General features: G+C 36.5%; 1 protein-coding gene, 1 long non-coding RNA gene, 1 other non-coding gene and 1 pseudogene across 6 annotated transcripts; 1 reads left to right on the top strand and 3 right to left on the bottom strand.

Moving 5' to 3' along the window:
- The first annotated feature begins 10,102 nt into the window (after positions 1–10,102).
- LOC145047738 (uncharacterized) lies at positions 10,103–22,300 on the top strand. 4 transcript variants are annotated; one of them, XR_013682383.1, is made up of 5 exons: positions 10,103–10,383; positions 10,520–10,815; positions 10,892–10,947; positions 21,279–21,972; positions 22,069–22,300. It is a non-coding gene; the product is annotated as an uncharacterized LOC145047738 (long non-coding RNA). The 4 variants fall into 4 exon arrangements; XR_013682384.1 differs by having other exon boundaries at positions 10,103–10,425; positions 10,528–10,815; XR_013682382.1 differs by having other exon boundaries at positions 10,103–10,425.
- Positions 11,858–11,958, bottom strand: LOC144998954 (U6 spliceosomal RNA). The gene has a single exon (XR_013660487.1). It is a non-coding gene; the product is annotated as a U6 spliceosomal RNA (small nuclear RNA).
- Positions 22,301–46,493: 24,193 nt separating the features above from the next.
- LOC145046638 (histone deacetylase 15-like) lies at positions 46,494–47,840 on the bottom strand. The gene is made up of 5 exons (XM_078994919.1): positions 47,790–47,840; positions 47,593–47,668; positions 47,199–47,407; positions 46,636–46,704; positions 46,494–46,547 (listed from the first exon to the last, which is right to left on the bottom strand). The coding sequence occupies exons 1-5, from the start codon at positions 47,838–47,840 to the stop codon at positions 46,494–46,496; spliced, it is 459 nt and encodes a 152-aa protein (XP_078851045.1).
- Positions 47,841–47,849: 9 nt separating this feature from the next.
- On the bottom strand, positions 47,850–48,388 carry LOC145046637 (large ribosomal subunit protein P2y pseudogene; annotated as a pseudogene).
- Between the last annotated feature and the right edge of the window lie 23,701 nt (positions 48,389–72,089).

The following is a 72,089-nucleotide window of genomic DNA, read 5'->3' as shown; positions in this document are numbered from 1 at the left end:
ATTCTACTAAAGGTAAATGTTCATCCCAGTTACCTTGGAATTCCAGGGTACATGCTCTCAGCATATGTTCAAGTGTTTGTATTGTTCTTTCGCTCTGACCGTCAGTTTGTGGATGGTAAGATGTACTTAAACACAACTTGGTACCTATTTCTTCTTGTAGACTTTTCCAAAATCGTGACGTGAAACGACTATCACGATCTGATACAATTGTTAGAGGAACACCGTGAAGTCTCACAATTTCCTTCACGTAAGCGTTCGCAAGCTTATCCATACACCATTTTTCATTGGCTGCTATGAAGTGTGCACTCTTGGTGAAACGATCCACGACCACCCAAATCATGTCGTGACCGCTCTTTGTTCTGGGTAGTTTAGTCACAAAATCCATGGTGATGTCTTCCCATTTACCCATGGGTACAGGTAAAGGTTCTAAACTCTCATATGGTTTTTGATGTTGTGCCTTAACTCTTGCACATGTCACACATTCGGCCACATACTTAGAAACATCGAGCTTCATCGTTGGCCACCAGTAATAGGGTTTTAAATCCCTATACATTTTCGTATTGCTGGGATGAATCGAGTACATGGTCTTGTGAGCTTCTTCCATAAGAACATCTCTTACTCTTCCCGTCTTAGGTACCCAAATCCTATCTTGGAATACCTTCAACCCTTGGTTGTTTGTACCGAATACTAATGTTTTGCCCAAACGTTCTTCTTTTCGGTCATTCTTCTCTAAAGCTTCTTCCTGAGCTTTCTTTATACTCTCCATAATTGTTGAGACAACCTCAATTCTCAACGCTCTTGGCCTTTTCTTTTCAAGGTTGACTTTCCGACTGAGAGCATCAGCAACAATATTTGCTTTACCAGGGTGATAAAGTATCTCACAGTCATAGTCTTTGAGTAATTCCAGCTAGCGTCATTGCCTCATATTCAGTTCCTTCTGATTAAAGAGATACTGGAGACTCTTATGATCAGTGAAAAGTTTTCACTTCGTACCATAGAGGTAATGTCTCCATATTTTTAGAGCGAAAACTATCGCTGCCAACTCCAAATCATGAGTAGGGTAGTTCTTTTCATGCTCCTTCAGTTGTCGCGATGCATATGCTATTACTTTATCTCGCTGGGTCCGAACACAACCTAACCCAACTCCAGATGCATCACTATAGACTGCAAAGTCTTGAACTACTTCGGGTAAAGAAAGAATTAGTGTTTCACATAATTTCTTCTTCAACTTCTCAAAGGCTTCCTTATGCTTTTCACTCCAAGTATAAGTAGCTCCTTTATGGGTCAAGGTTGTCAATGGAGCGGCTATCGAAGAAAAGCCTTGGATAAACCTTCGGTAATATCCAGCTAATCCTAAAAAGCTTCGGATCTCCGTAGGACTTTTTGGTTGTTCCCACTTCATTACAGCTTCAATCTTTGCTGGATCAACCATTATTCCTTCTTGGTTAATCACATGACCCAAGAATTGGACTTCTTGAATCCAAAATTCACATTTGGAGAACTTTGCATACAACTTCTCCTTTTTCAGAACTTCTAGCACTTCACGTAGATGCTTTTTATGCTCCTCTTGGATTTTCGAGTAGATGAGAATGTCGTCGATGAACACTATCACAGATTTATCGAGGAATGGTTTACAAACCATGTTCATCAAATCCATGAATGCTGCAGGAGCATTGGTTAGCCCAAATGACATAACCAAAAACTCATAGTGTCCATATCTCATTCTGAATGTAGTCTTTTCGATATCCTCATCTGTCACCTTTAGTTGATGGTATCCCGACCTAAGATCGATCTTCGAGAAATAACTCGAACCTTGTAACTGGTCGAACATGTCATCGATCCTTGGCAACGGGTACTTGTTGTTTATCGTTGCTTTGTTTAGCTCTCTGTAATCAATACACATTCTCATGCTTCCAACTTTCTTCTTTACGAATAACACCAGAGCTCCCAAGGGTGATGAACTAGGTCGAATGAAACCACTGTCCAACAGCTCCTGAAGTTGCGTTATGAGCTCCTTCATCTCCGTCGGTGCTAATCGGTAAGGTGCCTTTGCTATCGGTATTGTTCCTGGTAACAAGTCTATATGAAACTCCACTTGCCTATCAGGGGGTAGTCCGGGAAGATCTTCGGGAAAGACTTCTGGATAATCACATACAACCGGTATAGTCTGCACCTCTTTCTTCTCCTTTTTAGCATCAATTACAAATGCCAAGTACGACGCACATCCTTTGGACAAACATTTCCTGGCTTTCATCAGGGAGATAATTCCAGAATTCACTCTGCGTTTGTCCTCGTACACCATAAATGATTCTCTTCCGGGTGGGTTCACCCTTACAATCTTCTTTTTGCAAAGAATCTCAGCATCGTTGTCGCTAAGCCAATCCATACCCAAAATGATGTCGAAACCATTTAACTCTATGGGTAATAGCTCTTCGTGGAATTCGTTTCCATTTAGGTCAATGACGATGTTCCTAATATGATTACTAACAGGTACGAATTTGCCACTAGCAACTTCTACAATCAAGGCATTATCAAGTTTTTATATAGGTAATGCTTATTTCCCACCAAATTTATGAGACATAAAGGAGTAGTTGGCTCCGGAATCAAATAGTATGTTTGCAGGCAAACCATTTACAAGAAAGGTACCTGAAGCGACGTCTGCTGCCTCCTTTGCAGCCTCAAGCGTCATCTGGAAGGCTCTCGCCTTCGGCTTTGGTGGTATGTTGGGTCTTCCTACCTCCTTCTTCTTTGGGCAATCCTTTGAAATGTGACCCTCCTCATTGCACTCATAACAGACCTTCTTAGTGAATGTGCATTTGTTGGCATAGTGCCTAGGCTTTCCACATTTGAAACAAGTGACCTCTCCATCACACTTCCCAGAGTGCTTCTTCTTACACTTATCACACCACTTCGCTTCTGATCCCCCTCCTCTCGATCCAGACTTCGAGAATCTACTCTTCTTGTTGAACTTCGAGGATCCATCGAAATTCCGTTTCTCACCAACCTCAGCCCTTTCTAGACCTCTTTCCTTTTGTTGGGTCTCCACATTCTTAGCTGCTCGAACGGCTAATTTCAGAGTGGTTGCCATCTTGACTGTTGGGTCAAAGTCAGCCGGCAGTCCATTTGCGAACTTCTCAACTTTGGAAAGTTCGGTTGGCACTAGGTATGGAATCAACTTCATATTTTCCGTGAATGCAACAACATAGTCATCGATGCTCATTTCCCCCTTTTTCAAATTTTGAAATTCATTGTTCAGATCAATCAGATCTATCTCTGAATAGTATTGCGCCTTCAGTTGTTCCAAGAACTCATCCCACAACATTTTCAGAGCTTCTCCTCGCGGCATTGTATCTGCCAATAGCTTCCACCAGCTCAAGACTCCAGTTTTCAATTGTCTCACAGCAAAGACAGTCTTCTGCTTCTCGCTACAATCGTAACTTTCAAACACCATTTCCATCTCGGAGATCCAGTCCATGATCTCAACAGGCTTTGGGCTTCCTGAGAGACTTGGTGGTTTCGCACCCAAGAAATTTTTCTACATCCGCCCATCCTTTTGGTTTCTCCCTTCTGGGCCATCCCTTTTCTCATCTTGAGTCCCTATTTGACTCACTTGGCGGCTGAATTTCCATTCCTCGGATTGCTCGGGAATTGGCTCCATCGGTTCAACATGTATGGTAGATTCGTCCCTATTCTCGTGGAGAATTCGTCTCATTTCTTCCCTTTGTTTAGCTAGCATAGCCTGAATTACGGCTTGAACTCCAGCCATGGTGACTGGCTCAGGTGCAACTTCTTCAACAATAGGTATTTGCTGAACTACTGGGGGTTGGTTCCTATCCCCATTTGCGTTTACGTTTCTGCTACGGGTCTTTGCCATCTTGATCTATACACCGAATAAGGTGAATTTAGATCATTATTCACTATAGACTCTGAAATGTTTACATGCTAGTTCTAATATCGTAATCATACGCTTAGAATCCTACACACATATGGTTTTCCAGATCCGGTCGGCAACAGACCATAGATCCGAACAATAATATCATGTATAGCAAACACATAACATTTAGCACATAAAAACATTTTAGGCATCTTTCCTAAAATATACTAGTGCTCACACCTCACAATCATCGATTAGCAATCTAAGTTTAAGTCTAGAAATCCTACAAATTCCTAGTTCGCTTAAACTAATGCTCTGATACCAACAGTGACATCCCCAATTTCACGGCCAGAAAAGACCGGTTTTGTTTATACTTTATTTCAAAATCAGAGTAATCTTTTAATAAAATAATTGCGGAATTTGTCCCAAAACAATAATATGATAAAGATTTATCAAAAGCATTTCCTTATAAATGTATTTCATTAAAAGACTTGGGATGTCATGTTCGATACAGTACATAAGTATAAAAAATACATTATAAGCCTTACAACAGTTATTTACAACTAATGGCCTATAATCCAAAAGTCCCTCATCATCATCATAATTATGCTCTAAGTCCACTACCTGTAAAACAGAAAAATGAGTGGGTCAGGCTTGGGAGCCTGGTGAGCATATAGGGTTTTCAACCCACAAATAATAATAAATTTACTAATTTCATCGATCAACAATAAATTTATTAATTTCATCAATCAACAATAACCCTGATTACCCATTCCCGTTGTCCTCACTTTACGTCCCTAAACACCTATACAAGGGACCTAGTCTAAGGATTTTATCATCGGGATGGACACTACTGCTAAGGGGGTTCCTCAACAATAAATGTCCTAAAGGCAACCATGAGCGGGATGGAGTACACCGGTGAACACTTCGTTCACAACACCTACAGGTTGTGAGCTTGCTAACGTTCCACTGGACTGTCTAGAAGAGTCTGTGGTCGTCATCCATACTCCGCTAGATGACTGGAACAACAACAACATCGAGGCCTCTCATCATTTTAACACACATCAACTATTTTGTCTACCCATGTTCTACCCAACATATTTGTAGATAAAATACATATACATTTTATAACTTGTATAAAACACTGTATTCAACAATCATCTCAAATAAACAGTCAATATAATTACACATAACACGTATTTTATAGAAAATACTTGATATCTATGTGTAAGATGAAAGTGACTATACACTCACTTGATTTGATGATAATCGGGCAGCAATTTGTTCCTTAAAATGATCGTTTCTGATAAAACCGTGAGTTTTATTGAGGAACCGGGCTCTGCGAGAGTTGGAGCTACAAAACCGAAAAGATAAAATTTTCCGGGTTTTCGGGCACTTCGGGACGTATTCCGGGCTTTAGAAATAATACCGGGGCTTCGGGGGAAGTTAAAATAGTCAAAATATAAGTTTAGGGGTGTAAAAAGACAAGTTTTCAAAAGTAGTCGGGAGATCTCGCAGCCCCCCTATTTATAGGGTGCGAGGCCAAGGTCTCTGTGGTTGAGAGGCTTCCACGCAGCTGCTTGCGAAGTTCGGTGACGAAGGGAGGCGTGGCTGCGAGGGGAGGAGGCACGGAGGCGAGGCGCGTCAGAAGAGGATAGGTCGCGAGGCTGGTCGAATCCGGAAGCAACACGCGTCAGATGCAGCGAAGGCCAGCGAGGCTCTGATGCGAAGGGCGCGTCGGAGGATGCGAAGGCGAGATGTGGCTGCTTCGGATTCTTCCACGGAGGTGACACGCGCTTGATTCCGGCTGGACCTCGACTTCGGCCTATCATAGGCTGGCACGCATCGGTCTCGGATTCGGTCACGACTCGGCAACGCAGCAGCTTCGGCGTCGATGACGTGTCCGACTACTGTTCATGCGAAAATTTCTGAATTTTGAGCCCCGAACTTCTAAAATCCATAACTTTCGCATACGAGCTCCGTTTTTGACGTTCTTTATATGCACACGTAGCTAAAATCATGCTCTACAACTTTTGTTTAGACTTCGTTGGCTAATTTTGATTTTAATTTTAATATTATTATTTTTAACAGACTGGGACAGGAAAATTCGTTAAAAATTCATAACTTCTTCATCCGACGTCCGTTTTCGTCAGTCTTTTACCGTTGTACTACTATTGATGAGACCTTCGATTCTCGTTTAGGTTGTGTCTGCTAAATTTCACTCGATTTTAAATTCGAGTCTTTAGCTGTCTACTGCTAAGCTAAAACTTAGAAAAATCATAACTTCCTCATACGAAGTCAGATTTGGGCGTTCTTTTTATCGAACTTCTCGGTTTAATGAATACTACGACTTTAGTTTAGATTGTTAAGGCTAAAAAGCACTTTATTGTAATATTCACTTTTTACACTTCCCGGTATCGTGCTGGTTTTGTCGCGAAACTTCAACAGGTCATAACTTCTTCGTTATAACTCGGATTTCGACGTTCTTTATATCTCCGGAATCCTTGTTTCGGCCACTACAACTTTTTTAAAAGATGTCGGCTTTTTATAATATTTTGTTTTAAATGATTATTTATATTATTAATTAATTAAATCATAATAATTAAGCAAATAAGCATATAATTCACATAATATTCACATAATTCCTCTTTACTACTTCAAAATGAGTTACAAAGGTTGACCTAGACTATTACAACTTTATTAATGCTTTTATCCTAGAAACACGGGCGTTACAATTCTCTCCCCCTTAGGATGATTCCGTCCTCGGAATCACACATCGGCAAACAAATACGGGTAGCGACTCATCATGTCACTCTCCGTTTCCCAGGTGAGATTTGTCCCATTCATATGTTTCCATTGCACAAGCACTAAATCGACCATATTGCGTCACAACTTTTTAGTCTTACGTCACAACTTCTTCGATTAACCTCTTGCTTTCATCCAATCTTAACTCAGATATTGGAATTATGTCGGGAATATCTCCTGTGAACTTCCTTAAATAACACACATGGAAAGTGTTATGAATACCTTCTAGTTCTTCTGGTAGTTCTAGCTTGTAAGCTTGATTCCCAATCCTCTAAAGAACTTTGAATGGTCCAATAAACCTTGGACTCAACTTTCCCCTTTTACCAAATCTTATAAGTCCCTTCCACGACGAGACTTTAAGCAAAACCGAATCACCAACTTCCAATGTTATCGGTTTTGTTTTCTTGTCAGCATAGCTCTTTTGACGATCCTGAGCTGCTAACATCCTTTCCCTAATCATTTTCAACTTTTCAGCAGTTTGATGGACTATCTCAGGTCCCATAAACTGCTTTTCTCCAGCTTCAAGCCAACAAGACGGTGTACGACACTTCTGTCCATACAAAGCGTGATAAGGTCCCATCTTTATGCTCGAGTGGAAACTATTGTTGTAGGAAAATTCTACTAAAGGTAAATGTTCATCCCAGTTACCTTGGAATTCCAGGGTACATGCTCTCAGCATACCTTCAAGTGTTTGTATTGTTCTTTCACTCTGACCATCAGTTTGTGGATGGTAAGTTGTACTTAAACACAACTTGGTACCCATTTCCTCTTATAGACTTTTCCAAAATCGTGACGTGAAACGACTATCACGATCTGATACAATTTTTAAAATCTTATAGAATAAATATGATATAATGGGAAATATGAATAAACAAAAACATACTTTTTCAGTCCCAAAATAATTAGTCCGTCCCAAAATCATATATACAGACAAAAAAACACAGAATTTAACGAAACATTAATTATCACTAACTTTATTAAATGAAATGATAATAGTAACATTTTGTAAGAAAAAAAATGATTTTTAAAAGTCGGCTATTATTTTAGAAGAGATCAAAAAGAAAATATGGACTATTAGCACGAATGGAGTATAGATTTTCTCTATGTCCTTTTATGTTATTTTAAATTTTTCAGGTAATTTATCAATTAGTTTTTATTAAATATTATTTTTTATCAGATAATTTATTAAATTATTAGATAGCTTTTGGATTAATATACCACATACAATTCTAAAAAAAGATTTATCGATACAATACCGAAAAAACAATTATATCGGTAAGTAATGTTTATATCGAAGAGGCTATTAAATAGATAATTAAATATGGCAATAGCAACATCACTTGTGGAGTCCACGATTTAAGTGCATACTCCCGTGCCCACTACCGATTTTGTGAAATGATAGTAGGGTATGTGTAAGATGTACCCATTAATTGTTAAGTTGTTGAACATTAATTTGGAATCATAAAAAAGTTAAGAGTGGATCACAAATAGTTATTATATAAAATTTGTAATAATTAACTAAAACTGGTGAAAAGACGTGATATATATATATATATATATATATATATATATATATATATATATATATATATATATATATATATATATATATATATATATATATATATATATATATATATATATATATATTAGTGGATATATTTTTTTAATAATTATTAGCAAAAAAAAGGAAGAAGATATATATATATATATATATATATATATATATATATATATATATATATATATATATATATATATATATATATATATATATATTAGAGGATTAATTATCTTTTAATAATTATTAACCAAATAACCAACAAAGATATATGATTAGTGGACGAGAGAAGCAAAACAAAATATAATTAATATATACATAAAATAATATTACAAAGTCACGAACAATAATATTTTGTTAAGGAGTAAATGATTATTTTATGATAAATGACTTCCAATATGATTATTTAAGACTTTTATTGAATAACTCTTCCTTTTATAATAAACCATTGTTATTTTTAAAACATATAAAGAATATGTATTAAAATTTTAAAATGAAATATGAAAAATAAAAACTAATGGTATGCCATTATTCTTTCATGCTTACCAAATTAGTGAACTTTATGGTTCAAGTATATATGTTTTTGACTAATACATGTATCTTTTTCCCTATTTATGTGTATTTTCTAACAAATTCAGTATTGTTAACCAGACATAATATGGGCTTATGTTTAACCTACTCATTGTTTATGCACCTTTTTTTTTACATGTTAACCGTTAAAGTAAACTAAGTGCGTGTTGGTCAAAACTAGTTGGTAGCTGGTAGCGAGTAGTAGATAGTTTTTGATTTTTGAGCATTTTGTTGAAAACTATTTCATGTACTTTTTGATTTTGGAACGTTTTGTTTAAACTAAAAGCTAAACGATATCGTTGCCGAACGAGACTTTCTATTTTTTACTAGTTTTTTCTTAAAACTTAGAAGTCGGAAGCTTCGAAAAGATGCGTGCCGAACACGTCCAAAGATTTGTTTTTGAACCAAACCTATTTCTTATAGTTCGCACCTATAAACTTTAATTATATATAAGAGTTCAACAAAAATAGTTGCACATTTTTAAAATATATAAAATTACATAAAAAGATTTATATAAAACACATTGATTTTAAAAAAGAGTAATTAAGCCAATTTGAAAAATTACAAAAGCACCTTTCGTTAACATTTTTTTGAAGTACTTTTTGTCAAACTGTAATAGCCAGTTCAGTGACCTTTTAAACCAAAAAAACGCATATTATGCCATTATAAAACCAAAAAATAAGTTCAGGGATAAATTCGTATAAAAAAAACTCTTATTTTCTTCTAAAGCCAATTCACACTCAATTCATAATGATCCCCGGACTTATTTTTTTGGCTTTATAGGAGTATAATGTGAGTTTTTTTTTGTCTAAAATGTCACTGAATTGCCTATTACAGATTGTCAGGGACCAAAATAGCAGGTCATATTCTAGTTTAAGGACTCATAAAGCCCGTCAAAAACTTTAGTTACTCAACTGGTAAACCTTAGAAAGTTCGTGGAGCATTTGTGTCATTTTCCCAAGTTTTTTTTCCATGTGTTTTCTTAGAAACTAATGGGGTGTATGGATTAACTTATTAGTTTATTGCTTATTGTTTATTTGTGGTGGGAATAAGCAATAAGCAATAAGCATGAGGAGAGATACTTATTAAAATTAGTCTGTTTAGCTTAATAAACTGGATTTTATCCAAACATTCAAATTAACTTATTGTGAAAATAAGCAATAAGCATCTCTTTTTTTCCAATCCAAACACCCCTAAAGACATGAAGCTTCCAAAATATGCACGTCCAACATGCTCAAATATTACATAATCTTTTTGTAATCGCTAATGGATAAGAAGTGTAATTCAAATCCCTATTTATTTTATTGAATCATATCTAAGCTTCCTGTGTTAATTATTATACAAATTAAAAAATGTATCGGCTTATCTATAGTATTAAGTTTGGATCCGGCTCAAATACCTAGTGGCTTGGAGTCGGATAGATTTGCAACGACCACTTTTATGCTTCAATCCAATGGCTTCCAATTACTTCCCACCGTCTTCTAAATCGACTAAGGTCATTCATTTTTTTGTTCATATACTTCATCTAAATTCTACTCCGATGAAATCCACAACCCCGATTTTGGATTCTGAGGTCCGTTTCCGCCGATGATTCCATAAATCAACACTTTTTGAGGTCATCGCAAACAAAAGATTTTGATGTTCTGCACACACATACCGATTACGGCCACTAATTGACAGTTTTCATGATTTTGGGTTCAATTTTGAAGGTACTTAGACACGATTTTGAAGCTCTACACACACGAATTTGGATTTTCTTGAATTGATTTTATAAGTCTCCACACATGAAGAAAGCAATAACCATGTGAAGCTTGGGAGGATACTACTTTGCTTAAGTGGTGTGAAAGTAGGTTCACTTAAAGCCCTCCTTTTATTACTCTATTCCCATATATTGTCTATTTTATTGGTTCATCGACACTCAACCTTATGTGAGATATGCACATCTGACAAATATACGTACATGTCTCTTCAAATGCCCATATCATCTACCAAATCTACTTAACCGGTAAAAGTCATTAATAAATATTTTAATTCATATATGGAAGGAGGGTTTTATGTTATAAAGTCATTGTTTTTTACAGGTACTACAGAGAAGGAGCTTTCTGATGAGACTCATCATTGAAGTCTTTCCACACAGGTATAACTAGTTCATCAATATCCTAGTGAAAATGTACATATTTGGCTGGTTGTAGTAGGGTGAGTAGAGTTAGATATTAACAAGATTGGGATAATGACTTAGGAGGGTAATTAGTTTTCTAGTTTGTTCGTATTAGGTCACTAAAGTTTTTTTTTTTTTTTTTTTTTTTTTTTTTTTTTTTTTTTTTTTTTTTGCATATTAGACCAATATGGTTGTTATTACCGTTTAGAAATAATTGTTTTTATCGGTTAAACAGGAAGAAACCGGTAAAAATGACTATTTCTAAACGGTAATAATAACCATATTGGTTTAATACATTATACACATAAAAAAAACCTTAGTGACCTAATACGGACAAACTGGAAACCTAATTACCCTCCTAAGTCATTAACCCTAATTATTTAGAAAACATGCTTACTGATCAATGTGACTGATTTGTTTGACTAAAAATGGTTGCTTTCATTTAAACTTGTCACAACCCTTCCAGAATTTCCAAGTCCAAAAACTCGTGATTGATGATCTTTATTACATAAATATGCAACATTTTATCAGTAACTTCTTTATTTTCATTTAAATGTTTACATGAACACATCCACGTGTACAAAAACAATCTCACTTTGATACCTTCCATCAATGTCTACATTTGATAACGAATGGAAATGTAAAACCAACATAGACTTGCAAAGGATGCATATTATCAATTATTTTATAAATAGCAAAACCACAACATGAACTAAGAAACTAAAGTTGCAAAATGAATAAAAAATCAGCACATAAACAAACACATATAGACTATATACAACACACAAACGAAAGTTTACAAAGCATGAAACTTAATGATAGGAAAAGTGAAAAACTTAAAGGAGACTTTATAGAAAGGAAGATCACCCTTACTTGCCACAAATGGTTGAAGAAATCAACAAGAAGATCAATTTGCATGTCATCCTTGCGCAGGGGCCATGCTAATCTTCTCTGTATCGTTCCAATTTTATCGGATATCCCCGAAGGGACGACTATAGATGAAGAGCTTTGCCATATAGAGGAGTAGCAGGTTCTTCTTCTGGTCAATATGGGATGACACGACTTCTAAATGAACTAATTTATTGTTGATGGTCATACATTCTCAATGTCTTTAAAGTTAGGGTTAATGACTTAGGAGGGTAATTAGGTTTCCAGTTTGTCCGTATTAGGTCACTAAGGTTTTTTTTGTGCGTATTAGACCAATATTGTTGTTATTACCGTTTAGAAGTAGTCATTTTTAATGGTTAAACAAGAAGAAACCGGTAAAAAGGACTATTTCTAAACAGTAATAACAACCATATTGGTCTAATACGCACAAAAAAAACCTTAGTGACCTAATACAGACAAACTAAAAACCTAATTACCCTCCTAAGTCATTATCCCTAACAAGATTATTGGAGACGTTAAAAGGATGATGCCCCAAAATTCACACAATCACATGCACTTCTACGCGAGGGTAACACTGTTTAAAAAGAAAAAACGAAATTAAAAGTACTTTTTTTTTTGTTTTGTAAAATTAGGTTACATACTACTGTCGAAAAGAGGAACATTGGTTTTAACTTTGGATTTAGATGAGTACTATAAAGATATAGTATATTAAAAGCCCATGGTTTTAAATTTGGATTTCTAGAAAGGTACTATAAAGATATGGTATACAAAAAGCCCATGGTTTTAACTTTGAATTTGCAGAAGTGTAGAATAAACATAAGCACATACACATTTATTGTTTTATCAATTTAGTTGCTTCAATTATTTATTTTTTTTAAACATTATACTTTCTTTACCATTTTAAACAAATCATTTTCATAATTACAAACTTTTTTTTTCATTACACGGAAGATCAATGTACTGTAACCATTGAACTATTATGAAATGATGAGGATGTGAAGTGCATCAAACACCAACACATTAGCATGTTCTTATGATTTTGTAGGAAACATGATAAGAACCTCTGTGAATGATTGTAGAAACACATAGATGGAGATAAAAATTATGTCATGAGTTCAGGGGTTCATCAGAAGCTTAGAATGAGTTTTCCTTTGGTTTATTTATTTTATATATCTACAACCATTTCCTATATCTTGGCTTTGTAACAATTATTTTTGTTTCTTGTATCAAATGTTGTAAGTCCCTAATCTGCCTGTGTATCAATCAGATCCGTTTGATGGTGCGGAATCCCAATCAAACGGATGATGTCAGATCAAATAGAAGAGAAGGAGAAGAAGAATATGATGAATCTTGTATGATATTATTATGAATGAAGATCCGGATACAAGATTCACACACACTAACACACACTCTTTAGTTTCTCTCTCTAGAACACCTTCAAATGCACACACTTAAGCTCCTTCGGTGTTCATCATCCTTTTCCTCACACCCCTCACCCCTATATATATATATATATATATATATATATATATATATATATATATATATATATATATATATATATATATACACGGAAAACATGGGCCTTTAAATGGGTTTACGGTCGTAAATGGGTTTATGGCCGTAAACACCCATTGGGCCGTAAACATCTATATAATATTACATAACAAATCAATTTCCTAGAAAAGCAAAGTATAAACCAAAACATTGACCCAACAATCTCCCCCTTGGTTTATAGCTTTCTTTTCTTTTCTCAAATGACCCAACAAGCTCCTCCTAAAAAGTAGCTGGCTTTTCTTGTTAATCTTCATTGGAAGCCTGGCTTCAACATTAATCTTCAAATTCTTCATATTGAGCAGTTGGGTAATTCTTCAAGAATTTGACATTGAATGCACATTGGGTGAGGAGGCTTCTTGTACTGATTCTTGAAAGATGGCGCTTTCAGCTTGAGAATCTTCAGAGAGAACATCAAAGAGAACAAATCTTCTGGATCACTTCAGCAGGTACAAAGAAGCAACAGACTGATTGAGGAGGCTTCAATGAAATCCGTCACATAATCTTCAATTGCAGCTTTACCTTGCTTTTGGGGTTGAAGGATTGAATGTTGAAAGAATAATCTTCATTTCTTGCTCCTTCGAATGCGAATTCTTCGATGCTCACTGACGAGGGTTTGGCTCAGAAATCTTCAACACAAACTCCATGAGTCTTATCTATACCTGAAATCACTTTTCAAGACAAAACAAAACTAAAAGAAAACTTAGCACACAAATTAAAACATAAAGAAAAATATTTTTTTTTTGGATTTTTTTTTGATTTTTCTGAACAAGAAATAAAACAAAAATAACACTATTTTTGGATTTTAATTTTTCTGATTTTTCTTTGATTTTTGAAATTTTAATTCTCCCCTAATATTTAAATTAGAAGAAACTATGACAAATTTAACAAAAATAAAAATGGTATCCAACTTTAAGAGTGATTTGGGATCAAAGTTTTTAGACAACCTTTATCTACTTGTCGGTACCTTCTATCTTCACATCTTTGTCTGGTCGATCACCGGTATTGTGGTCCACTTAAACACGAAAAATTGTGACAAATTTAGGACATACTATTTGTTACAAGACAGGTGAACTTAAGTTCCTAGATAATATATCTGATCCCAATTCCTTAGATACTATATCTTAAGGACCATTCATCTGACGACGACTAAGGATATTGTTGTCCACCTAAATTGAGCAGCGAGATCTATAGATAATCTGTATTGTTCAATTTTAAGTGTACTGGAATGTGTTTCCTGCTTCCTGATATGCCTCAACCATCAAGAACTTCCAGAGTACTCCTTACATCGGGTGAGCAGACAACCATTCAGAGAGAGGATAGATTCAGAATTTTATTACTTATTACTTCAGAGGGGTTGAGAAGTAGATGGTTGCATATGCTGTGTACCAGGTCAGATTGTTAGTCACGCAAAGGAGACAGCATATGACTAACAGATAAGAAGTATTTCACATATATAACTTGCAGAGAAATAGAGTTGCATATGTTGTGTACCAGGTCGGATTTGAAGTCACGCAAAGGAGACAACATATGACTAACATATAGAAAGAAAGAAAATAATTTTCTACAGACCTAATTTATCGGAATTTACCAGTCGCCCCATCCAACCGGAATTACGGACAAAATCCGCACATCGAGGAAAAGTTAAACCACGGTTCCAAGTACGGGTTCAATTAATGTGACGAGTAGATTCCCATATATATATATATATATATATATATATATATATATATATATATATATATATATATATATATATATATATATCTCCCTGCTCAACCTATCCGAGCGTCGTATTGTCAGGCTGAACGGATCTAACTAGGTCAAGATTTTTCAAGTCTATAAATTTCCTAAGTTCAACTCTGCCTAGTCAAGTCCATTTTAAAAAAATTTCATGCCTACCGACGCATCAAAACAGAGCATAAACCCTTCAACTTCGGGTACGTTACACAGACTTAGGTTGCCTATTATCACATTATCATATCACTTCCCAAAACATCTCCCTCAATCACATTTCATAACCAACATATTTTTTTTGATTTTTTGATTTTCTAATGTTTTTGGATTTTTTTGAAATTTTGAAATTTTTGTTTTGTTTTTATTTCTCCACCTAAATTTGTGCATAGGAGAGAAACGAAAATTAATGCACAAATTTAAACTATCCTAAAACAAAAATTAGTCTTTGAAGCGAATCAGCTTAAGAAAAACTCAGGAGTATAGAGAAGAAAACGCAAACCGTAAGTCACCGATTAAATTTGCATCCAGAAGGTCTGAGAACAGAACGCGTAATCTCAGAACAGATCCGAAAATTCTTTATGTCATTAAGCACAAACCCCGTTTGTGATCTCTTCCTTTCTTCCCTTCCCGCAAAGGACACATTCTCCCAAACAATGTTCTGATTGTTGTACAGTTGAGAGATGCCTCCTATCATGTGCCTGGAACAGCCACTACTAACAAACCGAAGTCTGATGATATGCCTCCATAGCTGCTCCGACACAGAGCAGGATCAGTTGGTCTTTGGAACCCAATCCATTTTGAAACTGGGTCGACCTTTGTCATCCTTGCACGGTACTTTCTCCCAAGACATATCCTGTTTATCACAAACAGAAGATGAAGAAATATTAGAGTCATTAGTTGATTTAGGAGAGTGAGCCTTTAGAACCCATTTGTAGTTGGGTTTAACCCATTCCTTTTTCGATCTAATGGGTGGCTCAGTAGTTGCTTTGGAACTTGATGTCGGCCGTTGAGATGACTTTGATTTTGGCTTCACGGGAGCATCTCTTGGATTGAACTTCTTGGCCGACATTCCCTTATTGCCCTTGGGATTCTGATTCTTGTCCTTTTTAGTTTGATTCTTGGCCTTGGGAGTTACATTCTTGGCCTTCTGCACGTTCCAGTCACCATTGTCTGAATGTGACCTGGAAGGGTTTCTTTTGAAGTATCTCCCACTTGGTTTGTTTTGCCATCCTTGTGCATAGTAGGGAACGTATGCACGATTAGGACAATTTCTGGCAATGTGTCCAGGTGTTCCACAGTGAAAACATGTCTTTTTCTTCATTGTGAAGTTATCTCTTCCTGCCCCTGGTGGTGTATCCTTGCCTTGTCCCTTGTTGTTCCCACATGCACACTTGCCACAATAACTCTGTTGCGTTGGAATTGGTGGCCTATATTTCTCAACGACAGGTTGATCAGAAGCAGTTGAGTTCGAAGCAACATATTCAGAGTTCAAGGAGATGTTTGTTTGTTCAATGGTTTTCTCCTTGTTCTCATCTTGTGCTACTTTACCTGCACATGAAGTAGCAACATTAGTATCTTCAATATTAATAACTCCTCCTGACACAAATCCAGCTCATTTGCCATATCGAAGATGTGCCTCCCTGTTAATTTCGTCCTGTGTTAAAGGGATGGATGTGTAGTTATGATTATAAGGAGGAGGTACACTATCATACCCTAGACCCTTGTTTTGATTTTCTTTGAATTTTAATTGGGTTTCATATAAGGACTCGACTGTCTGACTTGACGCAGTATAATTTTTGAAACTAACGTCTGTTTTTCCACACTTAATTTTTAAAGCGTCAAGTTCTTCAGTTATAGCAGCAAGTTGTCTCTTAATATAATCATAATTTTCACACTTGCTGCTATACTCTTCCTGAAGCTTCCTAAAGTCCTTGGTTTTTGCTTCTAATTCAGCCTTCAGGGGTTTCTGTCCTTTCCTGAGTTGATATCCTTTATATCTCAGGTCCTCAACTTCCCTTTTTAATAAATCAATTTGTTCCCGAAGAAATTTAATCGTATCTTCACATGATTGAGGACATGACACTTAACATGAATGAAAACACGACACTTCATTGACCGAAAGGTTTGTGGAACTCATTGTTTTTCTACAATTCAAAGCGTTAAGTTCTTCAATTATATTAGCCAGACTAAAACGATTGAGATCTTTTGTCTTCTTGATGTCAGCCACGTCCATATCCCACGATTTCGGAAGTGCATTCAGCAACTTTTTGTTTATCTCAGATTTGGTCAAGAAGATCCCAACTATATTCATCTCAGTAATGAGTGTGGTAAATCATTGCATCTGAGCTTCCAGGGTTTTTCCAGGGATATAATCGAACATGTTGAAATTTTGCCTTAACTGATCCTGACGACTCTCTTTCATGGTTTTTTTTCCTCGTAAACTTCAAAAACTACTAAAAGCAAAACTAGAACTTAAAAGAAAATTCCCTTTGACTGTAAACCTCAAAAGTCAACCTTAAAAGTTAAATTTAAAAAGTCAAACTCAAAAGTCAAACTTAAAAATCAAACCGAAAAGCTAAATTTGAAATTTTAAAAGTCAAACGAGAAAGTTGAAGTTCAGAGTCAACGGTCAAACTTTAAAGTCAAAGTCAAAATTTTAAGTAAAAAGTCAAAAATTAAATTCAAAAATTAAAAATTAAAATTTTTGGTTAAAAAAGATATTTAAAAAAAATTGATTTTGGGGGTTAAAAGTGTCAAACTTTGAAATTAGGGAGCGACTGGTAGTGTTTAAGTTTAAATTTTCGAAGGGAAATCACAAGATCTTGGATAACTGTGATGGTAAGGCGCATTGACAGTGAACTAGAGGTTCCGGGTTCGATCCCCGACAAACCCCAAATCCGCTTCTATTTTTTTATAAAGGCACTGATGCGAGGACGAGGTCGATGTGAGCCGATGCTATGCGAAGCGGGGACCTGTTGCGAGAAGCGAGACCGTAAACGCTGCTGACCGTAAACGCGAGCCGCAAACTCCGGACCGCAAGCCCTTCAAGAGCCGTAAACACTTTGCAGATCTCGTGAAAAACAGCGTTTTTCACCCTTTTTTGCTCCAAAACTCGATCAAAAACTTGTTTTTACGAAAAACACGAAGAAGAAACCCCCCTTAATTTTGCGAGATCTATCAAAAAACACTATTCTCTTTTAAATATAAGATAAAATAAGCTCCAGATCTGAAAAAAAATGATTGATACAACCAAGCTTTGATACCAATTGTAAGTCCCTAATCTGCCTGTGTATCAATCAGATCCGTTTGATGGTGCGGAATCCCAATCAAATGGATGATGTTAGATCAAATAGAAGAGAATGAGAAGAAGATTAATATGAATCTTGTATGATATGATTATGAATGAAGATCCGGATACAAGATTCACACACACTAACACACACTCTCTAGTTTCTCTCTCTAGAACACCTTCAAATGCACACACTTAATCTCCTTGGTGTTCATTACTCTTTTCCTCACACCCCTCACCCCTATATATATACATGGAAAACATGGGCCTTTAAATGGGTTTACGGTCGTAAATGGGTTTACGATCGTAAACACCCATTGGGCCGTAAACATCTATATAATATTTCATAACAAATCAATTTCCTAGAAAAGCAAAGTATAAACCAAAACATTGACCCAACAAATGTTTTACAATATTGCTGTTGGGTTATGAGCATATCTACATTTCTATGTGATCATGCAACCCTAATTGTTTTGGATCTAAGTTATTCACTAATTGAACATGCAAATTGAATACCAAAGCAATAACCCTTATCTTGTTGGATTTAGTGTCTAAGCCCATAACTATAATTGGTATGTACTTGACCCGAGAGTAGCATGGTCCATTTGGGTTGCATGCCACCAGAACAATCTAAAGGATGGACTTTTGAGAATAGGATATCTATGATTTATTAATATATTATAAGTTCTAATATATTAATATGAAATCATATTATTTAATTAGTATTGTTCAAGAATTAGCTTGGAATTAATTTTGTGATCAAAAGAGACTAATTAAATATAAGGGGTTGATTTGGTAAATCATTCATTCTTATAAAGTGGGCTAATGATCCATAGTTCTTCATGTTGGGCTAACCCCATGTGGTGACCCATGGATACTCAATGGAGGTTTTAACCCATAGAGAATGAGGGATATGGAAGGTCATTAGGGTTTACATGTGTAACCATAGTTTGCTACATGATATAGGAGACCCTAACGCTACCAAAATTGGCACCTAAGTGATAAGAAAAGAGGGTTAGCCGATTTTAAGTGCAAGGATCCTTTTCTCAAGTTCTTCCATTTGTTGGTGGTGTTGTGTGAAGCATTTGAGGCATCACACTTGGGGTGTTAGGCTTTTAAAGGCTCAAGGAATCAAACTATAAGAAAAGGTATGTCATTCTACTAGATTTTTGTGTTACATACACTTCATGATATGCTAGTTAGGATGAAACCTTGGAAAAATGAAAGTTTGCATGTATAATAAAGAAAACATAGATCCAACGTTTCTAAGGTTGCATGCACACCTTAAGAGTGTTAGAATGCTCATAACCCATCAGTGGTATCAGAGCCTAGGCTTGTTTTCAATTATACTTGATGCAACTTGTGTTTGTAGGTTGAAAAGTCGAATTTTTGGTTGTCTGGACGGTGGACTCGCCGAGTCCACTGGAGGACTCGCTAAGTCCAAACACAAATTCATCCAACTCGTTGAGTCAGTTCATGAACTCGACGAGTTGGTGCTTTAGATTGCAAATTTTCGACTTTTAAAGCTAGAATTAGACTATGATCATTACCCTAAACTGTTTTTGAACTTATAACGTTTTTTTTTGATGTGGTAATGATCATGCTAATCCAGTTTCAAAGATAATTATCAAAGTTTCAAGTTTTATGTTAGTTTATATGATTCTTGAAAATTGTTGATTAGAATTATCAATGCTTATCAGTTTTTGGTACATCATATTATTTGACACTTGCTTGTTAGTTTAATTGTTGATCTAAATGCCTTTTAATGAATTCCATAACTTGTCCTCAAGTTATGGAATTCCAAGAGTCTTTTCCATAAAAGTCATTAAACTTATAAGTTATAGAAATGAAAGGTTTTCAATAGTTTCAAAACTTGCCCTTAAGTTTTGGAATTTGTAAAGTCACTTTAGAAAACTTTAATTCAAAACCATAGAATTTTAAAAGTTTAAAATTCAATCCTTTTACTTGATAGTATTATAAGTTTATATATATATATATATATATATATATATATATATATATATATATATATATATATATATATATAAGATCAAGTTAGTCTTACCGTTAGTAGACCTCATTCACGAAGCTGGTCTGTAAGGGGAGTATAACGTTACTACCTATAAAATGACAGTTTAATGGGTGTCCACTCTCACCCACCGCTTCCATGACTGGTGGAGGGTTGTTAGCCGAACTAGTAGGATACGACTATAATTCTCATTAAAAGTATAATGAAAATAATAAAGTAACTAAACTTTTTTATTAAATTCCCAATCTTGGTTACTTTAGGAAAATGTAAAATTGATGCTAATCCATGAAATTGCACTTTGCACCTTACCAAGTCGTTAGTGGAGCGTGTGTGGTTAACCGGCACACTAACATGGACTAGTAAGGGTGGAAAAGGGTAGCTTAATGTTTATCATAGATCGGTGGAGCATGTGTGGTTAACCGACACATCGATTAGGTGATAATATTAAGAGTATGAAGTTAATTTGCATGGTTATTCACATCTTGTTTGTGATCCTCGGTATCCCAGTAACAAACCTGAAGGGCATAATTGAGATTTAAACATGTCATTGAATTGTTCAATGAATCTCAAAGGATCGGGGAGTTTCAATCCAATTAAAACCTAATATCTATTTCATTTTTCATGGTGGAAATTGTTAAATCGTCATTGACTTACCTTCAAATATTTTGCAAGTTGGATTACTGCATCCCTTTTCCAATTTGTAAAATATTATGTTTGGGTCCTAGCCTGAATATTTTATTTGGGTGTTATATTATGGATTGTATATCTAATCTAAACTTTATCTTTCTTCTTTTCATATGTCTTCCAACACAGCTTCTGGCTCAAACCCTATCGACTCCTCCTCTCTGATGAACCTTTGTGGGAGAGTCATGTTCGATGGTTCCGACTTCAATGATTGGATTAGAAACATCAGGATGGTCACTCTCTACGAGGACAAGGAATATGTACTCGACAAGGAGCTAAAGGAAATTGATGAGTCTTCTGCTACTCCCGAGGAGATTGCTGAATTTAGGGAACATGAGAAGGATTCCACCAAGGTAGCTTGTATCATGCTTTCCACAATGTCGGCTGAACTCCAAAAATCCTATGAGAACTTCTTCCCCTTTGAGATGCACCAGGACCTGATGGAAAGATACCAGCAGAGTGCTGGTCAAGAAAGGTATGAAATAATATCTTCTATGATAACAACAAGAATGAAGGATGGTGAACCCATCACAGGACACTTGTAGAAAATGCAAAGGTTTGTGGATCGTCTGCTTTCATTCTATAGTCTTTACCTCCATGTTATGATCAGATCCACATGACTTATCAAATGAACAAGGAGGAAGTCACACTTAGCAAGCTTCAAGGGCTTTTGAGGACCGATGAAAATCGTATCAAAGGTAAAAATGTTGTTTCTACTCCTAAGGAAGCAGAGGGTTTCTAATGTCATGACAAAGGGAACGGGAAGTGAAGCTACCCCAAATACTTGCAGGATGTTAATGATAGGAAGGTGAAATCCACCCATGTAAGTATTTATACTATTCTACCTAAGAACTCATCACATACTAACTCTTGGGTGCTTGACATAGGTTGTGGATTTCACATTTGTTCTGATGTGCAGGGCCTAAAAAGAAGTAAGGATATGGAGCACGAGAAGATAAACTTGATCATGGGGAATAGGAAGGTTTCACCTATCACCAATATTGTCCTTACTCTTTATTTCTTAGTAGAGGGTTAGGGATAGATTTGAATAATTTTTTCTACTCATATGATATGGCGAGAAATATTATTTCCTTTCATGGTTTGTACAAACAAGGTTTCACATTTTCGTTTAATAATGAAATTGGTGTAATAAATGCTTATTATAATAAAGTTTATTATTTTAAAGCATTACCTTGTAATGGTGTATATGAAACTGCAAATGTTGTAGAAAACTTAGGAAATGATGTGTTTCATATTGATTCTTCCAATGAATTGGATAAAGCATGCTTGTGGCATTGCCGTCTTGGACATGTCAGCAAGAAGCGCATAGACAATCTCCAGAAGGCTAGAGTTTTAGAGTCATTCGACTTCAGGTCGGATGAAACTTGCGAATCTTGCTTTCTTGGAAAGATGAATAAATCACCCTTCATTGGTACTTGAGAGAGGGGTGAGGGTTTGTTGGATGTCATACACACCGATGTGTGTGGGCCCATCAGAATCGCACCAAGGGATGCTAACCGATTCTATGTGACTTTTACTGATGATTACAGTAGATATAGTTATGTCTACTGTGACAACCCAAAATTTTTTTTCTTTGAAAGCTCAGTCAGTCAACTCAACTAAGTGTCAGACTCATTGGTGATGAGTTATAGCATGGTTAAAGGTCATTCTAAGGCGTTTTAGCCTAGTACACTTAAGGAATAAGTGTTAGAATGTACCTGCTAGAGACACTGTTCAACAAATCAAGCCTTAACCTCTTCATTTAGCTTTCACAACCACAACACTTGAGTTTATGTCCGTAAACTCAAGGTGGGCCATAAACTCCTCCATAAGTACTCATATCCTTCACTTTTCATTCATTATCTCACTTTCACCTCAAGAACACTCCATTTCTCTCTCAAGTATCATCCCGATTTTCATCCTAGATCATCAAAATTTGTAAGTTTTCTTCCTTGATTTGTTGATACATCTCATTATCTAGTATTATTCCATGATTCCATCCATGAAATCATTCCATTTGCTAGATCTTCAAGTTTCACCAAGAACACCAAGAACACACACTTGTTCTTGGTGGCTGAAAACTCCTCAAAGGCACTCCAAAGTGTGATTATTCCATCTATCATCTAGTAGTGCATGTTAAACACTGGATTATGGCCTTGAATCATCATAAAACTCAACATCAAAGAGAGTTTACGGCCATGAGTTTACACCATGCCCGTAAACCCTTGTAATTGTGTTATTTTGAGCCCTAAACACTTCTAGACCCTTGCCAACCCTTAGAACACTTGAACATTTGAAACTTCTTGCCTTTTAGACCCAAAATGATACCATTTGGAGAGTTTACGGCCATAGGGTTTACATGCTGGCCGTAAACACCTCAACAGCCTCCAAAACATTGGTTTTGCTCTTCCTTGTGAAGAGCAATGATCCCTCAAGTTTCCCTAGAATTCAAGCACACTCTTATGCACATTTCCATGAGTTTACGGCCATGAGTTTACAACCTGGCTGTAAACACCTTTTCTTGGCCTTAAACACCCCTTAGTCCAATCACATGTGATTCCAACACTTGGTCAAAGTGTTTCCTAGTCCCGTGAGGTGTTTCCTTGCATTTGGTTGCTTCGAAACACTATATTTATTTCAGTATATGCCATTATATGTCATTTAGGACTCTTTAAGTCTCGGGACTTCATTCGTGGAGCTTCTCATCCTTACACACGTATTCACTTGAATCACCCACATCAGGTGAGTTCATACCCCGTAATGAATCATTTAACTGTTTTAAATGCCTTTAAGGGGGGAATACAAGTTGAACACAATTATAATTGTGTAAATGTTTTCTATAAACATCTTTCAAAAGATTTATTATGTCTTTTATAAGTGATCAAAACATTTCAAAAACTCTTTTAAAGTTATTTTACTTTATAGTTTTACAAAACTCCGTTTTTAAAGTACAAGCATAACTTAGTAGACAAATGAGTCTTTTCAGTAACTGTTCAAGTAAAAAATTAGTAAACTATAATAGGTATATTTTAGGAAGATACTACTCATTACTTCTGGTACAATGAAGCATAGAAAGAATCAGTTCATACATGAGTCAGAACATACTATATGAGAAACAACACATACTACATGCTAGACAGAGAGAACATACAATACATCTAGTACATACAATACATATAAAAGTATACTATAACATAAATGTGAACCACTATTTCTACGCATGGCATCACTTGTCATGGCTCGATTTGTATGCAGAGTGTCCTGGAGGGAGAGCGTGAATTTGTGTATAGATCTATATGGGACTGACCGTCCTACACCTTGCTGCTAGCTACAGTGGGACCTGCAGGTCTACGGGAGAAGAATGTCATACCATTTCGACGTCTTCGAGCATCGTTTTTTACTAATTCGATCAAGTATGGTCACAATTATATCACATTATACCTTAATTAACAATTGGCTTAAGGTAGTTAGTACATCAGTAGTTACTATAATACAACATTACAATACTATTATTATTTCCCCATTGCATTCACATTGTAATCTTCTCGCATGAACAGTAATGTAAAAGCTATATTTTTGGTTAATGATAGTCTCATTTGCGAAAATACACACTCATACAAGAAACACACATACATAACATTTGATGCCTTGGTAGAAGGCTATGTTTAGTCGAAAGGGACCATAATGCTAACCTTATGATGCTTTAATGTATACATCAAAGGATATATATATATATATATATATATATATATATATATATATATATATATATATATAGGATCCGACAAGTAATAGGATGTGTGCTCTCCGCTTTATTTCATGTTCCTTGTTTGGTTGTGGGCTTGGAACGGATTCACCCAGTCTATTATCTATTCGATTCTATATATATATATATATATATATATATATATATATATATATATATATATATATATATATATATATATATGTTCAACTCACATTAAGTCATCATAAGGGTACCAGGTATGGGTCAAGTCATAAGACACAGTCAATGCACAGTTTTCTAGTACAAAACATACTTTTCCAAATAAAACTTTTGGTGTACAAAACTAGAAACTTACCAGTAAAGGATTTAATCCATTTCATTAAACCAGTATAAACTTTAAGGACCTTAGGTGATTCACTCTATAATACCTTAGTTTATACATCATGGTTATATATCATTAATACCTAATAGGTAGTTGGATGTGTGTTTTCCACCTTACATCCTGTACCTTGTTTGGTTGTGGGCTTAGGGCAAATTCACACAATTAACTATCTATTCGATATTAGATTATATATACCCAGTATAAACTAAGTGTTTATAGAAGTAATCACTATGATCACCATTTTATTATAAGAAATAAGGGTTTTCTTAAAGAATCTTTTCATTAAATATAATGGAACTATTGCAATTAACTCCATCAATAACAAGTTAATACACCAGGGTTATATACAACAAGGATCTAACAACCAATGGGATGTGTGTCATCCGCCTCAATTCCTGTTCCTTTTTTGGTTGTGGGCTTAGGGCAGATACACACAATCGATTGTTTGTTTACTCTGGGTTTTATATAACTTGTATCTATTTAGTACTAATATAAAGGATTGTAGAGTCATTTTTAATTATCTTTCATTAAAGCAGGAAATATAAGATTTTCTGGAGGAACAAGCAAACTTTTATAAACAGAACTTACAACTTACTACATTTTACTACAACTTTCTACAACTTACTTACATCACTAAGATCTTATGAACTCACCAGCTTAATTGCCGATAAAATCTTTCAAATAACTTGTATTCTCGGGAAACTAGTAGACTGGTACTCGCTCTGGGAATTCAGAAGATGGAGCAGTATAGCTTCAAGTCTTGTTTTGTTATTTGCTTATGTATTCTATGTTTTGTGAACACATACTTTGTAAACACTTTCTTTCTAATGAAATGGTTGTTTATTTACTTTGATTACTATGATGCATGTCTTGTGATACTAAATATGGCGTCCTCCACCGTAGAATGTTTCCGTCATTCCGTTTTTGGGGTGTGACATCTACTTAATCAAGCATTAGTCAGAAACAATTGAGAAAATAAAGAGTTTAAACAAGAAGTGGAGAATCAGCTGGGTGGGATGATAAAGATACTCCGATCCGATTGAGGTAGTGAGTATCTTAGTAGCAAGTTCCTTGACAATCTTAAGGAATGTGGAATTGTTTCACAGTTGACGCCACCTAGGACACCACAGCTTAATGGTGTAGCTGAGAGGCGTAACCGAACCTTGTTTGACATTGTTTGTTCCATGATGAGTCAAGCTTCGTTACCATTATCATTCTGGGGGTATGCCTTAGAGATTATCGCCCGTATCCTTAATTTAGTCCCTACCGAAAAGGATGCCAAAACACCTCACGAGATGTGGATTGGGAAGGCTCCCATATGAGACCACATCAAGGTTTGGGGTTGCGAGGCTTTTGTGAGACGCGAGACTCATGACAAGCTCGAACCTCAGAGTGAGTGGTGTATTTTCCTCGGCTACCCACAAAAATCCTTTGGTTTTCTCTTCTACAGACCGAGTGACAATGTTGTCTTCGTTGCGAGGAGATGAGTCTTTCGAGAGAGAGAGAAAGAGAGAGAGAGAGAGAGAGAGTGTGTGTGAGAGAGGGAGAGCTTATAGGATAAGGACACAGTGGGAGGAAAATTGACCTTGAAGAACTTCAAGATTCAAGCAGTGAAGGAACCACAAACACTAGCAATCAACCTGAGGAGGAAACTCCTGTTGAGCCAATTGACGAGTCTGTACCTTTGAGGCGTTCCAATAGATTTAGTGTTCCACCTATGTTATATGGTTTCCATATAACATCTGAGGGTGACACTTTTATCAGTGATAACACACTGATAAATTTGGATGAACCTAACAACTACAAGGAAGTCATGGCAGGCCCTGGGTCTGCAAAATGGAAAGAGGCAATGGACAGCGAGATTCAGTCCATGTATGGCAATCAAGTTTGGAACTTGGTTGACAATATACCGGGTCATAAGATAGTCAGGTGCAACTGGATCTTTAAGAAGAAAACCGACATGGATGGGAATGTACACACTTATAAGGCGCGACTAGTTGCGAAGGGTTTTACTCAAATTCTGGGAGTTGATTATGATGAAATCTTATCACCAGTAGCGAAGATTACGTCTATTAGGGTTATGCTAGCCATTGTTTCATTTCATGATTATGAAACATAGGAAATGGATGTCAAAACTGCTTTCCTTATTGGAAAGTTGATTGAGGATGTATACATGAGTCAGCCAGAGGGTTTTGTCGATGCAAAGTACCCTAATAGAGTGTGTAAGCTTGAGAGATCCATTTATGGATTGAAACAAGCATCTCGTAGACGGAGTCTTTGTTTCGATGAGAAAGTCAAAGAGTTTGGATTTTTGAGAAGTGGGGATGAGGCTTGTGTATATGTCAAGGCTAGTGGAAGCATAGTTAGCTTTCTAGTATTGTATGTGGATGACATACTACTCATAAGAAATGACATCCCAACCTTACAGGAGGTTAAGTCCTGGCTTGGGAAGTGTTTCGATATGAAGGACCTCGGAGAAGCTGCCTATATGCTTTGGATAAGGATATTAAGAGACATGAGTAAAAGACTAAATGGACATAGTCAAAGTACCTACTTGGATATGGTGTTGAAAAGATTCAGCATGCAGGATTCCAAAAAAGGTGACTTACCGATGCAGAGCCACACAAAATTGAGTAAAGCTCAGAGTCCGAGTACAGAGGATGAAATAGCTGAGATGAGTCGAATACCATATGCTTCTGCTGTTAGCTCGATCATGTATGTTATGACTTGTACTCTCCCTGATGTGGCCTTTTCTTTGAGCATTGTTAGTATATATCAAGGGAACACTGGCAAGGATCACTGAATTGCGGTAAAGAACATTCTCAAGTACCTAAGGAGGACTAGGGATTGGGTCCTTACCCTCAATGGGAGTGATGACTTGAGAGTGGTGGGGTATAGTGATGCCACCTTTTAGACTAACATGGATAATTTCCGCTCTCATTCAGGCTGGGTATTTACTCTAAATGGAGGAGCAATAACTTTGGAAAGTTCCAAGAAGGACATACTAGCTGATTCAATGTGCGAATCAGATTACATAGTAGTAAGCAAGACGACGAAGGAGGCAATATGGCTGAAAAACTTCATTGGAGACCTTGAAGTTGTACCAGCTATAAAGGATCATGTGGAGATTTTCTGTGATAACGTGAGTGTAGTTTCCTTATCCAAGGAACCAAGGGATCATGGCAGATCCACGCGCATCGACAAAAATACCACTTCATTAGACATCGAATAAAAGAAGGACTCCTCATGGCAAAGAGGGTATCATCATATGAGAACCCAACAGATCCCCTCACGAAGGGATTGAGTAGGGTTAAGCATTTACACCATGCGAGGCACATTGGGCTGAAGGATGATATTAGTTGTAGTGATTAGATAGCTCTTGAAAATTGTAATAGTTGAAATGAAATTAACATTTGATGCTTAAATAAATGGTGCTTTTTATTTACTAGTATGGTATTGTATTGTGTTAATCATTTACTATTGTTTCATTTTGCATGTTTTGACTTCGAGAATAATTATGATATGGTATATCATATTATTCAAACTATCTACAGTCGATCATATGTTGGAAGTAGGTATTGAATCAATATTTTCATGAATTTGGTTGGTAGATTTTTCTTAATGGTATTAGACATAGCAAGTTTGCTGCAACATTCACGAGTACCCATAAGGTCTGAGTATTGGATTCTACACACGCTCACTTGTATCACTTCATGGAATTCATCTCGAGTGATCATGAGACGATAATATCATGCAATTCTTCAAACCAAGATATATGAGTTGTTGACTATGAATTGGTTGTACATTGATAGTACAAAAATGCATTGGTAACTCGGTGTTATAAAATGTGTTGTTGTGTACAAATTGATGAATAGTTAGTACAAGCATATATTGTCGAAGTTTACCTATTCCTTTTAGTCCTTGGAGGATTAAAAGCAATATCTTGGGCCCCTCATTGATTTTTTGTACTTATGTACAGGGCTCGGTCATAACTAAATTGATGTGTTCGATTAAGTTCAATGTCAAACAAATCGAAAATCGGGAAACAAACTGTTGGACAATAAGTATGACGCCGTTCCATGTATTTTTCCAGTTGATATCTTAAGAACAGAGGATTATATGATCACTTATCTAAAATGGAGCGTCTGAGTTCGAAAAAGGCTTTTAAGAGCTACGATTGCTAGTCGGTGTTTTAAGTCGTACTTGCAGTTATAGTTATTATACTTATCCAAGCGGGAGATTGTTGGATCTAGTGTCTAAGGCCATAACTATAATTGGTATGTTCTTGACCCGAGAGTAGCATGGTCCATTTGGTTTGTATGGCACCAAAACAATCTAAAGGATGGACTTTTGAGAAGAGGATATCTATGATTTATTAATACATTATATGGTCTAATATATTAATATGAAATCATATTATTTAATTAGTATTGATCAAGAATTAGTTTGTAATTAATTTTGTGATCAAAAGAGACTAATTAATTATAAGGGGTTGATTTGGTAAATCATTCATTCTTATATAGTGGGATAAGGATCCATAGTTCTTCATGTTAAGCTAAACACATGTGGTGACCCATGGATACTATATGGAGGTTTTAATCCATGGTGCATGAGGGATATGGAAGGTCATTAGGGTCTACATGTGTAACCCTATTTTTCCACTCTATATAAGAGACCATAAGGCTACCAAAATTGGCACCTAAGTGATAAGAAAAGAAGGCTAGCCGATTTTGAGTCCCACGATCTTTCTCTCTAGTTCTTCCATTTGTTGGTGGTGTTGTATGAAGCATTTGAGGTATTACACTTGGGGTGCTAGGCTCTTAAAGGCTCAAGGAATCAAGCTAAAAGAAAAGGTATGTCATTCTACTATATTTTTGTATTACATACACTTCATGATATGCTAGTTAGGATGAAACTCTGGAAAAATGAAAGTTTGCATGTATAATATAGAAAACATATATCCATGGTTTCTAGGGTTGCATGCACACCTTAGGAGTGTTAGAATGATCATAACCCATCAAATCTTGCATACAATTTCAAAATTCACAAAGAAATTAGGGTTAAAAGATCACCTTAGTTGTTATGTAGTAATATCAAGTACAAACTTGTAGATCCTTGACTCTTGAAAGCTTAGTGCCCTAAATGTTGCACCTCTAATGGTTCATAAACACCTAATGCAACAATATGAAAAGAGAGACAAGGAAAATCGGCTAGGGTATCTTATACACAAGCATTGGTTGGAAATTCGATGTGGTGGGGCTCTTTAGATAGTTGTGGGCTACTAGGGTTTCTAGAGGAAACCCTAATTCTTGCTTAATGCTTAAGAAGCCCATGTACTCCTATTTAGCAAGCCTTGTACGGAATCTATAGGGCCTCCCTATAGGGTTTTGTCCACTCCCAATTAACGAGTACAATAGCTAAGTTTTACAATTATCAACGATTTGCAAAATAGCCGCTCCATTATTAATCAGTTCCTTTAATCCCAAAATTAATCTCATATTAAATTATGAATAATCACTAATTAATAATATGATTTCCAAATAATATATTAATCTTATAATATGTTAATAAAATCATTTTGAGTACCAATTTATTATTTCAAATAATAAATGCTGCTCTTTATCCACTAGTCATCCAGTCAAGTTGCATGAGTGAATGTAACCCAAAAGGACCATGCTACTATCAAATCAAGTACATACTAATTATATTTATAGGCTTAGACACCTAATCTAATAGTCTCCCACTTGGATTAATCTAATAACTATTGTTGCAGTTATGACTACAAAATTTGACTAGTAATCGTAGTTTTCAAAATCCACTATCAAACTCTAATCTAATATGACACATCCTTTAGATAAGGGATCAAATATTCATGCATTCTACAAGATATCATATGGACAAGAGATATGGATTATAATCAATCTTTGTCCAAGAGTTTTTTCTCGATTTTCGATTCATGACGATTGACTCAGACTACAATTGAAGACATCAACTTAGTACAAGCTTGGTCAAGCACTTTAGATGTCATCACTAAATCATCAAGGGGCCCACAGATATCACTTTACCACTTTTAGGGTAAAATAAATGGACAAATTTTGACTCATATGCTTACACAATTCACTCATCAAATCATACAAAACAATACATTTCATAACATCAAGTTATTGATGCATTTACGTATTATCAATGCACAACCGACTTGTAAACAACAACTCATATTCAAGGTTGTAAAACTCGTTACTCGGTACCTGTTCGACCGAGTAGCGAGTACTTGAATTTGGTAAATCATGTAGAAATATTTTTAAGGAAATTATATATGCCAAAATCATAAGTTAAAATCAAAAGTTGATTGAAACATTTAATAAAATTAGATACATGTGAATACACTAAAATGGAAAAAGCATAATAGTCTCACGTCGTGAATAATTGTTGAAAATTTTAGATATATATGTCATAATAATCTCATGTGTGTGTGTTAAATAATAAATCATTAAGCATATTATACATATTAATCATTGAGTTGACCGGGTTTTACAACACTACTCAGTTCAGTAAAGGGCCAATCGGCGAGTACTCGGGATTCTGGAAATAGGCTCGGTAAGGGGCTGAGTAGTGAGTACTCAGAGAAGTAATCGGGAAATCGACAAGTTCTACAACAATTCTCATATGTCTCCATTTCAAGAATATAATATATCACCGTCTCATAATTACTCTTGATAAAATCCATGAAGTTATTCTCTGAACGTGGGTTTATCCAATACTTAAATTCCTATTTCAGGGGGACTAATGAACACTGCAACAAATATTTTCTATGTCTAAGCACTTAGAAAATCTACAGTTTGATTCATGACAGACTTAATTCACTACTTCTAAAAGTATGATCAATAGTGGATGTTTAACAAGTTGGGGCTAGCCCACTTGGCTAACAAGGTGTCTAACTAGGAGTTTCTAACCAGGAGGTCTTGGGTTCAATCCCAAGCAAATACTAACATTGCCGTTAAAAAAAAACAAATAGTGGATGTTTGAATAACCTAGTTATTCGGGAAGTAAAACATGAGAAGTGAAACACAAGAATAATCTAATAAATTATGGTCTCAAATTATTTGAATATAAATAAAACATTTATTATTTAATCACCATATTAATCAAACGTTATTTATTGTATAATATTTCGATTAGTCAACTTAATACTTGAATTAAAACAATAGTCATGCCATGCTCCAAGCACGTACGTTGTGTTTATCTATGGTCATTTCCTTGTGACGCAAAGCAATTGAACACATTTCCAAATTCTTACCACTACTAGAATTTGTTAGAGTCTAAACTTACATGCAATGATCCTATTATAATGTCAAGGTACTAAAGTTATAGATACTTTGCCAATGATACTATAAAACATTCTATTAGATATTGGTTACAAATCAACTCCCTGGAAATGAAGTCTCACATTCAAAGATCATTCCTTGGACATCCTTCTTGCATTAAAGTTTCGAACTCGCACATATATCTCAATATCCAAATCCTATAATGGAAACATTCCCATATTTCCATATGACTATCAATTTTGAATAAGAGTTACTTCTACTTAGAACAAGCCAATATGGTTCTTCCAAAAATATACTACACTTCCAACTATTCACAAGCAACCAATCTTTAGTAAACCTCAGATTGTCCTTAACAGTTGTCTAACAACTTTAGTTATATGAGGTTCCATTCCTTTTTTGCTCTTAATTCCCTAGGAATTCGAAAAAATCAGAACAAGTGAATAATATAACATATGCAATCGGTTCTATACCCGAAGTATATGGGATCCAATACATAATATCTTACATAAAGACATAATACTTGATCAGTCTTGTTATAATATTTCCATATACAGAATTTCCTACGTTGAATCACTTCAACACGATATTCGTATACGTTCATGACCAAGTTCCATTAAAATTGCAATCTAAACTTTTATATTTCAAATGAAGTGTAAGTATCCTTTCCCTTAAATATTTCTGTAGCAAAACAATTTCCAAACTTTGCAACATGCGAATTTGTAACCTTTGTTTCCTACAACCAGCATTGTCTACTTGCAACACTTAGTATAACAATTATGCTCGCACTAGCATAACAACGATACTCTTGATATCATAACAATTATGCTCCCGCTAGCTTTGACATGTACCCAGAAATCACCTGTACTTCAAGAAAGCAATACCTATTGACTTTCTTACAAAAGTTTAGATTTTTGATGCGTGGTGCTTCGATAAGTATTTATCTAGACTTCTCAAGCTCACACACCTTTCATTAGATAACTTATATGTATGTCTAAACCTTTTAATAACTTATAGCAATAAGTTCCGAATGTTCAAACTATTTGCCATTTCTCACAATTCGAACTATGAAAAGGGATGTCGTAATCATACTCGAATTTGAGAACGTAGTTATTAAAACTGCTAACTCTAATGATATTAATCAATCCTTTAAAATCTACTAGTGAAAGCGTTTCCTCACAATCATTTTCATGAATTAAATAGAAACCTCTTCCCACTAAGATTTTATGGTGTATGTGTTCCTATCCATTTGAATTCGCCATTTCCAACCACTATCATAAGACAAGATTTATGACAAATTGAAATACATATGGACTGAACTTGTTTAATCTTAATTTCTTGCCATTCGGTAGCACAAGGGCCTACCAGTCGTTTCAAGTTATTGAGCAACTCACCCATATAAATCAATGCACTTTCAATGATGAAGGTGCTTCACCTTATGCAGTCAAATGAGAACTTATAGATCACATGCATAGTCAACTTAACTGGAATGGGCACAAAAAAAAAAGAATATGTCAACACGATAAGTTATTAACCTCATGTCGTGTGCTAGTGATTACTAATAGGTTTATTCTAGATTGTTTTCCTGAAAGTTTTCAAGATCAACAAGACTCCCACTAACTTCTTAACATATAAAACTCTCTATCAAGGAACATTCCTTGACAAACAAACATTCAAGAGTTAGTGTGGGTTCTTATCAAGAAACACTTCATATAATTAGTCTTAGTTAGTCTTTGCTTTAGCCACAACATCACAACTACCAATTTAAAATGTGCTAGGGCAAGAAAACATCTCTACTCCACATTTCATGAGGCGTTATAAACCTTCTTAGAACATATTACTCAAGGTACAACTTGGAGTAACTAGAGTGTGACTCTAACACTTGCTTTTGGAATGGAGTATGGCTCTTCTTCTTGATTTAACCATTTCAACAATATCTGATTCATCTTATCAGTCATGTAAATGCACTATGGTGTTTTTAGAGAATCAATTATGACATGATTTCATAATCCTTAGGATTATCATAAAACATGCTAAGCCCTTGTGGCCATGGAGGTTCGCCTACAGTGACTCCAGGGCATGAGGCAAAGCCTCATGTTTGCAGCGGGGGATTAGTCGGTGCGCGAAAGCTGGCCCAGAAACCCTCGTTAGGGAAGTTCCCTTTCCAAAAAAAAGTCCTCTCATCTCCTTTCAGATCGGAGAAAAATTTTATCTTGCTGCCCAATGGATTCTTCTTAATCGTTCTGCTACACTTTGAAAGTTTTCAAGGTATCAAAATTATACTTAACCATATAAGCATAACCATATTTACTAAACTAACAGTAAATCATGACGAATGGGCCTATCGTCCTATGTGGTGGATCTGAGTAGTCTACATCAATGTGTACTAGATTCTTTAGCCTTTCACTTAACTCACATATACATATGAACAAGGAATTAGTCTCAATTTACCAAGGATGAAGATTCTCATACATCACACAATTCAAATTGTAAGATTCCAAGCATTTGTCCAATTGAAACTTGGGTGAAAAGAATCCTTCCTCACCTGGTAAATTATGACTCTACCACAAGCGATATAGCTGACAATCAAATCCATTCTCAACATTGTTGGTTATAGAAATATACGTTTTTTTATAGCATTGTACTTTAAACAATTAATTTATTAGATTATAACATAGTAGATTTAATGTCTTATATTTTTCATTTTCATTTTTTTCCTATTATATTATAACATTTTACTTTTAATAACTTATTAGAATTGTAGTATCTGGCTAATATTGTTATTCTATTATAGTATTGTATTTTAAACGACAATGAGTAAAACCCATAAAATTCAAGCCAATTTATAACTTTTTAAGACATTTAAAACTATTAAGTTATTACAATTTGTTTTCAAAATAGTTTAAGCATCAGAGTGTCCCCGGAATCAAATCATGAAAATATGAAGAGGTGCATGATCACGCCTTCGCCTTCCCGCTATCATCAGAAGTACCTAAAACAAAATCATCAATTGTAAGCCCGAAGCTTAGTGAGTTTCCCTAAATTACCAACGTCATTCAGATATAAACATATCATATAACAAATATAGAACAACATGCATAATAAGTCTTCAGGCTGACTGGACCGCTTGGCAGGCTTTCAGTCTATCTGGACTGTTCTCCGAGCCGTCGACACGTCTGGACTGCCTCGCAAGGCCTTCAGCCTATCCGGACCGCTCGTTAGGTCTTCGGTCTGACTACCATACCCTTTCAGGTTTGTAGATATCTGGTCTGCCCTGGGTATGTTAGCCATCAGCACAAAGCAGGACCGCCTCAATCCATCCCAAATCAAAACAAACATGTGCACATAACTATCATATGCTAGCATACATATATAAGAATCAAATCGATCTAACAGATCATATAGCATAGCAACATCCTATAACCAGGACACCGACCTAACCAAGTCACTAAACATAAACATACCCTCATCCTAACTACCAGGATGCAAACCAATAACATATCATGCAAGTATCCCAAATACAAATCCGAAAAGGACCACCATTGGTGCCTTCGACTCTGTCAGTATAGTGAGGAGAACTCACCTGGCACTGCTGAAGTCCCGCAGATAAAATTCCAGCTACTGGTTGACAGATTCAAGAACTGTCAACATCAAACAATACCCAATTAATAATTGGGTTCCAAGCCAAGGTTCAACTCACACTCCAATGGCCTAAAAGTCAAGTAATAGGCCAAAGCCCAACATATGGCACGATTTTCCGAGTTAGGCCTAAGGCTCTACATGGTCCTTCCTTAAGGCCTATTTAATTATTCTAGTCCAAACTCTTGGTATTCCCATGGCCCAATATCACATAATCATAAAGGCCCAATTGTGGCCCATCTATGACCTAATTTTATAGATTGGACCCATGTCTCTCAAATGGGCCTTATCCTAAAACCGATACAATTATTTAGTCCATCTACTTATTCTTGGAAAGCCAATTAATAGTCCAATTACCAAAGCTCAATGGAAATGCCCAACCAAAGGCCAAAGTGAAATTAGGGTTTCAACATGAAATGACGATTAGGGTTAAGTGTTTCTTACTTAACCCATTAAGGACTTAATCCATTAAATCCAATATTACCTTAGGTTAATTTGCCAATGGTTATTAATTATTATTTTAAGTTTATTAAATAATTCCGATGCGGTCCCGATCAATCTTAAAATTAGGTTTTCATGGCATTAGGGTTTTCCAAACCCTAATTAGGGTTTCCAACCCAAATACTAGCCCATTTATCAAAAGGTTGGGCTTTTACGTTAATTCGGGCTTCTTTGGGCTCATTAGGCCCACTAAAGTTTCATTGGGATCATAAGGGTTTTATTGGGTCCACTAGGGTTTCATTGGACTCACAAAGTCCAAACAACCCAAATGAGTCAAAACGCAAACGGGGCACACCGCCACCCAACTCGATGGCTGGTGGCGGTAGCCACCACCTCATGATGGTGGTTATGGATTTTTCTATTGATTATTCTGGCATGATTACAATTACAACCCAATCCAAATAACATACACATATATACTAACACACACACACACACCTAAATGCATAGAAAAAACACGTACACAACCACCTTCCATGGTGGCTGGTGGTGACAGAATAATGGCAATGGATAGTGGCAATGGTGGTTCCTTTCCTAGATCTCCATCCTGCATCACATGCATACGACTTCTCGCTACTGAAACACACACCCAAACGAACATCTTGAGGCAGCAGCATCAACGGTTGTGATGGCAGAACGGACGAAAGAGCTGCAGCGGCATCGTGACGGTGATGGTTGGTGCTTTACAGCCTCAGCAACAACATATATCCCTTCCCTACATGAAAACACTACTCCAAACCCTCGACTAGGCAGAAGGTGACGCGTTAAATGATGGCGAAAGGCGGAATGGTCGTGGTGGTGCTTTGGTTGGCGACCTCGACAACGGTAGTGGGGCGGCGACGGACGTCGGTTGAAGCAGCGGTCATGTTCTCTAGCTTACACGTTAGTCTCAAGTCTTCCTTGGTCTCATCGGAACAAGGCCAAAAGCGGCAGTAACAGAGCAGGGCTCGACAGTGACTTTGTCTTCAACGGAATCGGTTCGGCGGCTACATGGCGGCTTTCATGCAACGAAAGGGAGTTGGCGGTTGGAAGGAGTGAAAGCTTAAGGTGGCGGCTGAATGGAATTGAGGTTAGGGTTACCAGGGATGACGGGTTATATACCCCAACTCGCTTATAACTTTTATTTCATAATGATGGAACCAGCCCCTCCATCTTGTTTTTCCTTCAAATTAGATCCAATTATTACCAAATGGCCCTTCCTATACAAAGCCCTTTTTAAGTTAGGTCCAGAACTTACCATTTAGTCCAAATGATACCAAACACCCCCTGAAACCTAAAATCCTTTGCAAAATAAATCCCGAAATTATACTTTAACCCCTGCGGACACAAATATTTTCATTTGGCTTCCCAAAACCCACAACCCGCTAATTATCATTTGATTTTGGGCTATAATAATATAAAATAATAATAAAATTACTTCTTGAGGTCCCGGGTTTATTATTTAATTATTCTATTTTAAACAGGATGTTACAACTCTGCCCAACTTAAATTGGATTATGTCCTTGAAATCGTTTCTTATCATTCCTTACACGCCAGAAAACTTGAGCAACACGGCCACAACTACGAGCATAACCCTAGCCTTTCCAAGGTAACCATAACCAACCCTCGTAGGGTTCTTAAACCTGACGATAAACAAATTCATTGAAATATGATCACATTTACTCTATCCAAAACCTGAAGTCTTGAGATGGTCTGGCTCCCTGACAGACCTCTCATACCAAATCATCATTGTTGAGCCCAGTCCTCTTGTCTCTCATTTAACTATTCAAATTTTGATATATGGGGGTTCGAACATCTAGATACTTCTCATACACTTGAAGACCCAATTTGACAATATCGTCGTAACCACGGAAACTGTCTGAACACCGATCTACCTGAAGCAGTATGATACCACATTGCTGCTTTCCAAATCTACCAAGACCTCCCTGGTCTTTATTCGTTCTCTAGTCATCTAAAATACCGGGTTCCGACCTGGTCGCGGAGCTAAAGGACTCCCACATAGTTGCCTCACACGACTTCTGAATGAAATCCTTCCTTGGAAATAGTTGCCACTAGTTCTCATGCCACTACAACTCTAACAACCTCCTGATCCTACTGATCAGATCCATCCATCGAATCCCATTGTTACCAAATCCATGGCTAAAAGAGATTGCTACATAACTAATGGTAGCCTTACATCACAAGCAACCTTAAGCAATCCATTTCTTCCTTGATCTCATAATTGTAGTGACGTTCCTACAGTCTTGTCACTAGCTTAACTAGGTCTAATCGCTCTGTGGAAACCCATAAACCCATTCGTGGATTTCCATATCCTCACTGCTACAACCGAATTGGTGGTTACTAATTTCCCTTCCGCGTCCTAACAACAAGCTCATGCTATCTACTAACCTAGTCAATGTTGCAGCTACACCCAAAGATTTACATCACTCTAGAACTATCTGCTAACATTGTGAATGCTATGGCTACACACGTAGACTTACAACACTTCTCACACTATCTGCCAACCTGGTGAATGCTACGGCTACACCCGTAGACTTACAAAACTTCCAAAACCGGTCGAACACGCACTTGACCTAACACACAACTAAACTAAATTCATGACAAGAATCCCAACCTGATTTTCCCAAGTTCTGATTGTTAGATTAGATGTCTAAGCCCATAAGTATTATTGGTATGTACTTGACCCAAGAGTAGCATGGTCCATTTGGGTTACATATGATTAGGACAATTTGTTAGGATGGATTCTTGAGAGAAGGTTATATATATGATTTATTAATATATTATAAGTTATAATATATTAATATGAAATCATATGTCTTAATTAGTATTGATCAAGAATTAATTCGGAATTAATTTAGCGATCAAAGGTGACTAATTAAATCTATGGGGACTAATTATGGTAATTAGTTATATTTATATGTGTTGAGCTTATGATCCATGTTGGACCAAGTTTATGTATGGATACATAAAGCGTTGGGCCACATGAACCATGGATCATAAAACCCATGGGTATGGATTTCGGTTATACCCATGACCCTTGGAATCCTACATATAAATAGGTGAGTACATAGCCAAAAACATGTCTAAGGTTCTTGGAGTTCATATGGATGGTTTTTGGTGTATGAAGATTCTCTCTCAAGTTTCATCCTTTGTCCATGATGTGTTGTGACTTCATCTGAGGCTTCCACACTATTGGGGCTAAGATCTTAAGGCCAAATACATCAATACTTCAAGCTACATAAAATGTATTTTACCCTAACTACTATCTTATATGGCTTATGTCAAATACATGCTAGTTATAGGTTTAATGCCTTTGAAACCATTTGCATGTATAATTTGTGAAAACATGTGACAACCTGAAGTTCGTTCCATCATTTGTAACCATTTTTGATTAATATATTCGTCGTTTTAAATTTCGTTAACGTTACATCATTAAATTAAGTCATAAATGTGGGATTTCTACTATGACTTAATGGGTGTCCAAATGTGTTTAGAACTCATATTAACACTCCAGATTAGTAATCGGGAACATTTTAGAATCGACCATATCGGGTTACGACAACTTAATTGGGTGTGACCAAAAGCCACGTCTAACGTCGGTATCCGGTAGAATTCCACTTTGTCCTGAACTTGGAACATATTTAAAGTGGTTTAAGCTTCCATTTGAAGCTTTTGCTCTCTCTCACTACTCTCTCTAACCTCTCTCCTCAAACTGAAGATTTAGGTCCAAAATCATCAAATTTAAGCTCCAAATCACCAAGGTAATTACCCTAAATCCTAGTATAGCGTCTTAGACCTTCAAATTCATGGTCAAACTATGGAATAGGACCATTATCATGAGTTTACAGCCCTAGAACAGTCCTAGGCCGTGAACTCATATAAAATAGGTTTTCGAGCCCAAAAACCCTTCCAATCGAACCTTTGGATCTTAGATATGGCTTAATGGCTTAATGGAATGGACTTATAGCACCTTGAATCCAACTTTTGAAGAGTAAACATGAGTTTACTGCCCAAGAACATGCTTTGGCTGTAAACTCACTACCATGGAGAGTAAACTCAAATTCACGTGTTTAAATGCCACTTAAACACACCAATAGCCTTGGATTAAATTCTAGAATCAACCACAATCGATTTAGGGGCCTTAAACTTGATGAAAACCATGCCTTTCACGGCCGTAAACCCCCTAGAATGGGTTCTTGGGCCGTAAACTCATATACACTAGCCAAATGATGCCCTAAATTCATTATAAGGCTTGTAAAATTGGTTTGAATCATATATGATTAATCTAGGGCCACGAAATCATGAAAGGAATGGGTATATAGGAGCTTACAGCCGTAAACGCCTAGTTTAGGTCCGTAAACTCCCTTTGATGGTCCCTTTGGTGGTTTAACTCATTCCTATGCCTTAGATTAAATCATAGCAACTCTTCCCAAGTGTTATTTGACCATTTGACACCATAATACCCCATATTCATGAGTTCACGGCCGTGAACTCATGTGGTCATAGTCTTAGGGCCGTAAACTCCCTAAGGAGTTTACTTTTGAAGAGAAAACTCATTATCCAAAGCCCTATACGTCCGTAGATGTCACCCGGGTCACTCCAAACACTTGACTGAAGTGTTTTCTCGTATTGGAGTGTATAATCATATGTAATTAGTGATTTAAAGTCTAAATAGATACATTTGTATACCATTTCATATTACATAGGAACCTCACACGTTATCAATCCCCAAACCGACATTTAGCATCCAAACCATCACGTTTTCTCGTCTGGTGAGTTCATACCCCTACCCATTTTCAATGTTTTCACTGTTTTCAGGGGGGAATACAAGCAAAGTACAAGGGATACTTGTACTGAAAAATGGTTTTATATATGTTATGTTTCATATTTCATTTGCTTTTAACATTAACAGTCGTAACAAACAACCGTTGAACTTGCAGAACACACTATCATATTATTTGTGAAAAACATTATAAATTGTTGTATTTTATTTTTTCACAAATGGTTTTTCCCACATCATAACAGTTAAAATCATAACATTGAACTTTGAACATGAAACTTAGAACATTGTTTTGTCCTCGGTAACACTCCACAGAGATATGCGAGAGGAGGATCGTCATTTGATCTTTCTGTATTATTACTAGTAAATTTGTTATTCCTATAAATTGGAGACACGTCCTCGGAGAACACTCCACGGAGATACGCGAGTGGAGGACCGCCCTAGTAACCAGAATCTCTTAGATAGTGAGCGTGAGTTGAGCGTATAGATCTATACAGGGCTGACTACCCCGCACCTGGCTGCTAGCTACAGCCGAATCAAAAGGTTCAAGGGTGACGAAAGTCATAAAGTGAGATGGAGTACTTATTGCCATCTTTAGTCTATCGTATGGTTATGGAACACGCAATCTGGATAACAGAGATTTACTTTTTAGTAATAATGGATTTCAGTAACTAGTTTACTTTGTAGTTATTAGTTTTATATACGTGTTAAAACTAATACATTTCAGTACACATCTTTTACATTACATTTCGGATTGGTAAACTAACATACATTTCACAAGGATAACCAGGTTTTTAGTATACATCTTTCACATTACATTTTAGATCAGTAGCCAGCTTTTAGGAAAATTTGGGATTTTCCTGGGATAACAATTAAACATAACCAGAACCATGTAACATAACAGATAACTAAACTTTACATAAAAGAAAATATGGGATTTTCTTGGGTTGTAAATTTTTCAGAAACCGAAAGGAAACTCGTACATTTTCAGAAAACAAAACCACTTATGAACTCACCAGCTTTATGCTGATTTTTAAAATGCTTGTATTCTCAGGTCCGCATTAGACAGGTACCCGATGATCCTTTTGGCGAAGACGGAGTATGTAGAAGACACGTCTTGCTTTTGTTCACATATATACATATGTATCACACTTGTACAAATTTACTTTTGAAACAATGTAAAATTTCATATGTAATGTAATGGTTGTTTACTTTGCTTACTATGTGCATTGGATTTGATACTCAACGTAGAGTCCGCCCCATAAATGTTTCCGCCTTGGTTTTCGGGGTGTGACAGATTGGTATCAGAGACCTTGTTTATAGTGAGTAAAGTATACCAAACCTTACATGGTATAAACTATAAACACTAAGGGGCCTAAGTGCTCTGAACTAAAAGTATATTCCAAAGTATAAGTATTTTCAAAAGTATACAAGTATACCTAACCGTCGAGATCCGTAACTACAAGTAGAACAAACACATAAGTAAATGGGTGTTATATGTTGCGGTTAAACCTTGGCAGTTATGTAGTCATGTCTAGGATAAATATAGCCTGGCCAACTATATTCATTCGAGACACGACCAACATGTTCTTGGGAGTGACTGTGGTGTTCAGCATGCCTAAAACTTACCCTAATACCCCAAACATCGAACCATGGTCGTAGCAAATCATGAAATACTATAGGAGTATTTATCGAGCCAATCCTTTGTAGAAATCCTCATTCAAACGTTGTTCCCTGATCATTCCTTTAGCGATAATTTATCTGCTTTGATAGCTCTTTCCAACTTTATCGCTTATTCAGAATATATAACTGTCATATCTCTTGATTCAATTCGGCGGACTTATCTTCCTCTCTTTCCTGATCTTATTAGATGAAGATGCCTCTAAGAAAGAGACCCAACTCAAAGACCAACAACCCTCCACCACCACCTTCTCCTCAAATTGATCTCGTAACGCTTCAGACAGCTATTACTGCTGCAGTAACATCCGCCATGTCACAAATGAACCCCAGTAGTTCAGGAGGTGGTCCCCAGCCCCAAAACCCAGAAGATAGCCAGAGAAACCGAAAATAGGGTTCCTATAAAGATTTCATGAACGCGAAACCCACGTCCTTTGATGACACTGGAGGTGTCATTTCCCTCACCTGATGGTTCGAGAAAATCGAATCCATTTTGAAATCTATGCTTGTTCGGAGTCCGATAAAGTAAAGTTCGCAGCTTGTACCTTTATCGATAAGGCGCTGACTTGGTGGAACGACCGATTCAAATCCCTGACCCTACCTGTAGCCAATGCTATAGGATGGGAAGCCATGAAAGAACTTCTTCTAGCTGAGTACTTCCCTCAGGGCAAAATACATAAGTTAGAGCACAAGCTCTGGAACCTGAAGATGAAGGGTTCCGATATTGCCGCATACACCTCGAGGTTTGATGACCTGGCACTACTCTGTCCAGGAATGGTTACCCCGGAGAGTAAGAAGATAGAGAGATTTATTTGGGGGCTGAACCAACCAACCAAAGGAAATGTCGTATCTACGAGGCCGGATACTTATGATAGTGCCAAAAGCTTAGCCCAGACCCTGATTGATCACAGTGATGAGGTTGTGGAAACAACCACCACTCCTGAAATGACCAAGAGGAGTGGCGAGAAAAGAAAGTTTTGGAAGAAGAAGAAAGCCCAACCTTCTCATGGATCCTTAAAGAAACAACATATTGTAGTAGTCCATGCTGCTACTACCCCTGTTGCTACTGCTTCTGCCGTCGGATCCACAGCCCAAGTACCTACTAGTAGGTATGTTGGTAGCCTTCCTCTGTGTGAAAAGTGCAAATACCACCATAACCTCGACCGCTGCCGTGATCTGTCATGCACCAACTGTGGTAAAAAGGGGCATACAACTTGATTCTGCAAGGCACCAGCCCAATCAGCCAATCAATCTTCTGGAGCAGGTGTTGGTCAAGCCTGCTACAATTGTGGAGAAGTTGGGCATTTCAAAAGAAACTGCCCCGAGAAGGCAACAACTGATAATACCGGAAGAGTCCAAGCCATGGGACAGGAGGAGGCAGTCGCCGATCCCACAGTTGTTTCGGGTACGTTCCTTCTCGACAACTATTATGCTAGTATTCTTTTCGATTCGGGTGCTGAAAGAAGTTTTGTTAGTCATACGTTCAAACATAATCTAAAACCTAATCCCCAACCATTAACCGAAACGTTTACCATCGAGATGGCTAACGGTGAGAAAGAAAGCGCTCGCGATATATTCATAGGCTACACCCTTACCCTAAACGATCATTCTTTTCCCATTGATCTTATGCTAGTCTCCATAAAGAGATTTGATGTTATCATTGGCATGGATTGGTTAAGTCCCAATCATGCTAATATCCTTTGCTACGAAAAAACCATCTGTCTAAATCTTCCTGCGAGTCAAACTCTCATGATCTATGGCGATAAACTTAGTTCCAATCTTTGCATCATTTCCTGCATCAAAGATCAGAAATTCTTGCGAAAGGAATGCTAAGCATTCCTAGCCCATGTAATCAACGAGAAACAGGAGACTAAAGACCTCGCGAGCATCCCTGAATTCTGTAACTTTCCTGATGTATTTCTGGAAGAGCTCCCAGGAATTCCTCCCGAACGTTAGGTCAAATTTTGCATTGACCTAATTCCTGGAGCCACCCCCATAGCCAAGTCTCCATATCGTTTAGCTCCAGCAAAAATGTAGGAGTTATCTAGCCAACTCAATGAATTACTCAACAAAGGGTTCATCAGACTGAGTACCTCACAATGGGGAGCTCCGGTTTTATTTGTAAAGAAGAAAGATGTATCCTTCCGGATGTGTATCGACTACCGTGAGCTGAACAAGTTGACCGTCAAAAACCGATATCCCCACTACTAGAAAAAAGGCCTTTTACGACGCTCATTGCACGTTGTAAAACGCTCAGACGACGCGCAAATGCGCGTCAAAGAAGGCCCTGTCATAAAGAGAGACGACGCGCTTTTGCGCGTCGTCTACAGACGACGCGCATTTACGATGCGCATTTACGACGCGCGTTTACGACACGCAATGCGTATCAAGGAAGGCCCTGTCATAAAGGAAGACGACACGCATTCGCATGTCGTAACCTTACGACGCGCGTGTTAATGACACGCAATGCGTATCAAGAAAGCCCCTGTCAAGAAAGGCCATGTCATAAATGAAGATGACACACATTTTTGCGTATCATAATTTTAAATGTTTAAAAAAAATATTTTTAATAGATTTACTAATTTTCAAATTAAATTTAAATTTAATGCCTCATAATAGAAAATAAAATATCATTAACAAAAAATATAATCCATTTCATAAAATTTAACGTCATATACAAATAATCATTCCAATAGTAAGTAAATGTAACACATTGCTAATATTGCATAATATTTATTATTGAAAACAAAACATGTACAACATTAAAAGAAACCCTTGAATAAATTCTCCTTTGACAATCACCTTTGACAATTTTCTTTCTAAAAGAATAACCTGAATGCAAGAACTTTGAGAGGCTGCAAGGCACTAATATGTCAAATTTGTTTGTCTGCATGTTTTCAGCCAAATATAGGAAATTTCAGGAGTATGTATACATGTCATTTACATATATATATATATATATATATATATATATATATATATATATATATATATATATATATATATTGACATAACATAAAGCATACATTGACATAACATAACTAATTCCAAACAATTCAAACATGACAAAGGGAAAACAAAGGTGGCATACCTGATGCATTCACCCTCATCTTACAAGAAACCCTGCATTTGCTTCAATTTGCCAATTTCACGTTTCAGGTATCGATTTAAAGAATTGGTGGGATCGCAAGCATGACGTACCGGAGGGCGTTTCTGTCGGCGATCGATACGCAATCGTACCCCGTTTGGGATCAAGCCGTTTGGAACGTGGATCGTGACTACTTTGGCGAATCATGTGACTATGGTCCCCAACTCCTCAACGACTCCATGGAACATTTACACAATACCCTTCTCCACCCATGGACCCCACCTGATAACATATATAAGAGTGAAATGACCATTTTACCCTTCTCGATGTAAAAAATGAGAGAGAAAAAAAAAATTAGGGTTATGTTTACCTCATGGGCAACGCCTGTACCAGGGTAGAATTTTCCACCTTCATGTCTATGTAAGGATATATACAACACCTATAACAATTAAAACCAGTATCATCAGAAATAGTCAGATAGTAATCTACAATGTTATTTATGATTTAAAATAAATTAATCAACTATATTGTTTTATATTTATGTTGAGTTTCATTTTTTTTATAGGAGAATGAATGATAGTTAATTTTACATGGCCTCCTGCAATTTATTACCAGGAAACACTTATAGTGTTTATGTTTTTTTTTTAAATATCACAAACTCTTTGTGGTTAACCAAGAAAAAAATTATTTCTGTGGTTAAACCAAAAAAAATACAGAATATGGAGTTAACCATATAATAATAATATCATTAACAAGTTGAAGAAAGTAGTATCAATTATTGCACGAATAAAAAAAATAAAAATAAAATTACTGTTTTGTTCTGCTCAAATATTTCTTGAGTTCCATTTTCATGGTGTACATCCCGTAAATAAATAAGGTTAGATAACTACAACTCATAGTTTTTTTTTTTTTTTTAATTACAAAGATTATTACCCAATCAACAATCAAGACTTTTTTTGCTCCTGCAGCTTGTGCTGCTGATGCAGCAATGGCTGCATTGTTATGCAGACAGAATCCTATTGCTTGTCTCACTCCAGCATGATGACCTGGAGGATGCACCTGACCCATGACCCATGACCCATGACCCACGACCCATGATCCATCAAACATAAAGATTAATGTACCTAGCAAATAACTGTTCTCTAATATTACAAATTTTATAAAATTTTAATTTGCAAAACTAAAAGATTAAACATAAAAGCTCATTAGAATCCAAATAACTGTTCTCTAATATTACAAATTTTATAAATAAAAATGGGTTATATTGCAAATTTTCATTCCATTCCTTCAAAATGAGAATTTACAAAAGAGAAGGAATCACACACACCTGCAGTTGCCAGGCTAGCAGCAATTGCTCGAAGACGATCTGGTCTTTCTGGATGAGGAAGAGACTTCCTTTCAACCTAAAAATTATAAAGATCAAAAAATGATGACATCAAAGTTTTTTATTTATAAAACCATCAAGACTATTAAAAATAATTTTTTTAAAAAAATGAAAATTGAAATATCGGGAAGAATTCTTACTTCAGAATGAAGCAACATCCTGTCATCCAAATTAACAAAAGTAAAGGTCATATAAAACTATGTTAAAAAACATTTGATGTATAAAAACTAAAAAGAAACTTTTGCAAGGTCTTACAAAATTCTTCATTTGAAGATGACACTAACAAAATACTACCAAAAAATCATATCCAAAAACCACAAAAGAACATGCTTCATACCATCCTCAGTCAAACAAACTGAATCCCATATCCTGCAAAAAAATATGAAAAAAAAAAGATAGTCAAAAACATGCAACCATAAAAAAAACAATTTAAAAACAAACAATGAAGATCAATGGATATAAAAGAGCTTACATCATCGGACTCTTCTTTCTCTACAACTTTCTCCTCTTTCTTTAGCTCAGCTGCAGCAGCTGCAGCGGGAGCAGCACCACTACCACCTGTGGCGGCAACTGCAACACCACCACCGCCACCTGAAGGAACAGAAGCCAACTTCTCCCTTCCAGATGCAATCAATTCGGTGATATCTTTACCCTTAACCTCCGACAAGAGTAATTCAATTCTATCTTCATCAGCATCAGCTTCAACTGCATTAGTGAATATGATCATTATAATTGCCATTAAGCAAATCATACAGTTTATGAAGTTCAGGGTTTACATGGATGCAACATGGCACCTTAATTAGTGAGGACTGTTGGAACAGGTCCCAACCTTCTCACTCACACAACACAGATATATATGTATGCAGAAAGCAAATATAGAGATATGAAAGTACTTTGGACTCAAAGCTGCTGCACACTGACTTCTCATATTCAGAAAACAAAGGCTATATATATAGCCTGTAGTACATATCCAATGGAAACAAACTAAAACAGTCTACAAGGTTCTTATCTCTTGATCTTGCTAAACTTACTATTTTCTTCCTTGATTCGAACTTTCTTGTTTGGTCACTTCGAATCTTATTACTTGCTATTCAAACCACTTAGGTTTGATCTTGCTATCTTGCTTCAATCTTCCTCTATCTTGCTTAGACTCTTGCTGTACCTTGCTTCAATTTTCTTTCCTTCTCGATCAAAAGTGATCGCTTGCTGCTTCTTTCTTCTTTCTTGCCTGCTAGCATGTCACACAGTTGTGTTGTTTTCTTCTTCTTCTTCTTCTTTCTTCTGATCACAAAGACCTAGCACCACCGAGTCCTTTTTCCTGCTTCACTCTCTACAATGAATCTATCTCTCGGCAATGGAGGTGATCGGCTCCAACAATGATCGACCTCTTCTCTCTTGTCTCTCTTCTTTCTTCTTTCTACTTTCTTCATTCTTTTTTCTTCGTGTCTTTTCTCTTTCTTCTTTCTTCTTTCTACTTTCTTCATTCTTCTTTCTTCTTGTCTTTCTTTCTTTCTTCTGATTGTTGCCAATCAAACATTCTTTCTCTTGCCGACCTGCTGCTGCTTCTACTGCTCTTGTTGCCCTGCAGCCAAAAGATCCTCCCTCCAAAAGATCCTCCCAAAATCATCAATCACAATTACAGAAGTTACAGTTAGATATTCCACAAAGTCCAAATCTAGAAAATGAAGATGCTCACATAAAGCCCAATCACGATGGATCAATGATTTCAAAAACGAAATGACAGATTAAGGGTGAATCGAATTGTAAAAATTATCTATTTCTAAGCGAGCATCCGAGTGTAATTAAGATCTAAGCCGCATCACAACAAATCAAATATTCAAATTAACGAAACTTACGAGAGATTGGAATTGTCCGTACAGTTTTGTTCCAGTGGCGGATGAGGCATTTTATCAAACATGTTGCGTGCATCATCGATTCTTCCCCATTTACTGTATAAGTCGATTTCTCGATTTCTATTTCTCTTTCTCCCATTCCAGTCTCCGACTTTCTGTTGTTGTGATTTGAGTAGTGCCACCACTCCTCCGAAGCCTCTGAGTTTTCTCGGTCTAGGTCACCAGACCTAATGTTGTTGGCAAGGGTAGGCGAGGTGAGATTGCCGGAGATGAGGGGCTCCATCGGCTGGGTAACGCTGGAAAGCGTTGGATGGTGGGGCAGGGCTAGACGGAGGTCAGAGGTGGGAGGCGCCAACACCAAGAGAAATGTCGGAGGTGGGAGAAGCTGTCGACGTCGAGAACCGAGAAGAAGAGAAAGGGTTTATTGAAGTGAGAATGAGAGAAAGGGAAGTTGAAGAGAGAATGAGCAGTACAGGAGGGCATAATAAGGGCAAGTTCTTGAAAAAAAATCCCTAGCTACTAGGGAAATTAAAGTGGAGGGAGAAAAAAAAGGAAGGCGGGGATTTTAAGTTTTTGGGATTTCATTTTCCCCGGATGGAACGCGCGCGTTCTATTAAAATTTATAAAGCGACGGTTGTAGACGACACGCAGGTGCCCTCAGTGTTTTTATTTTTTTTTGTTTAGACACTAATTTTAGGGCACGCAAAAATGCGCGTCTGAAATCCTTTAAATTTTGGAAGAGATGACATTATTTTTTAGACACTCACCTTTGCGTATCATAAATCACTGCGTGTCATGGTTCGCGCGTCGTAAAAGGCTATATTTCTAGTAGTGCCCCTTCCACGAATAGATGACCTCTTTGATCAACTTCAGGGAGCCAACTATTTCTCGAAGATAGACCTTAGGTCATGGTACCATCAGCTACGAGTTCATGAGAGTGATGTTTCTAAAACAGCTTTAAGGACATGGTATGGACACTACGAGTTCGTAGTGATGCCCTTCGGTCTAACCAATGCACCGGATGTGTTCATGGACCTATTGAACCAGGTGTTTCATCCCTTCTTAGACAAATTCGTCATTGTGTTCATTGATGACATCCTTGTCTACTCCAGAAGCGAAGAAGATCACAAACAACACTTGAGATTAGTGTTGGAAACCTTTAGATCCGAGAAGTTGTACGTGAAATTTTCAAAGTGTGAATTCTGGATTCGGAAGGTAACTTTCCTCGGTTACGTGGTAAGAGAGGAGGCTATTCATGTGGATCCTTCCAATATTAAAGCGATAGAGAATTGGTCGGTACCGAAAACACCCACAGAAAGCCGTCAATTCTTGGGTCTCGCCGGCTATTATCAGAGAATCATCCAGAATTTTTCCAAAATCACCAAACCCCTAACCACTCTAACACAGAAAGGTGTACCCTTTTATTGGAGTGAAAAGCAAGAAACAACATTACAGACATTAAAGCAAACCTTGTGTAGTGCACCTGTTCTGTCCCTACCCAAAGGGACAGCGGAATTCATAGTCTATTGTGATGCGTCTAATCAGGGCTTAGGCTGTGTGCTTATGCAAAGAGGAAAGGTAATTGCTTATGCCTCGAGACAACTAAAGGCACATGAGGTCAACTATACCACACACGACTTGGAATTAGGAGCCGTAGTCTTTGCACTGAAGATTTGGAGACATTATCTCTACGGAACCAAGTGTATGATCTTTACTGACCATAACAACCTGCAACACATCCTCAATCAGAAGGACTTAAACATGAGGCAACGGCGATGGGTAGAGCTGCTCAACGATTATGAGTGCAAGATTCGCTACCATCCCGACAAGGCCAATGTGGTAGCAGATGCCCTTAGCCGAAAGAAATGTTCAAGCCGTAAAGTAAGGACACTGACGATGACTATCCATTCCCATTTATCCATGCAAATCCGAGACGCCCAGATAGAATCCCTCAAACCCGAGATCAAATCAAGGGGAAGCATGGTCGGTTGACTTTCCCAACAAATATGCTCCATTGCTTCGCCAAATCATTTTTGATTCAGCAGCAATGAGCATGTAAGTTAGGTCAATGAGGTTATCGTCATGATCCATCATATAATACTTTCTTTTGAACTCATTATATGATTCAGGGAGCGATTGCAGAACCCAGTTCACAACCAACTCATCGGGAAATGACACACCCAACATTTTCAACCTATCAATGTGTGATTTCATTCCTAGAACGTGGGTGCACACGGATTTACAATCTTCATGTTTCATTTCCAATAGGGCCTTAGTGATATTGAACCTTTCAATTCTTCTATCTTGTGGTTTAGGGAGAACAATTGGAGGAGGTGGAGGAAGTGAATCATGATTTCTTGTTCCTCGATCGAATCGTGGAATACCATCTTCATGTGGAATGCTTGTTCCACGGGATTTGGGAAGACCATGGTTGTCGAACTTTGACATCTACAAAACGGGAGAAAACAAATTCAAGTTAGTTGATCGATTGAGTCCTTAGTATATCACCCAAATGAGATACTAAGGCTAGGACCCAACACAATACGCTACAACCTAGAAAAGGGATGTCGTAATCTAGTTGCAAAATATTTGAAGGTAAGTGAATGACGATTCACTAATTTCCACCATGAAAAACAAAAAAGAAATTTAAGTTTTAAATCTATGAAAACTCCTAGATCCTTTGAGATTCATTGAACATTTCAATGGCATGTTTAAATCTCGATATGCCCCTCTTGTTTGTGACTGGGATGCCGAGGATCACAAAGCGGGTGTGAATAACCATGCAAACTTACATGGTGCCCTCACATGTTACAGTCACCTATTTGATGTGCCGGTAAACCACACACGCTCCACTAACATCTTCGCAAGGGCACAAAGTGTAATTTCATGGAATTGCATCAATTCACTTTGCCTAGGTAACTAAGATTGGGAATTTGAAAAACATTTAGTTACTTTGTATTTCATTATACTTATAATGGAAGGTTTCGTCCTATCTTACCCGTTCGGCTAACGACCCTGCACTAGTCAAGAGTGCGGTGGGTAAGGGTGGATACCCATTCAATCGCCATATTATAGGCAATTTCCTTAAACACCCCTTATAGACCAGCTTCGTGAATGAGGCCTACTAACGGTAAGACTGACTTTTACTCATACATATATATAATGTTAGACTTTTAATGTTATATATATAGTATAGGGTGCATTTTACACTTTTAAAATATTAGGTGATCAAATTTAACAATTATACTTTTAATTCAATTAAATTGTAAACCTAAACTTTTATGGATGTATTAAACCTCTTTTAATTATACACCTTAATTAATTAATAAAACCATAAGGGTGTGATTTGAACTTTTCAAAACATTACAAGGGTTTTAGAATTTAACATTCCTAATTAACTTTTAATCAACTTTTAAATTCCAAAACTTGAGGGCAAGTTTTGAAACACTTCAAAACATTAGGGTTTAGAATTTATATATATATACATATATATATATATATATATATATATATATATATATATATATATATATATATATATATCACAATTAAAGAATTAATCAAAATTTAAATTCAAAACTTGAGGGCAAGTTTTAAAACCCTTTTCAAAACATTAGGGTTTTTACTATTTAAATTTCAAAACTTCAAAACTTTTGGGTTCAAATTTAAACTATAAAACCTAAAGGGGAAAATATGAAACTTTCATAACAACAATGATCAAATAAAAAATAATTCAAATTAACATTTAATCACATAATTATCCATATTTGATTTATTTAATGATTTCTTGCAAAACAATTTATCAATTTACTCAAAATAATTAATCAATTATCACATAAGGAAATAATTATCTTATTAATTGATAAATATCTTCAATTAGATCAAAATTATAGTCAAATATATCATATAATCGGATTAATATTGATCTAACATGATAAGGTAACTATCCATAAGCAAAAACAGCAAGAAAACCTGAGATTCCCTCCTTCTGACGAGCTGACTCGTTGAGTCAGGATTGGATTCGTCGAGTTTGCATGGACTCGGCGAGTCAAGCCTCCAAAACACCAAAAAACAATTTTTTTCAGTTATACAACGCATCAATACAATTGAAACCAAGCTAGGCTCTGATACCACTGTTGGGTTTTGGTCATAAGACATCCTATGTTCTCATACAAACCCTAAAGCTTGGATCTAGGTTTCTCTATTGTACATGCTTTGAATCCAAGACTATAAACCCTAATTCTAGCATATAAATAATCATATTAGCCATAAGAATAAGTTTAAGATATTACCTTGATTTTTATATAGCAATAACAATCCTAATTCCTCCTTGAATTGACTTTGGAAGGCTTAGAGTCACAAGTGTCACTCCTCTAATGGCTTACAAACACCAAGAGCAAATGGAGAAGTTATAAAGAGAGAGGAGAGGTATAAGAATTCGTCTCTAGGACCTCTTGGGAAGGGATACACGAATTCATGAGCCTTAGGGGGTTTATATAGGTGTAAAGATTAGGGTTTTAGTCCTTATCCTTATCTAGTTGCATGCCTACCAAGTAACCATAAGATAAGTCTTAGAAACCCTTATCCTAGTTGAATTCTAAGGCCTTATCACCTTAGAACCGTCCAACCCATTAATAAGATAATCCTTACCTTATTTTGTAACTATCACATAATTAGAATTCAACCCCTCTATTTTAATTAATTACACTTGATCACAAAATTAATTCCTAATTAATTATTGACCAATATTAATTAAACAAGTATGATTTCTCCTTTAATATATTATTCTCATAACATATTAATAAATCATAATAACCTCTCTATCTCTATTTATTTCTCCAATCAAGTTGCTTTGGTGAAGGCAACCCAAAAGGACCATGCACCATCGGGTCAAGTACATACCAAAATAGTTATGGACTTAGACACTAATCCAACAAAAACATGTTCATCAATTAAAGAACATGTGACATGAGTGTAGAATGGACATAACCTTCCATGAAAATAAAAAACAAAGTAAACTAAATTGGGTGAGCCTCAAGATGATGATCTTAGCTACACCCAGGGTCTTTAAGAAGCATATTAGAACAAATCTCTCAATGACCAACTTTAGTAAAGCACAAATAGTTACTCTGACCAGGGGTGCAAACAAACCCTATGTACATATCATGTGACAGCCAACATAAACCATACATAGAGTAACCAGGCGAAAGAGTATATGTGATAAATAGAAACATTCATAACCATGAAAAGCAAACATCGTTCAAATGATCGGACTCCTAAATTTAAAAGATGGCTAGAAAGGGCAGTAAAGACAACAAAAAAATAAGGAAAATACTGTCAAATGGGGTTACATCAAAACAAGCCAAACATAAAACTACTTATCAACAGGAGTGTTATCATCACCAAAAGGAAGGCTTGAACCAAGGACTGATTCCTCGCTCTACGACTCCTGACAGAGATTATGAAGCCCAGCTATGTCCAGGGAACACAAGCGAAGATGGCCAGCAAAGTCCGTCTCCATGAAGGTCACCAGGGCGTCTTCCATCTCTTGAGTCCTGGCCACCACATTCTCCTCAGACTTTGGGTCAACCTCCCCGGTGGATATCTGCTCCCAAACAATCCTATTACCCTATTCCACACCTGCAGCGACACAAGCTTCTTTCACAAGAATGAATCCTTGGAGGAATTGTGGACTTTCAATCAACCTATCCACAACCCGACTGAGCCCGTCGTAAAGTATCCAAGAAATATCCCTTTCCAGCACTTGTCTTGCAGCATTCTCGATCACCATATCAACCTCCATCTCTTCTGTCCGCTTTCTCAGACCAACACTCTCCAACATCAGGACCCCAACACGAGCGTTCAGGCCCTTCACCTCTTTCCCCAACTTCGCCGCTTGAACCGACAAGCTTTCCCTCTGAAGTAACACTGCCTCCTGCCTAACCTCCAAGTTGATCTTATCAACTTCTAATTTTGTGACTTGGGCCTTCAGTTCTTTGCATTCAATGCTCCTCCTGTTCGAATCGTACTGGAGGGTCTCCATCTTGGAGATGCGTTTGACGGCCGCAAATAAATAAGACGACACTTGGGAGGCAATGTAACGCAAGCCATCAGCCATATACTCATCGAACAGGATACTTAAAGCCTCAGTCGTGGTAGGAGGAAATGTGTGCTGACACCACTCGAGAGTGGTGTCATGCTCGGAGACAAGATCCTGAGCAGTTAGTCTCCAAGCTAGCTTTTAAGCTTCTGGATGAGGGGGGAATTGTGGTTTTACCAAAAGAGTTAGAGGCAAGACCATGACGAAGTGAAGGCCCAGTCTTTGTCTTGGTTCCTTCGATTGTGGGAATAGGGCTAGTTTTCTCAGTGCTTGTTTCTCCCGTATGACAGGGCAGTTCAGTCGCCCCAGTTTGTGCACCCGCTAGCAGTTTCGAAGGACCTTCATCGGGGGCATGGTTGGAATCCTTAGAACCCCTTGGTAAGAGACTCAAATTATGCTTCATACGAAGAGGGGTCCCGGTGCTAACTGCCTTAGTTCGATCGCCGAAGAGGCTTCCAAGAATGCAAAACGCCACTTAACCCAATAAAGACTCTTTAGGGACCCGGACAGTGTAGGCTCATTCTGAGAAGCGCTAGTGACGACAATGTCATGTAGGTCCGTATCCTCACCAATATAGGTAACACTGTCAAAACCGACAGCCGCCGTGGGTCCTTAGCCAAAAAAAGGAGGTGGAAGATCCTCAACAAGGTCAACATCGTGAACCTGAAGCTCGCCATCAAACAGACCCGAAAGAGCTCTCTCTAAGGAAAGAATCTCCTCCACACCTCGCATAAACAAGAAACAAAGTTGGTTAAGCCAAAGCACCGCTTTAAACATGACTTGCTAATCCTTTCATATATAAAGGGGGGAGGGGGAGAGAGGAGAAGCAAAAGAGATAACATCTTTCTTAACAAAGAATTCAAGCATCTTCCCATGAGCCCTCCAAACAACACTCATCTCACTGGCAGCCAAGAAGCAGTCAAGCAAATCTTCACTAGTGATGCTAATCTTCTCCAGGGCATCAGCCAGTTCCTTGTCAGCGCCAAACAATACAGGAGAATGGTTGATGTACACCTTAGTCCTCGGGTAACTGAGTACCATAAGATCATTTTTCACCCATAAGAACTTCTATTCCTAGTTCTTATTAGACTTCTTATCATAGATAAGAATAGGGACTCCTCGTTAGCGAGAAAGGGTTCAAGTCCCTGACTGAGTGGATGCCTTAAAGAAGTGCTTGAAAGTAGGAATGCTTGGCAAGCGGACTAGTTCATGGCAATGGAGTTTAGAGCCAACTATCTTCTTTATAGTGATAGGCTCAACTCTCTTACTAAAAACCCATATCCCCGGATGATCAAGTTGAAGAAATCGGTGGTAGGCAAGTGTAGACCTGCCTCAAACAAGGCGATTGGGATCCCGACTTTTCCCTAAGAAAAACTATACAAAGAGGTATCAGGCAAGGGGATTTGCACCCTGTGTTCAGGAACAAACCCGAACCAGAATTGAAAAGTTTACCACTCTTCAGTAGTGAGATTTCTTCCATAAGAGAGAGAAGTAGCCATGGAAGAGTTTGGAGGAAAAATTGAAAAGTTTTCTTTCAAAAAGAAGTGTAAAATATCAAGGTAACAGGTGAGGAGGATGTGTTAGGGAAGGCAGAGGCTTAAATAGAAAGAACGGGGCAGCGAACCGTCTTCATGATGAAACCACCAAACAACGGTGATTTCGCTCTGCCATCAACACGGGTTATCAATAGCAGCTCGCCACGTATCTGGAAGTAGACCAGAATAACTCTGCTACGTCACAGATGGAGAGGCCTACTAGTTTAAGGGACTTCTTAACATTACTTAACGGTCATGTTAAACGTAACAGAGACGTTACTACCTTGGCTATGACCCGGTCTTGGCCTAAGAGAGCCAATGTCAGAGCGACAACTCATTTCTTGTCGCATGGGAAGAACATTCAATGTGATCTCCTCACTCACTCACAACTAATGAAAAAGCAATGACTAACCCAGGTGATGCCCAGAACTGACGTAACCGTGCAGTTAGTTAATGTGAATAGCTAGGGATGGCAAAAAAACCCGAACCCGACGGGGAAACCTGAAACCCGATTATTTCGGGTCGGGTAACGGGTCGTTATCGGGTTTTTTATCGGGTTCGGGGCAGGGAGTGGGTTATCATCGCCCCGACCCGCCCCGTCCCGATTATATATATATATATATATATATATATATATATATATATATATATATATATATATATATATATATATATATATATATGTTAGTTGCACGCATTCAAAGATAAAATACTTAATGTGGACAATCTTTTTAATTATTAACAATTCGGTGTGAATGATTATTTTTTATGTTTTGACATATTACACTAAAATTAAATCAAATAATTTTTAATATAACGTCAAGTTAATTTTATTAAAGTGATTTATCATATTTTTAATTTAAAAGGGAGGTTAGAACACATATTTTTTTTATAAGACATCGGGGTACACTAAAACGGAATAAAAATCTCATTATGAATTGTTGTAAACCCGATAAGATACCGGAAACCCGACGGGAAAACCCGAACCCAATGGGACGCCCCGATAAGATACCCGAAAGATATCGGGGCGGGTTTGGGAAACCGTGCGCCGCCCCGAACCCGCCCCATTGCCATTCCTATGAATAGCTCTTCTGGTAAGAGGAGGCCACGTTTCACGCTCACGAGGCATGGTCCCCACAATCCATTGGTAATAGGTATAAAAGGATATTTTTCGTCTCAAGGAAGGGATCCATCTTCTATCTTATGAAGATTACCCTAAAATTTCTCTCTCTCTCTCTCTCCAAAAAACTAACTTGATTATCGGAGTGACGTCCTTGGAGAACACCTGGTCATCCTTTGACGATTCTTTTATGATTGTGTTCTCAAAGAAGCATCCAAGTCATATCCATCCTTCAGTATCCAAACCATCTATGAAGATGTCAAAACACCTAGTTTTTAAAAGTTTAAAAGACTACCCCTATACTATTATAATATTAAAAGATTAATATGTATATATATGTATAAAATGAATCAGTCTTACTGTTAGTAGGCCTGATTCATGAAGTTGGTCTATAAGGATTGTTTAAGGAGGCAACTTATAAAATGATCACCATTGGCTATCCCGTCTTACCCACCACACTCTTGACTAGTGGAGAATCATTAGTCGAACAGGTAGGATAAGAAAATAATTCCTCATTAATAAGTATAACAAAAATTATAAAGTAAATAAATGTTTTTATAAATTCCCAATTGTGGTTAGTGGAGCGTGTGTGGTTAATCGTCACACTAACTTGCACTATCAAGGGTAGAAAAGGGTAGCTCAAAAATTATCATAGATGAATGGAGCGTGTGTCGTTAACCGGCACAATGATTAGGTGGTAAATGACACTGAGAGTGCCAAGCTAATTTGCATGGTTATTCACACCTTGTTTATGATCCTCGGTATCTCAGTCACAAACTTGAAGGGCATAATCGATATTAAACATGCCATTGAAAAGTTCAATGAATCTCAAAAGAATCTAGGAATTTCATTTCATTTAAAACCTAATTCTTCATTTCATTTTTCATGGTGGAAATGGTAAATCATCATTTACCTACCATCAAATAATTTACACTTGGATTACGACATCCCTCTTTCGAGTTGTGAATTATTGTGTTGGTTCCTAGCCTTAACATTTCATTTGGGTGTTATATTAAGGTTTTCTTATATAATAAAAAACTTTTTCCTTTTTCCTTTTCAGATGTCTAGCTCAAACAATGCTTATGGATCGAACTCCAACAACTCCTGAAGCTCTTTTTCTCTTATGAACATTTGTGCTAAGACCGCCTTTGATAAATCCAATTTCAATGATGGGATTTGCAACATTCAAATGCCTTGTGATACGAGGTGAAATAATAGTTCCTCGATAAATAACTCAAAGATATAGATAAAAATGATCCTAAAGAATTGGTTGACTATAGGGCTAACGAAAAGGACACGACAAAGGTTTCATGTATTACGGTGGCCACTATGACTCTTGATCTGCAATGGTTATATACAGACTACTGGCCTTATGAGATGTGCTAGGACTTGATGGAAAAGTACCATCAAAGTACACATCAAGAAAGTTAAGAGATTTTTATGTCATTCATAACAACCAAAATGAAGGATGGAGAGTCTATCATGACCCACTTGCAAAGAATGTAAAGGTATGTGGATCATTTGCTCAAGTTGAATGTCAACTTTGACGAAGAGATGGCTATTGATATAGTCCTACACTCTTTACCTCCTTGCCATGATCAGTTTAGAATGAACTATCTTATAAGCAAGGAGGAGGTCACATTGAGAAAACTTCTAGGTTTGTTGAGAACTGTTGAAAGTGGATTGAAAGGAAAAGGTGTCGAGTCCACTCCTGTTGATGCTGCCATAGTCTTGGCTATTGGACACAGAAAAGGGAAAAAAAATAGGAAAGCTCCCTCTAAGAACCACAAAGGAAAGTTCTCATGATGGATCTTCTTCCAATGGATCCAAAGGTTAAGTTGGTTTCGCAACTCCCTCTTCAGATCCTAAAGAAGCAATGTGCTTCTATTATCATGAGAAGGGGCATTGGAAACGAGGCTACTCGAAGTACTTGTAGGACATCAAGTGTCACAACTAGAAAATTTGGGGTGGAGATTTTATTCATGTACAAACCATTTCTCTACGTAACCTTGTTGAAATAGATTATTGAAATTCAAAAATGGGAATGCTATATGAAGTTATATATGTGCATGTAGATAATAAACATTTAGAAGACTAAAAATAGATCAAATGCATCATACATAAATCGAAAATAGATCTTGACCTTAATATTTTCGGCCCAAACAGCCCTTGACTGAAAACCCTCCTTATTGGGTCATCTTAGAAGCGAGAACCCACATCTTCCAGACTGAAAACCCTAAGGAAGGGTGTTTTCGGCAACCCTAAAATCGAAAACCCCTCCCTTGAATTAAAGAAATTGGTTTTAATTAAAATAATCGAGGGTTTCACCTTACTCATGCCACCTCAATGCTTTACTTCCCTTTAACAATAAAATAACCATACCATGCACACTTTAATACACAACGCATCCATGAATGGCACTTTACATTTCATTATCCTACATGCATCCACACTACATACCCTTAAACCCTCCATACATCCATGAATCAACTTTGTTTTCCTCCATAAGTATCATGGCCAAGAGGCTGTTATGCTACCTCCAAAGTCACAAAATTCTTCCATTTCTCTATCTCTCTCTCAAAAACAAGTTAAAGGCTCCAAGGATTCTTCAGCATCTTCAAATTTTCGAGCTTTAGGTAAGTTATCTCATGAACTTCTAGCTTTTCTATGTGATTTTATGTAGATTTCACCTTATTTACACACATTTTTTGTGTGAATAATCCCTAGAACACCAACCATTCCAAGAATCTCTTCAAAGTTCATCCACTTCATCCTAAGCTCGACATTTTCTCCATCTACCTTCCGACAATTCACGAAAACAACCAAGGTGAGCTTCATACCCCCATTTTTCAAGTTTTTCATGCTTTATGGGGGGGGGGGGGGGGGGGCGGGGGGAATACAAGTCAAAACATGTTTATCTTATGAATATTTCTTGTCTCATCTTTATAATTTGAATGAGAAATAATATTTGCATAAGATGTGGTTAACACTATTTTATCTACACAAAAATCATGTTATATAAGTTGATGTACAAAAATAAAACTCATTATATGATACAAGTATCAACAAGAAAATATGAGTTGTAAAAACTACAAGTTTTGATAATTGTTTTTGCTAAAAATAGCTTTTCTAGTAAAAGTGGTCAAATTTTTAGTTATCACGGTTTTGGTGGGTTAAAACCCAAGAATATTATGTTTTAACAACAAATATTATTACTAGACAAGATTTCAACTCAATTGACAACCACACAGCTGGAGGGAGAGTGAGATAGTTGTGTATATGTCTAGATGGGATTGACAACCACACACCTAAGTTGTTCGCTATAGCTAGACGAGCTACTCTAGGGTGACAAATATATTACCTATTCCGATGCCTGAAGAACGTTGCACAGGGAGAACAGTCATATCAAGCATGGTTGTAATAACTCACCTAAGGATTAACAATACTATCTTGGTTGAAGCTCACCCTTCACCAAATTTATAAAATAAAACTACATACTATTTTCGTTACACAATCACTACACTTCTGGTCTTAGGGATTTAAGACTACAGTTTTCAAACATCAGAAAATATCAGATTTTCTGGGAACATACATTTTCATACTTACAAGAGAAACATACAACGGGGACAGATACATTTTTTTAGTCTTGGTTATTAGACTAACAAACTATTTAATAGAAAATATTGGATTTTCTCGCACATACAAAATCATTTTAAACAAAGTAGTTACAAACCTTTTTTCATACAAAAATGCTTTTGAACTCACCAACATTAGTGTTGATGTTTTTTCAAAATCACTTGATTCTCAGGGAACTGATAACAGGTATTCAACTCTTTTTGAGATCAAGTGATGCTGCACTATGGAATTTTACTTTTCTGTCACTTTTGTGTAACTTATGAGCAAATACAATGTGTAAACTATGTAAGTTTGTATTCTCAATGTATGTTGTTTGGTTGTTATGTTTCAGTTATGTTCAACTATTATGATACCATACAATGATGTTTTCTGCCACCATACATTTGTTGGATTAATGTCTAAGTCCATAACTATAATTGGTAAGACTTGACCCGACCCGGCATGGTCCATTTGGGTTGCATACCATCATGCACTTGGATAGACTATAATGAGAGAAATAAGACACTTATGGTTATTAATATATTATAAGTTCTAGTATATTAATAATAAGAATATTAAGATTATTTAATTAGTATTGATCAAGAATTAATCTAGGATTAATTAAGTGATCAAAAGATGACTAATTAAATATATGGGTTGATTGTGTAAATCATCCATACTTATATAGTGGGCTAATGCTCCATGGATAATCAAGTTGGGCTAAAACCCATAGGATGGTCCATGGATGCTCCATGGTGTATTTGAACCCATGGATCCAAGGAAATGGAAAGCCATGACAATTAAGGATTTACCCTAATTATAACACTATATAAAGATATTATTCTTGACAAAATCGGCCACTAGTGAGAGTAACAAAAGGGCTAGCCGATTTCATGAAGTGTAGAACTCTCTCAAGTTATTCTAAGTGTTTTGATGATTGTGATTCCATTTGAGGCTTCCACACTATTGGGGCTAGGCACTCAAGCTTCATGAAGACTTTCTACATCAAAGAGGTATGTATTCTATCTTGTTACACTCATTGTTTTGTATGCTAGATTAGGATAATACCTTGGATATTCTTATTTGCATGTATAATAGAGAAAACATAGATCCAAGGTATTTAGGGTTGCATGTACACTTAGGAGTGTTAGAATGCTCAAAACCCAACAGTGGTATCAGAGCCTAGGCTTGTTTTCTTGTTATACTTGCAAATGGAGCTGAAAAATCGAGTTTTGATGCTGTCAGCCCAGCAGACTCGCTGAGTCCATGAAGGGACTCAACGAGTCCAAGGAAAAATGCATCCAACTCGCCGAGTTTTGTTCATGCACTCGACGAGTTGGACCCCAGACAACATATTTTCGAGGTTTTTGGCTGGAAATGGACTAGGAACATTACCCTAAGTTGTTTTTGAACTTATAAACTTGTTTTTTAATGTGGTAATGTTCATGCTAATCCATTTTCAAAGATAATTGTCAATAGATTCATGTTTTGTATTAGTTTAAGGTTTAGACTAATTACATGAAGAAGTTTGATATGAATTATCTTGTTCTTATGAGTTGCTTAGATTAATAGAAAAGTTAATTGAAATAGTTGTTTTCAATCCATTTTAATCTAAGAGTTGAGTATAAAATGTGTTTGTGTAACTTGTTCTCAAGTTACATGAAGAGTCACATTAAAGACTCATAAAACTCATAAAAGTTGGTAATGGTTACAAAATGAAGAGTCTTGTGTCATTGAATATTTTTTTTTATGACTCCATAACTTGTCCTCAAGTTATGGAAATTCAAGAGTCACTTCATTAATAAATAAATAAATAAATAAAGTGTAACCTTAATTAATTCCATAAGTTATAAAAATAAAGAAAAATTAATTCTCTTATTAGTTTAAAGTCTTCCATAACTTATGGAACTTGAAGAGTTTTTTGGATTAAAACTACTTTAAACACATAAGTTATGGAATTAATTAGTTTTGAATAGTTTCAAAACTTGCCCTCAAGTTTTGGAATTTGAAAAGTTTTCTCTTATGAATACTTTAATTCCAAGTTAGCCCTTAGAATTTTAAAAGAGTTAAAATTCAACACTTATACTATTTATAACATTAGTGGTTAATTATATATATATATATATATATATATATATATATATATATATATATATATATATATATATATATATATATATATATATGTATAAGAACAAGTCGTTTTACCGTTAGTAGGTCTTATTCACGAAACCGGTCTATAAGGTGGGTATAAGGTTGTTGCCTATAAAATGGCAACTTAATGGGTGTACACTCTCACCCACCGCTTGCTTGATCGGTGGAGGGTCGTTAGCCGAACGGGTAGGACAATGACTTTAAATTCTCCCTTCATTAAAAGTATTAATGATAAATACTAAGTAACTAAAATCTTAATAATTCCCAATCTTAGTTACTTTAGGAAAAATGTGAATTTGGTGCTAGCCCATGGAATTCACACTTTGTACCTTACCAAGTCGTTGGTGGAGCGTGTGTGGTTAACTGGCACACTAACTTGGACTAGTAAGGACCACGAAGGGTGACTTAATGTTTTTCATAGATCAATGGAGCGTGTGTGGTTAACCGACACATTGATTAGGTGATAATATTAAGGGTACCAAGTGAATTGGTATGGTTATTCACACCTTGTTTTGTGATCCTCGGCATCCCAGTCACAAAATTTGAGAGGGCACACTCGAGATTGAAACATGCCATTGAAAAGTTCAATGAATCTCAAAAGATCTAGGAATTTCAAATCCAATTAAAACCTAATAAATTATTTCGTTTTTCATGGTGGAAATTGGTGAATCGTCATTCGCCTACCTTCAAATATTTTATAGCTTGGATTACGGCATCCCTCTTCTAAGTTATAAAATAGTTTGTTGGGTCCTAGCCTTAATATTTCATATTGGGTGTCACATTAAGGACTTTAAATCAACTATCTTGAATATCTCCCAAAACATGTCTGGTTTAGACATTTATGATCTTCCCAAATCTCTTGAAGATGATGTTCCTCAACATCATGCTTCACTTCCTCTATCTCCTCCAATTATTCTCCCTCACCTACAGGTTCTTGAAAAGTTTAAGGTCACTCGAGCCCAATTGGCAAGTAAAGGTCTTGGTGTGGTCACATCTTGGAGATGTAGTCACATATTGACAAGCCAGGAGAGTTGGGTGTCAAAGTCTTGAGAAAGTTGGTGGTTTAATCACTTTCTAAGTCACATAGTGAGTTCTTTTGGAACACCTATGAAACAGACTATGACAAGACCCTTAATGATCTTATCTATTTGTTAAGATCAACTTCCTCAAAACTTGATGGACATTGACAATAGTGACACAGGAAATCCAGAAAAGCATTCTCTTCCCAATGGAAAGGGACCGGCCATAGTCAACTCGGTTGACCAAATGGTAAAGAGAAAAACTAAGTCTGTGATAGTCCCGTGTACCATTATCAAAGGGTCCATATGTTTATATTGCCAAAGAAAGGGGCATTGGTTGCAAAGCTGCCATAATTTACCTAAGGATGTTAAAGTCGATAAGATTGACTCTACTTCAGGTAAAGTCCACTGTCTAACTCTATTAAGTTTCTATTCTGAGATTCTTGATACATGATGTGACTGGGTCACATGGTGATGTTTTAAGAATCAAAGAAAAGGTAAAGAAACTTAAAGAAAGAATATGCTGAATCTGATCCCGTAGATGGATTTCTATCGCGTAGTTTGAAGATCGGATTCTTGAGCTACTTCTTAGGAGTTATAATATATTGCTTGTGAATAGATAACAACAAGGTTTTCATGTGGATTGTAAGGATAATTTTTTCCGCAAATTTTTAAAATAAAAGAAAAAAAGGGTTTTTAATTTTATTTATTTTAAAAAATATCCTTACAATGGCATTTGTGGAAAATTGTTGCTTATATGTTTCCAGTAATAGCAATATTGGAAAGTGGATTTGATTCTTTCATTTGTGGTAGTGTCTGAATTTACCAAATGAAGAAAGTTTTTCATCACCCAAGTTTCAATTGGACAGAAACTTGGAATCATACAAGTTGTATTGTATGATGAATGAGAATTTTCATCTTTGAAAATTAAGACTAATTCTTTGATCACATGTATATGTGAGTCAAGTAATGGACTAAGGGATCGAGTACATAGTCTTGTGCACTGATTAAGTCCACCACAAAAGATTGATAAGACTATTCGTCATAGTTTACTGAAGCTCAGTAAATAGGATTATACTTACAAGCTTAAGTATAACTCTGAGACATTGGAAAAGGTTCCAATGTATGGCAGAGCGAATAAGAAGAATCAAATTAGGCAGAAGGATAAAAGTTTGTCAAATATGAAAAGATGGGAGAGTACTTTAGTATCAGTTTTATGATCATCTTAATGATTTAGAAACCTAATCACAATTCATCCTCTAAGTGCATTCTGATAGCAAAGAAGAGGAGCTATGAATTGTTGAAGTGGTTAAATCAAGAAGATGAGTCATACTTCGTTCCAAAACAATTCTTAGAGTCATACTCCAAGATTGTAACATTGAGTGACATAAAGTAAGGTTTAAAACACTTATCAAATGTAGTGTAAAATGTTTCTACTCTTATACATTTGATTTTGGTAAGTTGTGATGTCTTGGATGAGACAAAGACCAACTAAGACCAATTATGTGAAGTGTTAGTCTTGATAAGAATCCACACTATCCCTTGAATATTTGTTTTGTCAAGGAATGGTTCTTGACTAGGGAAACTTATATGTTAAGGGGACAGTGGGAGCCTTAAAGATCCTGAAAGAGTTTTAAGATTTAATCAAGAGTAAAACCTGTAACTTATCACTAGCACATGACTTAAGGTTTGCAACCTATCGTGTTGACATAATTCTTATTTCTGTACCTACTTCAAATAAGTTGAATTTGCATGTGAGTTATCAGAGTTCAACTTGGAAGCATTGGTGGGCCTTGTGTTACCAAGGTGACAAGAAACTAAGATTGAATAAGTTTAATCCATGTAGGGCTGAATTTGTCACTAACCTTATCTTGTGATTATGGTTTAGACAAATTCGCATGGATAGGAACTCATACACTATAAAATCTAAGTGTCATAAGGTTTCTCTCCGATTCATGAAAATGATGGTGAGGAAACGCTTTCACTAAGTAGATTTTACGTAGATAGCAATTGGGTTATTTGCATTTTCAAAAGTCGTTGGTGGAGCGCGTGTGGTTAACCGGCACACTAACATGGACTTGTGAGAAATGGCAAATGCCTAAGCAATTGAGACTATGATTACGACATCCCTTTTCATAGTTCTGAAAATTGTTTAGACACACATGTGAGCTATCTAAGAAAGGATGTATGAATCTAAATTTCAGAAGTCCAGCAGATTTCTGAAAATATGTCAGAGCTAGTGGGAGCATAAGTGTTATGCTGATAATCATCATGTTAGTGGGAGCATGATTATTATGATTAGTATTGCAAGCTAGCAATGTTAATTATAGAAAACAAAGTTTCAATCCGTGAAGTTGCAGGGGTTGAAAAGTTGTTTTGCTATAATTAAGGGAGAGGAAATTATACTTCATTTCAGTTCTAAAGCTTAGATTGAGATTTTAATCATCTTTAGTCAAGAATATATATGAATTTTGTGTTGGAATGGTTCAACTTGAAGAAATTATATATATATATATATATATATTGCATTTTCAAAATTCGATTATGATTACGGCATCCCTCTTCATAGTTAAATTTTGAAAAACATGGCAAATAAAAATATTGTAGCAAAAGACTGGTCTAGTATCATGTCTTTATGTCAAATATCATGAATCGTGTCCCATATGCTTCGGATATAGGATCGATTTCACGTGCTATAATATTCATCCTTTCTAAATTTTCCAAATGCTTAAGGCATTTAGAAGGGAAAAGTATACAACCGGATATGACTAAAGTGATTAAACAATTGTCGAGGACAATCTAAGGTTTACCAAAGATTGGTTTCTCAAGGACAATTGGAAGTATAGTGATAATTCTGGAAGGACCATATTGACATAATCTGTAAGGAGGCAACTCTTGTTCAGAAGTGGTAGTCAAAATGGGATCTGGAAATGTTTCAAAGTTAGAAATTATTCAATCTATGTAAGATTAGGAAACTTAATGCAAGAAGGATGTTCCCAAGGAGCTGATCTCCTTTGGAATGCTCTTTAATGGTTGTTGTCAAGTCTTTCTGACTTCGTGCATAATCATTACAAGAGGATCAATGCATATAAGTTTAGAATCTAACAGATTTCAGTAAATGACATGAATTTGGAATTCTTGCATTTACAATAAGGATTTGGGATTGTGAAATGAGCATCATTGGAATCATGTTCAATTGATCTACATCACAATGTAAGGATCATAGACAAACATAGTGTGCATACTTGGGGTATGGCATAACTATTGTTTAGAAAAACAAAGTGTACATGCTAGGAGCATGGGACGACTGTTGTTTTTATTCAAGTCTTAACTTGATTATTTGAAACATTGAATAATGTGTAATCAATATGGTGATAAATAAAAGGTGGTTTTATTTATATTCAAAAGGGTTCTGAGACCATATTAGATTCGATTATTATTGTGTTTCACTTTGCATGTTTTGACTTCCAAAATAGCTAGGTTATTCTTTCTAAATGACTAAGTTATTTAAACACTCCACAGTCGTTCATATGTTGGAAGTAGGTATGAATCAAGACTATCATGAATCGGGTCGTAGATGGCTAAATGGGTTTAGTCATGGCAATGGTTGCTACAACATTCATGAGTGCTCATAAGTTATGAGTATTGGAATAAACCCACGCTCACTTGTATCACTTCATGGAATTTATCTCGAGTGATCGTGAGACGGTAATATCATATAAATCTTCAAACCTAGAGATATGAGTTGTTACCTATGAGTTGGTTGTGCATTGATTGCACGTAAACACATCAGTAACTTGATGTTATAAAACGTACCTTTGTGTACAATTCAACAAGTAGTAGAACAAGCATATGAGTCGAAGTTTATCTGTTCCTTCTAGAAATAGAAGCGATATCTGGGCCCCTCGATGATTTTGTTGTGACCTATGTACCGGCCGGTCAGAACTGAATTGATGTGTTCGATTAAGTTCTTTGTCAAACAAATCAAAAATCAGTAAAAAAATTGCTGGACAATAAGTAGGACGTTGTTCCATGTATTTGTCCGGCTGATATCATGAGAACAGAGGATTATATGATCCCTTATCTAATGGACAAGTCATTGACAAGGTCAGAGTTCATCTACAAGGTTAGAGTTCATCTACAAGGTCAGAGTTCGACAGAAGCTTTTGAGAGCTACGATTGCTAGTTGGTTCTTGAAGTCATACGCAATAATAGTTTTAGACTTATCCAAGTGGGAGACTGTTGGATTAATGTCTAAGTCCATAACTATAATTGGTAAGACTTGACCCGACCTGGCATGGTCCATTTGGGTTGCATACAATCATGCACTTGGATAGACTATAATGAGAGAAATAACACACTTATGGTTATTAATATATTATAAGTTCTAGTATATTAATAATAAGAATAATAAGATTATTTAATTAGTATTGATCAAGAATTAATCTAGGATTAATTAAGTGATCAAAAGATGACTAATTAAATATATGGGTTGATTGTGTAAATCATCCATACTTATATAGTGGGCTAATGCTCCATGGATAATCAAGTTGGGCTAAAACCCATAGGATGGTCCATGGATGCTCCATGGTGTATTTGAACCCATGGATCCAAGGAAATGGAAAGCCATGACAATTAAGGATTTACCCTAATTGTAACACTATATAAAGATATTATTCTTGACAAAATCGGCCACTAGTGAGAGTAACAAAAGGGCTAGCCGATTTCATGAAGTGTAGAACTCTCTCAAGTTATTCTAAGTGTTTTGATGATTGTGATTCCATTTGAGGCTTCCACACTATTGGGGCTAGGCACTCAAGCTTCATGAAGACTTTCTACATTAAAGAGGTATGTATTCTATCTTGTTACACTCATTGTTTTGTATGCTAGATTAGGATAATACCTTGGATATTCTTATTTGCATGTATAATAGAGAAAACATAGATCCAAGGTATTTAGGGTTGCATGTACACTTAGCAGTGTTAGAATGCTCAAAACCCAACAACATTTCTGTTGTCCTGGTTCGGGGTGTGAAATCAAGGATGGGACGACATAGCCCTCCTTCGCAGGTATTTATGCTATTATATCTAATAACTCATCGCATGCTAATTCTTGGGTCCTTGATACAGGATGTGGTTTTCGCATTTGTTCTGATTTGTAGGGGCAAAAAAGAAGTAGGGATGTGGAGAATGGGTGGATGAACTTGGTTATGGGAAATAGGAAGTCATCTCCTGTTACCAAGATCAAACTTTACTCTTTAGTACTTAATAGTATGTTAGGGTTAGATTTGAATGAATGTCGCTACTTGTCAGAGATGACGAGGAATATTATTTCTTTTCATGGTTTGTACAGACAAGGTTTTAGATTTTCATTTAATAATGAAATTGGTTCTATTAATGCTTATTATAATGGTTTATTTATTTTGAAGCCTTACCTTGTAATGGTGTATATGAAACTGTGATGGTTGTAGATAACATAGGAAATAATTTGTTGCATATGGATTCGTCTAATGGTTTAGACAAGGCATTCTTGTGGAATTGTCGTCTTCGACATGTCAACAAAAAACGCATAGCCTAACTCCAAAAGGATGGAGTCTGGGGGTCATTTGATCTAAAGTCGGATGACACGTGCAAATCTTGTTTACTTGGAAAGATGACTAAATCACCTTTCACCGGTACTTGTTAAAGAGGTGAGGGATTGTTGGATCTCATACAAACAGATGTATGTTGTCCCTTCAGATCCACCAAAAGGGATGCTAACAGCTTCTATGTGACTTTTACCGATGATTATAGCAGATATGGATATATCTACTTAATTAAGAACAAGTCGGAAACCTTTGAAAAGTTCAAAGAGTTTAAGCAAGAATTGGAAAATCAATTGGGAATGTAGATTAAAATGCTCAGATCTGATAGGAGTGGTGAGTATCTTAGTAACGAGTTTCACGACCGTCTTAATGAATGTGGATTTGTGTAACAACATAAAATTTTTGGCCAAATTTTAAAATTTCAAAACACATTTGTTCCAATAATAAAACCATAAAGTGCCACAATGTCAAATCATCAAAACTCATGTCCAAAAGAAAATTCTATATAAAAACTCCAGGATCCTCTTAATCATAAATTAATCTCCGATGTGTGTACAATCAAGTCGGCGCCTTCCTGTGATCCTGAGAAGTACCTGAATGTGACAACCCGATATTTCGAATCAATGTAATGACCTAAAAAGTCAAGAATTGTAACCCCTTTTAATATAATGAAATTTTTCTCGAAAATAAAATGTTGAAAAGTCATCTACTGGATTTCATAAATGATAGTTATCATGTCAAGGTTTTCAGAAATATAAAGAACACTAAAATCCGGGTATATACAAAGAAGTTATAACCAACCTAAGATTCACAACAAAACCGTCAATACGATTAAATGTAAAATGTGAAGTTTTAATAAAATACTTTTTAACCTGAAGTATCTAAATGAAATTGTAATTATCATTAAACCGTGAACATACATAAAAAGAACGCCCAAATCTGACTTTGTATTGGAAAGTTATGATTTTTCGAAGTTTCGGATGTAGCAGTAGATAGCTAAAAACTCAAAATAGATATCGAGGGATTTTTAACCGAAACAATCTAAATGAGAATCGAAGACCTCAACAATGGTAGTACAACGGTTAAAAGTCTGTCAAAAAAAGACATCGGATAAAGAAGGTACGAAATTTTAACGGACCTTTCGTGTCCATGCCAATTAAAAACAATATAATTAAAATAAAGTCAAATTTAGATGATGGAGTCTAAATGAAAGTTGTAGAGTACATTCTCACCTATGTGTGCATATAAAGAATGTCAAAATGTAGCTCGTGTGTGAAAGTTACGGATTTTACAAGTTCGAGGTGCACAAACCGACATGAGTTACGCCCAGCGTACTCAGGTGCTAGGCTTCGGATCGTCCATGTCGCCCCTCTACGCCTCTATGCCCCGTCCCATCCGAAGTCCAGCATACGAGGATGCGGTAATGCATGACGTCCGGTATGCCCTGTGTAACCCCGTAC

Source organism: Lactuca saligna, chromosome 5 (genome assembly GCF_052625555.1).
Source record: "Lactuca saligna cultivar CGN05327 chromosome 5, ASM5262555v1, whole genome shotgun sequence".
Taxonomy (NCBI): Eukaryota; Viridiplantae; Streptophyta; class Magnoliopsida; order Asterales; family Asteraceae; genus Lactuca; species Lactuca saligna.
Note: the sequence above shows the minus strand (reverse complement) of the source record. Positions and strands in the feature narration are given on the sequence as shown.

Coding starts and splice junctions, on each gene's coding strand:
- LOC145046638 (XM_078994919.1), bottom strand. CDS start 47,840: ATGACCTTTACTTTTGTTAATTTGGATGACAGGATGTTGCTTCATTCT. Junction 47,408..47,592: donor TGCTAGCCTGGCAACTGCAG/GTGTGTGTGATT, acceptor TTGTAATATTAG/AGAACAGTTATTTGCTAGGT. Junction 46,705..47,198: donor AAGTCTTGATTGTTGATTGG/GTAATAATCTTT, acceptor TAATTGTTATAG/GTGTTGTATATATCCTTACA.